The sequence below is a fragment of the Dipteris shenzhenensis genome, chromosome 9 (genome assembly GCF_047967505.1).
Source record: "Dipteris shenzhenensis isolate YYH24624 ecotype China chromosome 9, Dip_SZ_1.0, whole genome shotgun sequence".
In the NCBI taxonomy this organism is placed as follows: Eukaryota; Viridiplantae; Streptophyta; class Polypodiopsida; order Gleicheniales; family Dipteridaceae; genus Dipteris; species Dipteris shenzhenensis.
This window is the reverse complement of record NC_141604.1, coordinates 13,974,289-14,046,377: the sequence shown is the minus strand read 5'-3', so window position 1 is coordinate 14,046,377 and position 72,089 is coordinate 13,974,289. Positions and strand designations below refer to the sequence as shown.

Genomic DNA, 72,089 nt, shown 5'->3' with positions numbered 1-72,089 from the left:
CAAAACAAAATTGGTAGGCTCCTTATATCAATAAATGTTTCCTCTACTAGAGTCAATCAGCCCATCATACAACTAGATTTCTCAACATGCCTGAATAGAATACCTTTCCCAAAGTCCCTAGTATTAGATAGCAACTTTCTTTTTGTCCCGAGACAACTTCCTTGTAGGCATTGCAATGCTAGCAATCAAAAAACTCACTGATAGAGAGGTTGTGAAATTCCAATCTCCATGAGCAATGCTTCATGGTTTGCAATCTAGATAGAAAGCTCTTTCCATATGGATTCTCTACTACTCGAGCAGTGAGGGGCATATAGTGTGCCAAGTAAAACAATGAATCCATGCACTAGGATAGTGACGAGTAGGTAATTACCAACCCCCATGCAAGAGAAGAGTTGCTCCACAGCTCCACATTATTGAGCACCAAAAATGGAGGTGTAGGTTGGGGATTGTTGCGCCCTTGGTTCTAACCAGTCTCATCAAAAGGCAGCAGTGATGATAATGCTCTTGAAGATGCTGGGGAAGAAGCCTGCAACAAAGTCTATTGAGTCAAAAGGTTAGAGCAGATAGTCAGTCATACAATTAAAGCCACTCAGTCATTATGCAATAATAATCCAGCTGCTTTATGCCTAGCAATGCATTTTTATGTCTAAATTGTCATCATTGTAAAGCTTCACCAATCTCTATGAAAACTGCCCTTGCACATGTGACAATTGGAGGAGTTGCTCAGACTTCATCATGCCCAAGAGTTCCCCAAATGAAGCTTCGGATCCTGTTCATTGACATAGCCATCTTTCTCTTACAGGCACTACTCAAGAACCCTGTCAACCAGCTCAAGAACCCTATCAACCGGTAGTAGGTGGTGTAGGGTGGGAACAGAATAATACCCCCATGGCGGGATGCAGGAGGTAGTTGGTTGCTCCTCGGTGAGGCAAATTAAATGTAGGACATATTTGGCATGCAAAAGGAAAATTGAGCATTTTGGGTTGCCAGGCTCGCAACTTGTAAATACTTAAGGGTGTTCTAATTTTGATGCATTAAAGTAAATATCATCATTCATAAATTTGGCAATTAGATCAAATATATTGATGAATCCGCCACCTTAATTATGGGGAAACCATTAGTAGCACATAAGAACTTGCCTTTTAGCATTGGCTTACTTCCTTCTTTAATGGTATTAGATATTTTTGTGAATTATAGACTTGCATGGTGCTCTTTCATGGGGGTAGCACCCCTGAAGCCAAAAAATACATGAAAATTAATGCATGAGTTGTGTGGTCAAAATTCTAGAATAAGGTTGTGGCTCACATAGCAGTGGATATACTTCTTGTATCTTTCTTCTTGCTTGTTGGATAAGAAAAATGCAAGGACTAGCTGTTTATTTGTGGACATAGCCCAAACTGGGTGAACCACGTATATCTATGTATTTCCTTCTCTTCCATTCTATGCACTTTTGATATTGCTTGACTCATTTGGAACGAGGTTCCTAGTTCAAGTGGGAGCAATGACAGAAGAAGGCAAGTTCAAGTCCATTGTGCCCAATATCTTGCTGCGGTTGGTGGATCCCGAGGCTACAAATTGGGCAGACTTTCTGCAACCAGATGAGGGATGACCTCAAAACGCATGGGGAAGTAATCAGCAATCCAATGCTCTACATGCCAATTCTATACCACATGCTGCAACAGCATCCACCTATCGGCTACAGGTTGGCAAAAAAGTCTACCTCAGACAGAGCCAAAAGAAGCAAAGGTAGGAATTGATCTGACACTGGTCACTTGAACTCAAGGTTTTGAATGTCATGATTGTGTACTGATGTGATTAGATGATCACATGTGGTAATCAAGTTACTCAATCTCAAATTCACATTAATATTCACAATGACCCTATAATCATTGATCAAATGACTTGCCCATCGATAATGTGGGTCTACCAGTGGTGGTAAATACGACATACCATCACTATAATCCTTTTTACTGATAGCATTATACCGCTTATATTTAGTCTTATATCAAAGGTATATATAAAATCTCCTATGTATAAAAAATAAATTGATGGAAATGCCAGTACAATAGCATATCATCTTTCTAAGATTGTGAGCTCTTATGCATGTGTATGCATTGGGGCTTGGTTATTTCTAAGAAAGAGGATAGATTATAGAGAGTTTCCACTATGTAGAGTTGTAAGTGTGTCCTTCTTCTTGGGGTTGTGAGTTCTTACACCACATGTGCATTGAGACTTGGCCAACTCTAAGAAAGAGAATACAATATTGAGGATGTGCAGAGGGTCTCTTGTTCCTTAGGATTGTGATCTCATTTACTTCATTAGTATTCGAGCTTAGGCAATTGTTTGAAGGACACCAAAGTTAGTGTTTTATACCTCTGGGTCTCTTGGGAGTGTGAAGTCTTTTACTTTTTTAGTATTGGGGACTGGGCAATTCTTTGAAGAAAATTAGAGTTTAAAGTGTGTATTTTACGACGTTTGAATTTTCATAACTAAAGTGTACAAAACATAGGCTTGTATGAGCTTTGACTCTTCTGTTTAGGTTAGGCTTGGTTGCATTAAACCAGTGCAAAAGAGATTGCAAATGAATAGTTTCTCGACATTTTTTGAGTGATAATAAACTTCATATTAATAAGTGTGAAGAAACTAGTGCAAAAGAGATTGCAAATGAATTGCAGCAAAAATTCATAAATCATCCAAGGTTCAATATGATGTGGCAAATCCTTTACTACGAACAACAGTCATAGAGTGGATATCACATGGGAGAGTATTGGGGGAAAGCACCAAGAATCTTGATCATGCAAGTCCTTATACTAGGATCTATTCTTCTAGTTAGAAAAGGCAACCAACAATCATCGAAGCCTTGATGGAGACCAACTTCAAAATGCCCAAGCTAATGATGCAAACGCTGATGGACATGATACTTCGCACACGCCTTAGAGCAGTAGTCTGAATAGGCAACCAACAATCATAGAAGCCTTGCAGGGAAAATGCCCAAGCTGATGATGCAAACATAGTTATTGCTATGGGTCACCTTTGAGTCTTGTTTGCAATCATTCATGGCATATATCCTTGCAACAATATATTGGGAAATATGATGAAAACTTTGTGATTCTATCCTATTATGTCATGCACACCACATTGTTAGATGCTGCATACATAATATGTAGCAGCGGGTGAAGGAATCTATCATTGATGATTTGGCTTCAATAGGTTGTACAACTATTTTAGATGAATGGATGAATGTTACTCGTCACTCTCTCATCAATGTCATGGTTGTCTCTCCCAAAGGTGAAGCCTTCTATAAGTCTTACAATAGAAGTGAAGCCTTCTATAAGTCTTACAATAGTTGTCTCTCCCAAGGGTGAAGCCTTCTATAAGTCTTACAATAAAAGTGGTGAGAACAAGTTTCGCGAATACATAGCAGACAAGGTGGGGTCCAAAAATGTTATATAAGTCATAATATAGAGACTTGTAGACATGCCAGTGGGATTTGAAAACAAAGTATAAGAACCTTTATTTTGGTGGATGTAATGCATGAATTAGACCTCGTCTTACAAGATTGGTATAAAAAGCCAAGTACAACTTGCAAAAAATTGTGGATGATGAAAGATAAATAGCAATATTCATAATGACATATCAGAAAGTTCTTGGAATATGTAGACAAAACTCCAACAAAGTGCTTAAGAGGCTTGTTGCTACAAGATTTTACACTCATTTCTATAGGGTTTCTATATAATGGAATTCATTTTAGAGAATCTACCACAGAGACAAGTCACTTTACAAGATCTAAAATCAAAGGACAAGAGAAACGAATCAAGCAATGTGAAAGCTATGATTACAAATACAATATCCTAGAAAGGAGTGGAAGAAAAAATTGTTATGAGTTGACCTATCATGCTTGCACTAAAAGCTTTTGATGCTAAGGTGCCTATGTTTGTCTGCATAGTGAAAGCTTGTTGTTAGATCCTAAGTGGTGGAACATGCAAATAAATTAGTGCGGGAGGTACTCTAAACTTTCACAATGTAGTGCATGCATATCACCTAGACCCACCTGATTTCAGTAACTGCATGTAGGAATTCACTAAGTAATGCATTAAAGAAGAAGTCTTTAACTCCAATTATGTGAGGAAGATGGCCAAGGAACCAGTGGTGGTATATAAATGGGTCTAATTGTGAGAAGTTGCAACCTCTTGCAATAAATTTTCTTGCTCAAAATATTATCAATTCAAGTATCGAGCATAATTGGAGCATGTATAAACATATTTGTAGTACCACACTCGTGCTTGAATTTTAGCAGATAGTGTGAAGAAATTGTTGTCTTTGTATACAAATAACAAGTTATTTAACAATCTTCAAAATGAAGAGCTTGAGGATTTGGTGCAAGAATGGAACGAGCAAGAAGAGATATATTGGCCACAATTTTGGGATGCAAATTGATATGATGTCCATATCCCATGCTTGAAAGCCCAGAGAAGGTTGTCGATAATGATGATCAAGTGCTTGCTTGCTTATACAAAATTGTATATATGTTATAATTTGAGAGCTCTCCTAGTTTGAGATATGGAATAGCATATGCATCATTTATAAGTATTGTTTTAATGAAATATGCATTATTGAAATAACATTTCATATTTTTTCTTACAGATGCAATCAGGCTAGTGAGACCCTTTTGTTGACTGCAAGCATGAGCTAGAGCAAGAGGCCAAAAGAAACACGCTAGGTTTGATTTTTAACCTTATGAGAAAGAACACTAGCATTGTCTCCATCCAACAGATGCTAGGCTTCTTATGTTGTTGTTCACAGTGCATTAGGAAAGTCCAGCATGTATTGGATGTAGTAAGAATACAAACACCCAATACAATCACCTCCCCACCATGTGAAGTTTTAAATGTATCACTTGGGTATTTATGTCTGAAACCTAGAGTTATATACTTGCTTTCAAAAACTCATAGCTACAAAGACATAAAAGTAATTGACTCAAAGGCTCCTAACAAGACAAATCAGATGAAAGCGATGGCCACAAACTGTCACGTAAACTCCCATAGAGACGTCAAGAGATGTGGCACAAATTGGATCTTGACCACCTAATGCAACATTTGGTGCAAGATCATCAATCGTTATCGGCAATCTATCTTGGCCACCTAACAAGAATATTCTCTACATTTCATGGCACATTGCTAGACATCACTGATTCCTTGCATTTGCCTCTTGTGCCAGTCAAAATTTCAATTGAGCGTGCATTCAAACATTCAATTCTAAGACCTTCCAATACATTGTCATGAGCTTGATAGCTCAAATACCACTGAGCAAAGCATTTGCAACATCTTTATCTTCCCGGACCTTGCTCAACTCCTCTGCTCGTGCCCACATTTGCTCTCATAGTTGTGTCTCTATGTGCTTTGCTACTAGTCTCGTGAATCTGTTAAATCCTTTGATAGTGTATCCTAGGTGATAAAAAGTCTAGGAATCTGACCTTGCTCCTCTTTTTCTTCCCTGATATTTGCACTATGAGAAGAAGTCCATTGTTTTTCCCCTCACAAATTGGATATACACTTTCTAGCAAAAGATCAGAGGGAGATCATTATGATATGGCGGTTGTCCTTTCATCTCTAACAAAAGTTATTTTTGCATGATGCCAACATATCCTCGTTGGTGTAGAATTGGGTCCCTCACTTTCCATGTCTATCATTGCAAGAGGTTAACAAAGGTTACACATTACCCTTGCTCACCTCTCTAGGTATTCAATCCCAATGGCTCTGCCTACTTACTATTCTTCGTTATAACCTTCACTACTTTAGCGAGGAACTACTATAGAGATCCATTGTTTGTTGTTCAACACCTCATCCCTCCAACATTACCTGAACACTCCTCCATATGCTTGTCACTAAAATTGCAAGCATTCAAGGATGGAGTATTTGCTTGCACAAAAAATATATGCTATAGCCCATAATTTTCCATTTTTATCGCCATAAAGAACAATTCTTTTAAAAAGAAAATAACATTTATTCAAGTCATCACGATGGGCACATTTTTTTTTCAATCTCTCCCTATGTATCCCCTCCTAATGCATTCCCAATGTTGAACCATGCATGTACCTACGAAAATAAATTCCAACTATCTACTTAAAATACATTGCATGTACGGCACAACATGTACAAGGCAACATATATTAAATGATCAATGGATATACACAGAAGAATCCATATATTCAAATTGGTAAAAGAGTTGGATCAATATCATGGTTTTATTCTTCAAAAATAGGTTCAATTCCATCTCTATCATGGGTCTCATGGCAACTTTCCCTCTACACCTGAGTCGAGCATTCATAGTTCACAACAATGGCTCTTCTACTGTCTAGAACTATCAGTGTAACTCCTAGAATTTCTAGTACATCCATCGCAAAAAAAGGCTAACTCTTTGAAAACCCAACCAAGAGCATATACCATGGAGGCAACTGAGCATGAAGAAGGCACCAACTGATCCAAGAGCCCCGAGGTGATCCACTTATAAGGACCAACACAAATTTTAGCTTTTTGACACAAGCTTCATAGAGTCAACTTTCGGCTCTACGCGTTTCTTGGGTGCCATCAAGGGACCTCTTTTCTCACAAAATTTGAGAGCACGGACCCAAATAGTCCCTAATTGGACCTGCCCTTTGTGAACCCAATCTAAAACAATATTGGAAGCATGCAAGTCGCAATGAACCAAGCATGTTCATGTAGAAATGCAAGTCCCAAAATCAAAGCATAAGCCACATCAACAGTAGCATTAGTTTAAAGAATCTGACCATATCATCCATTGGCTAGATTTCCTCTACGCCTACCATTATATCCCTCTTGTGCAATTGTCCTCCAAAATACTTGCCCTTGTATTGTGAATATCTTTCGAATTCTATAGGAAGTTGCTTCAAATATACGACCATTAAAAATTGTTTTGTTTTGTCTTCAGCCATGGCGCACACTAACACTAGGTGCTTAACGAGACAACTACATGCTTAATCTAAGTTTGGATGTATGATTTATCGCAAAATACAAGGTTCCCCTATCATAAAGCATCCATGTGTCTCCTATCTTTCATTACTATTCATGAAGCGCATATTTGATGCAATTATTTAATTCATAAACAATCATATACAATGATTTGTATCATGAACAGTTTGATCATATGCAAGTTCATATGTTTCTGCATCTAAGTTCTTCCTAAACCCTAAAAAATATGAGCAAAAAATAATTCATCTATCATTCATCATGAATGCAATGTTTGAATGGAAGCAATTTGTAGTCCATCCTCAAGTAAACAATCAGTATCATATTTATGCATGTCTGTACCAAATTAAATTAAATTAAAAATAAATCAATTCAAACATTCATGCATTCACCATTCATGCAACTGTCGCCCTTGTTTCATAACCTCTCCTTGTACACGTAAAGTGGCTGTCTGATCTCCAAACTCCTCCCAATCTTCCATATGAAGGGACCATTGCAATGAATTTTCAAAGAAAATGTATAAGTTTTAGGGTATAGGGTATAGGGTTTTAAGGTATAGGGTATAAGATTAAGGGTATAGGATTTAGGGTATAAAGTTAAAGGTATAGGGTTTAGGGTTTAGAATTTAGAGTTTAGTGTTTAGGGTACGGTAAGGGTATAAGGGGTATAAGGTTAGGGGTATAGGGTTTAGGCTTTAGGGACTTGGGTATAGGCTTTGAGGTATAGGATTTAGGATATAAGGTATAGGATATAGGGTCTAGGGTTTAGGGTATAGGATATGGGGTTTTCAATATAGGGTATGGGGTTGAGAGTATAAGGTATAGGGTTTTGGATAGAGGTTATAGGGTTTAGGGTTTAGGGTTTAGGGTTTTGGCTATAGGATATAGGGTTTAAAGTATATGGTTTAGGGTGTAGGGTATAGGATATAAGATTTTGGGAATAGCGTATAGGGCTTAGGATATAGGGAAACCAAGCGAAACCCTCCAATAGAAGTTTGAGTTTTCTTTCAAAGATGTATGCATAGGAAGCACCAAAACATGTACAAGTATCGTAGTTCTAAACTAATTGGATTTGACATGCCCAAAGAATTACTCAAAATAGCATCCTTAAACACTTGTACTTGCATTCCCCCATTATAATGGATAATAATTATGCATTGTCAACCATATCCCCAATAACTTTATTTCCAATCTTTCACTCACAAATATTGAATGTGCGATCCTCCCCATTTGCCTTCATCTCATATTGAATGTGTGATTCTTGAGAGATATTGAATGTGTGATTCTCCATGTTTGCCTTCTCCACTATCTTCCATCTTGCCTTCTTTGAACGTTCTTCAAAGTCTCCTTCTTGTTTATAGGATCTATAATAGCTTCTTTGCCATTGGCTCCCACTGAAGACACTCTTAAATCATACCACTGTGATTCATAGTAATATAATTATCTTATGCATGAATAGTTTTATATATGTTTTGTGTAATATGTAGTTCATATATTATTTCTTGTTGATGCCTAATTCATCCAAAAAAGAAATAACGTAAATTGGTTAAATTTTTTAAAAATATACTTGAATGTCAATCGAACTTTGAATAAGCTATTAAGATTCTAAAAGCATGGCATAAGAAAACTTGATATGAAAGCCGAGACAAATTTTACTTGACTCATGGAGAGAGATAAGGAGAGGGAGGGAATAATCCAAATATACCCATTTCAAAAAGTTTTTAATCATTTGGAAAAATTTTTCAAAATACTGCACAAGTCACTTCGAACAAATCTTCAGTGGCTTTATTCCATGAACTTCCATCAGGACCATCACTGTGTTCTAAAAAGTGTGACTGTTTCGGTCCAAAACATCTAATCATTGCCATCACACCTCCTACCTCCCATCGCTCCGTTCCATCGCACCTCCCTTGGAACACTGGCTAGCCTATTGTAGCCACACCATTCCATCCACCCTTGGAGCTGTGCCTCGTCAAACTTTGCTACGCTCCACCTTCCATACAATACAATATTGTAACTGATATACCTCTCTGTCCATGTTTTGAGTTGTGTTGTCCTCATCCACTTCGGCCTACTGGCGCAAGACATCGCACAAGTTGGTTGTTTCTTTATTTATTCTTTATATATTTTTGGGCATATATATGGTATTCCATCAAGAAAGTTTCCTACTAGAGGTAATCAGAATCAAGGGAACATGATAGCATGAAATTTGTGGGATAGTGTCGAAGTTAGACACATTAGGGTTGAACTCTCATAGGCTCCTACCAACCCTTACCTACTAGCAGCATCCTTCTTCTTTAGTTTGTTTTTCAAACCCTCATAGGTCCTCATAGGTTCTGGTCAGATTGACTATCTCTAGCTTACACAAATCAACTTGGGTACAACATGTGATCACTAGGATCGCATAGACTTGTCATCCAAAACTATACTCAACTGATTAATAAGAGCTCTCATCCTAAGTACAAAGTCTTGGATGAACTCGCCTTTATTCTGCTTTAGTTCAATCAACTTTGTTCTCACATCTTCTTCATTAATTTCCTATCGAAACCTGCGCAAGAAGACTTCTAACATGGCATACCAATCAAGAAAATACCCAACTGAAAATTGATTAAACTACCTTTGAGCATTATTGATTAAGATACATGGAAAATAGTCCACGTACTCTTCATCTGTAGTTGCGCCATTGATATGGCAGACACGCAAGAAACTCTGCAAGTGACTGTAAGGATCTTCATCATCTGTGCCTTTGAAATTTTGGAACATGCCACAAATACACCTCTAAACACCTAAAACACAATACACGTCAACATTTACAAGGCAACTATAACGACGCTTTTCCACCCCACATAATCCGAGAATTAGATAGAGCATCACGAAGCCCAAATCCAGTGCGAGGCCATCACCAAGTAAGCTCTGCACAGGTGAAAAACCCATCGTGATCCCGTTGCCTATATAGAAACTATATCACTAATACAAGCTCAAATACCACCGGTATCCTAGATTATACCTCCAATATATAGACATATATCAACAATATATTATACTGCCAGTGTATGAGCAAATAGCAACTGATAATTTTTGGTTACCAAGTCACTCTCGAAGATGTTATTTCTAATTGCTAGCATGATTGTGTTATCAAGTTAGTTAATAACATAAAATTATACGTATTTACTTGATTTCACATTCCCTGCTTGAACTCCAATAAGAATAAGATCAACCAGCTCGTACGACTCCATCATCAACCCCGTACACTCTCCTTGACCAAGGTATTACACGACCTTGTACTCTGATACCATGTCAAAGTGCAGTGAACAAAGCAAACAAAAAAGAGAGATCTGCCAATAGAGAGAGCTAAAAAACATCTAGAGAGAAAGTTGCATTTAGGAAGAGTGCTCTGCACATCCAAACTGCAATGGATTGCAAGGAACAAGTGCTAGAAAAAACTCTGGTCTTTAGTACCAAGTAAAATCACAACTAGAAGATCGCACTCGAAGGTAGAATAATGCACCCCAAGCTGAACTTCGATGCGAATGGTACGATACAATGGCGCAATGGCCCAATTTATAGATTGGCCGACCTAACCTGACTGGGTCGCGTTGGCTTGTTTGCTAACCTGATTTGGTCAGGTCACATTTACCTAACACTCGTCAGGCGGATTTGACTCGACCCTAGTCAAGGTGATCCTAGCCCGAATCTGCATGTTGTTCCTAGCCCTAACTAAGCCTTTACATGGCCTTAACTAAGCACTAACCCGCCTATTTGTTGAGGCTTATGCCTTGGCACTTTCTCCATCTAACTACAAATTCTACAGGAGAATATAAAGCCCTCACTCTCTATAGTACAAACAAGAGATTCCTAATTTTAACAACCTCTCTCAACTCCTGGCCGTCTAGCCAAACCCGGGTAATTACAGAGCATTTAAAGAAGCTTCGTGTCCTCTGTCAAATGCGCCGTCTCATCTGCAACTCCACTAGCAGTTGGTACTCAACCTCAATTGGTGACAAGGCTAGTTGCTTTTCACCGCTCCATGAGATTGCTTCCGTATCTGGGGTACAACTGTTTTTGGATGTACATCTCCTCATGCCTGGATCTCCATGTGAGTCACTCCAAGGCTCCACTCCTGCTCCACCATCTTGAGAATGCCACGAAGCAATGAGATGAGTAGGTACATGTAAGAGAAGAGAGAGCGGGGAGTTTGTAGATCTCGTCTTCAATTACTCCTTCCCAAACTAACCAGCCTATTGCTTTGTCCTCGATGGCCATAGACTCTACGAGAATTATTTCAACCTTCTCTCACTTTCAACTAGTAAATGGACTTATCGCCAACGCAAATATCACATGACCACCACCGAAGGTCCTGGGACCAATCTGAAAAATGTGTCATGTGCCCAGAAGCATCGTCGTTCACAATCCAGTCTTGAGACTCTCTGATGATGTGATCTTCCGCCTCCCAACCCAAAGAAGATGGAACTCCTATGTCACGATCTCCACACGAACAAATATTGATGTTACTCTGGGGGCTGCAGTTGCACTGATAAAACCGATATCCATCTCATGGCTTTGCAGAGGGCACATTCTCCAACAGTGACTCTTCTCGGCATAGTGCTTACATGAACATTCACTTTCAAGGCCTCGTGGTTCGCATCGAACTCTTTTCAAAATACTTTCCTTTACCCTTTTGTTGTTACTGAACCCTTTTGCCGGGTGGCCAAGATGTGCGAGCATCCACCTTGTGGGGAGTTGTCAAACCGCTCCTCTTGGTCCAACACCATTGGCACCAACTCTTGCTACGTGAGAGTGTTGAGTCTCCCACGTGTAATCAAGGATGAGTAGAACACTAAGTAATGTCCGAAAAGATGGGACAGCAAAATGATGACCATGTCCTCCGAAGAGATCTCCTACCTTGCCGAAGGACCTCCTGCCTCCAACTTGTTGTTGTGCTCCCGTATTGCTGCCAGCTTTGCGGGGTTCAACACAAGCATCTGGACTTCCAAGGAGACATGCTTCATTGGGGAGACCATTTTGTAGAGAGACACCAAATGCTCCTAGATACCCTTTCACCAGCGTCGTCCGCTTCACATGGTTGATCACTTGAGGGATACAACTAAGGAAAATGAAGGAGCATTGACCCGGTTCCCCAATTGCACAAGGTCCTGCGCTCCTTCTGTTCAAAGGATCTCAAGGTCCTCTTCCTCTTAGATCCGGCCAGGAAACTCCAACAAGAACAAGATTAGCAAGGTCGTATGATTGCAACACTGACTCCATCACCACTCTCCACACTCAGTAATGGCACATGAGAACTGCAATTGATCTCTGGAGAAGACCCTGCTACAACTTGGGGGAAAACCTCAAAACCAACGGGCTGCTCGAGAGCTTGAAACAAACAGCTCAACAACAAGTGGAAGGAAGCACAAGGGAGTGGAAGAGCTGCTTCACTATCCTACTCCTCAGGTGCTAAACTGGGCTGACTCTGCTCCTCTGCCAGGCACCGGAAAACAAGTGAGATGAATGTGCAAGTGGGGAGGGCCTATAAATAGCCCCCAGCCTCCTAGTCATCCAGCAAGGGGCTGGGCCGACCAGCTGCCTGCATGGGCCGACCCTACAGCCTCCTATATAGGGCTGCACAAGGCCCTTTTGCATGGGCCTGCCAGCCCAAGCAGCGCCCTAGGGCCAACTGCCCCTAGCCCTCCACAGCAAGCTGCACCAGCCTATATGAGGGGTTGTGCCCTCCGACCTGCTCATCACGGAGCCAACTCCCTAGGCGCCTCAAAAGGGGATGCCACGCGGCAGCACAGCAGGCCTCAAGAAGGCCCTGAACAGCCCCGCACGTGGGCAGCAACTCCTCCAGCAACTAATCAACAAGAAACTAATAGCTAGTAGCAACAACTTCTCTGGGTATCCTGCCAACCCTACTCTACCTGAGCCTCACAAGAGGGGCGGGCACACCCACAACACTGGCCCTCACTCATCTACCCTAGCCTCACTCACTAGGCGGGCACACCCACAAACAAGGCCCTCTCTCTAGGTGACATCAAGAGATGTTGACAACAGGTGAGTGGGAAAGAAGAGAGATAGAAGAGGCTGTTCTATCAATGCCTCCATCGTGTGATCTCTGTTAGAAATCAACCAACAGAGGGTACGCACAGCGGAAGACTGAAGAATAGCCCAAGAGCTCACACAGTGTGTGAGGGGTGTGGAATCACAAACTTCTTAACTTAATGTGCATCACATAGTTGTGCAAACTCATCAATAGACAATGAACCAGCCAGATATAGAAGCCACCAAAATAATATATTTCCGTCCAAAGCTATGGACACAATACAAAAGAGATAGATCCAGAGTCCCACCAATGGTGTGGTCCTCTGATCTTACCACAAGGTACTTCTACTATCTGCCGGATATCTCTAGACTTGAGCCTGCGTGCTCCACCTCGAGCGTCTGTAGACTTTCTATCCAGAATGATCCTCTCAACCTTGCTGCCCTGTGTGTCAGCCTAGGTAGGCAGCCCTCTGTGAGCTAAATCTGCAGCTCCTCAGCCCAGTTCACCTCCTGGTCATAGGCCCAACTGGTGCTGCTCTGCTGCTCCTTCCTGCTCCCTGAAGTGCTGCTCCAGAAGATGTGGAATGTGGGCCTGGAGACCCTCCTTTTATAGCCCCTAAGGGCTGCCGACAAAAACCGATCAGCCTGCCCATTCTAGCCGATCTGTGGCTGGTCCAGCCCTTTAAGGGCTCTCAAACCGGGGCCCTTTGGCCCACTCTTCTAGGGCCTTGGCCCTCCAATCAAGGCAAGGGCCCAGCCCTATATAAAGGCATGGCCCTGCCTACTAGCAGCCCCTGTAGCTGCTCCACCAGGCCTCCATGTGGCCGACCTGATCTGCTGGTTTGCCCCGCCCTTCTGCACCATCTTCTCTGACAGACAGCCCGCCACGCAGGCGCCTCCAGCCTGCTCATGCTGCCACATGTGCGTCTCTTTTGCAGGCCTGTTCCAGCCTGTACATGCTGCGCCTCTGTCAGCCCTCTGCCAGAAGGCTGCTGTGCTGCCCATGTGGCAGCACCTTTTCTTCTCTTGGCTGTGAGGTGCTGCCCATGTGGCAGCCCCCTCCCTCTCTCTTTTCTTGTCTGATCCCTGCCCTCATGGCAGCCATGATGCTGCCCATGTGGCTTTCTCTTAGACACTAGGTTCACCCCCCCCATACTCTCCTCATATGGGGGCTTACAGATGGGGAGGTGACCCTTCCAACAATCTCCTCCTCCCAACCTGTCCATGCCAGCAGCATGCCTCCTTCAGAGGCTTGCCTTGAAGGACGAGCAGCAGATGCCGGGATTCACTGGAAATCGCGCCGGGTGTGAGGTTCCCAAGTCTCACCCCACAGCCACATGTAATGTTCCACAGTCTCCCAAAAAGGCCCAAGAGGGGATGAATCTAGAGGGCTCGATATGTCAGTATATCCAAGGTCCTCCTTAGGGTAGGAATGCTTATGGGATGCAAAACCCCTCTATACACATGTCAGCAGCGCGGCCTCCCCCAATTTCCATTACACCATTACACCATTTTGTGGATTAGAGAGGGTTGTAGGCCACCACCTCCAACATCCCCCTTTGGATGAACCTTGAAGCACCAAATTCAAGACACTAACAAAATCAAAGGCCAGCACAACAACCAAGGTCACGCGGGACAAACCTCACAGGGGTCGGCAAACAAAATCTGCCCCACAAAGTCCACGCCTACCAAACGCCAACACCTGGGTGCCGCTGATGCAGCGCCATCCAAAAGTCGTACTAAAACCGTGCCGCAGATCATGACAATCGCACTTAAAAGCCCGCTGCAGATCGCGACATCTTTGCAACACACAGATCCTGAAACAACTGCCGCCTGCCACGTGTCACGTACACAATAGACTGCTCTGGAAACACCAACTCTCATACCATGTAGGATGCGCAACGGATGCCGCGTGTCACCAAAAATCACGCCAGGTGCAGGGTCCCTAGTTCCTACCCCATAGCCCCGTGTAATGCTCCAGAGTCTCCGGGGGGGGATGACTCTAGAGGGCTCAAGAGGTCAATATATCCAAGGTTCTCCTTAGGGTGGGAATGCTCACAACAAACTGCACTGCAAGGCACAAATGCGGGAAAAAACCTCTGCTCTTTGCTGCTGAGTAAAACCAAAACTGGAAGATGACACTCCAAGAAAGAACTGCACCCTGGAACACTCCAAACACAAGCTGGACTTGCACCTGTGAATGGTACAATACAATGGCACAATGGCCCAGGCTGCAGACTGCTGGCCAACCTCACCCGACTGTGCCTGGGCTGGTTGGTCTGCAAACCCGACCTGGTCAGGATGGGTTAATCTAACCCCAGTCAGGTCAGTTTGACCCGACCCTGGTCAGGGCAGTTCTGGCCCAAATCTGGCTGCTGTTCCTGGCCCTAGCTGAGCCTTTACCAGGCCTAGACTCATCCCTTAACTCAGCTACTAACCGCCTATTTGGCCAGGCTTATGCCCTAGCACTGCCCCCATCTGACTAAACATTTTCCTGGAGAATACTACCAGTATCTTGGGGGTGCACACCCACAAAGAAGTCCTCACTCCCTATAGTACAGACAGGAGATGCCTAACTTTAATAGCATCCCAAACAACCTCATCTCCATTATACCTGCCCACACCATACGTCATACGTCCAGCACTAAATTTGTCATTCGACTTCTTTGTGCTCAGAGATAGGGAGAACCACTAATGCTCTCTCTTTGGCGTTTCACGCGCCATACATAGTTGTCTCATAGATTTAATTAGTACCTTAAATCATTAATGAGCTCCTGATACATGATTAATAACACTGCTTTCATATAATGAAATTTAAATTTTCATACCCTACCATTACACTATCCTACAAAGACAACCCTGTCCATGCATAAACTAACTGCAGGTAAAATGACATAAGCATGTGTCATCGAATCAAAATCAACAAAGAAAAGTTTTCAGTGTCAACAGCATTTCAACTCATTACATAAGTTGCGCTAACTCCAAAGTCAGCCACAAGAAAGAAGATCTCTCAGAATTTGTAATACCTAGAAATAATGGAGACTCCCTTTTTCATCCCATAGATGTTGAGCGTAAAAAGTTTTAGAAAATTGTGGGAAATTCTGTCTACAAGGTGGCACTAAGCCAATTTAGGAAGATACCTTCATTCATCACCCTCTTTTGCATAATGGGTGTACATCAAACTAAGGTATCGCTTTGATTCTAATGCAAAGCCTGTCTCCCCTCATGATAAGATCTTCATAGGAGGAATAAGCAGCTGATAGGTTGTATTATATTCCAACAACCTGCCTAAAGTCCCGCTCAAGCACTCGCATATTACTTTCAAAGAAGTCCGACAAAATTAAGTGGAAGCATTGAAAACTGCAGCAACCTGAAATAGTACAACTCATAGAGCACCTCATTTGAGTCATATTACTTATACCAACCTGCTATGATATACCTCAAGCCAAAGCACATTGCACAGCTGAGTGCCTGCCACAAAATACGCCAGCAGCTTCATTTAGATGCACTGGACCACCGACCTAGTTCAAAGATAATAAACTGTAGAAAAAGTCAAGGAGACAGAATCCCCCAGTGACAAACTTCATAGATAGATCACCATCCTCACCTGAAAAAGCATCAATCTCATAAAGAGTTGCAGTTCAGAGCACGGGCCAAAGAGTCTGAGGAACAAGTTCACCAAGTTCATGTCATTGCTGCCAGTGAGAAGACCAGTTTGAGCATCATAACTGTTGCAAATAAGAAGAGGTAGGTGTATCAGTTATCATCCTTGGACAAAAAATTGATCAGTACACTTTAAGCTGTAATACCTCTAATAAAGGTATTTATCAAGCTCACTACTTTGAACTTGAGAAAAAAATACAGTCCTATTCCCTGCTATTCCCTGCAGTGGTCATTTCAAGCCCTCAAAAGAGTTCCTTCCCTCCCTTCGAATAAACAAACTGAATTTTTTAACACCACCACCCAAAATACTGTTGCCTTCTTATGAGCGACATGCTCACTAAGGAGGACATGTACCTAGCTCCATTTGCCACTTCTGGGTTTCAAACATAGATCTTAACTCAGTATACTAAGACAAAATTTTGTGCATCCACACCCTTGCTCCCAGAAAAGCAAAGCAAAACAAAGACACAGAAAAGAGAGAATACAATCACTACTCTACGTAATCAACTCTACAGAGATTACTGATCAGATAAAAGATCCACAGAATGCTCATACATAGGTAACCGATGTCTTGGGCATGGTACTAGCTTGAACAGCTGTTTACACATTTAACCCACATGTTAGCAGTGTGAAATCTGTTAACACAATGTGCATACGAAAGGAGACATGAGATCTCATTAAAGAATCGTTCAAGAGAGCAGTCACCTGCGGTAAAGAGTATAGGAAGTTCAACATCTGAGGAAGCAAGAAGATCAGTAGCGTTTCACTGCGACAGCAACCCAGACTGGATTATTGGTCACAAATATTGCCTGAAAATATAAATAAAACATTGCCTCAAAAGCAAAAGCTCATTCAAAAAATGGGAAATCATACAAGTTAAATACAGACCTGAAATGTCCAAGGATGCCAACAACAGCCAATGTCATGCCAGCAAAATATGTATATGTATCTCCCACAAAAACTGATGATGGGTACCTGTATGTGATGCAGGAGAGGAAATAAGAAGGTTAGTTTCACAACTGTACAGCCATAAACTGCTCATAGCCTTGAAGAAAGATATCAGATTCACACCAATTGTAAGCAAGCAAACCAAGTGACACTCCAACCATAGGCTGCATAAGGTAGATTGAGAAAGCATGCGCTTGGTGACGATCAGGTCCTGCTGATCCTATCTGCATTAAATTATGAATAAGCACCTGCAAATGAAGTAGAGCTCGATTTTTAGAAAATTCTATATCTTCCAAATGAATATATATACCAAATTCTGCAATGAACATAAAAGAGAAAATGAAAGAGAGGAAAATGAGCAAACAAAATCACACAAAACAAACAACAGGTAGACATATCTGGCAAGCAAAGCAATCCTTATGTCGTCATGATAAGCAGCTCTACTGGGTTTCTAAAGACCCGTGGAATCTCTTGGGCAAACCCAGTGCTTACTAAAATACGTCAAATAAACAAAAGGGAAAGAGAACGATAACAAGAAATAAAGAAGAAAGGAAGAAGGAATCTCTCTCTCTCTCTCTCTCTCTCTCTCTCTCTCTCTCTCTCTCACTCACACACACACACACAAAAAAGATGCCCCTCAAAGCTTTTCTTCCGCAAACTCTAGGTTGGTCGCCTCTACAATCCAAGAGTCCACGTGTAGCAAGCACTTTGTGAGCTGAAGAGGGACCTCTGGTACGTACAAGCTGGAGCATAAACACTCAAGATCCCTATCCGAAGGTCACCATCTCGTAGCCCCATCCACACAAATCACCCTCAAATGAGCCCTCCCTAGTCATGTATCGTAGATGCTAAGATCTGATCTACAGGAACGCATCTACCCTGTACGCCCAATTCATCAAAGTCAAGGCCACAATCCCAAACTTTCAAGCTATCTGGTTGGATGGCCAGAATATTGGTCACCCTTCAACTATATTGGTCACCCTTCAACTATATTGGTCACCCTTCAACTGTAACTCTACATCCAAATGGAAAGAGATCATAAAGTCTCCCAGCCTTGGGCATATTTGAGGCAAAGGAAATATATGCCTAGATGAATCCAGGAACATTCCCAAACACATCCTCTAAAAACACAACATAGTGCAGTTTCAATCTCACGATAGTCACTCATAAGATTAAAAACCATAAACTCCATCACGCATAGCAGGGACTAGCTACTATGACATCCCCACTGACGTCATCAACGCCCAACAGTGCGTATAGACCATAGTATAAAAATATACTCACACATACAAATCCACACACCCACACATACTTGAGCATCCATTTATACAAAGTCTTCATACTGAGTTTGTCACAGGGACGTGGTGGTGATGGTGAAGTGTCTAAACTAACAGTCATTGAATTTAGCCTAGGGTACCAGGCTAGGGGCCTTAGTTAATGCCCAAAAGGTACCTATGATTTCATGTGCAATAAGTGCAACTCCTGGTGCTATTAGAGTGGTTTCATTTTCTAAGGTCATTGGTTTGGTTCAGTGGGGTCATTCTTTAAAAACTGACCCCCTGGAGATCCTACAAACTAGGGTCATTGTTCCCAAGCATTAGGATTATGGTGTGCCATCTGACCCCTAAGGGGCATTAAAATCCCACGCCTCATTTTGTACATGTGTTTGCATGTGGCTTCTCTGCTTGCCTTGTGGCACCTAGGTGTCACCCCTCGAAGTCCCTCGAAGGCCTTGGAGCCCTTCCTTGCTGATTTGAAACTTCTCCCCTACCAGGGCAGCTTCATTCTCTCAACATGGCGGATTTCTGCAGCTCTCCTCTTGCTGGCTGAAGTGGATTTTCAAGCTTTCTTTGCGACAGTTCTCCCCTTGGTGCTCTCTGCTACGGGCATGCTTCCTAGACCTGGACGCCTTCATTCTCGGCCACTTTTGAAGCTTTTCTCGACTTTCTTCGCGACAAAAGTCTTCCTTTCTGAATTCTGAAGTCATATTCTTGGACGCCTCTCTTCCTGCTCCTGCCTGGTGCAAGGCGCATTGAAAACAGAGTTGTTGGTGGGCTGAAAACTCCATTCTGGTGGACGCATTCATTGAGGATTTGCTACAGCTTGCTGGATGCTCTCTTTTCTTATCTTTTCTGGTGCTGGAAGACACTCATAGGCAGCTCCCTCCTACCAGAGTTTGCTGTCCGCTATTCAACCTACTTCTGGAGCTGTTTCCGGCTGAAACAAGCTCTTTCTGTTGGCTGAATTCTCATCTTCTCTTTCTACTCTTTGCTACTGCCATTCCTACTGAGTTCCTGCTAGGACCGTGCCGTTGGCCCGGGAGAGGATTGGGGCACTGGATGTGATACTCTCTTCCTGGGGGTGCAGTGGCTAGCCTTGGGCTCAGTAATGGCGTGGATATGTGTGAATGCATTGCTTGGCATGCTGTCAGATTGGTCTACTTGTGTTATGCATGAATTCTGAGAGGAACCAAATGAATAGCACTGGGAGTTGGTCACTAGCACAGCCACGGGTTGGCATTGTACTAGGTTGCACCTGTGGGCGAGCTCTTGAAGGGAGTCCCTTTGTATTTTGAGCTAACCAGTACTTAAATAAATACCGCAAGGGGCGCCAAGTGTTGGGACCAACAGGTGTCACTCTTTATGCTTCTGAGTAGGAGCATTCTAGCCTCCCTTGTCTTAAATGGTTCCATGATGCTATGCAGTGAAGTTTTATGCTCTGAGTTTTGTTTGTGGACAAAGGCAATCTTTCAAGTTGGCTGTATTTTCAGTTTTGTGAGATAGTAGAGACAGTTACACTGCCCTTTGTGATCAAAGGCTGGTTATAGAGTTTCTGTTGGCACTCCGGAGGGGAAGGGAAATCCACTTGGTCGACTTGATAGCTGTAATCCTCTTTGGGATTGAAATCAGAGTCTAGATACTCTGTATCAGTCTGCTGCATTTCCTCGCTTGCAAGAAACATATTCCCATGTTCATTTGCAAAATGATTGTGACTAGAATGTCCACCACGATGATTTCCTCTGCCTCAAAAATTTCCTCGATTACTGCTCGATTGACCGCCTTGGTCATACTGCTTCTTGCGGCAATCTCTTTCATAGGATAAAGGGAAGTAAAAAGTTGAAGTTGAAGAGAGTGTTGAGGACGCAAGTGGTGATGAAGGGAGTAATTTACGGCTTGTTAAAGCTCAAGAGACAAAGCATGTCTCAAAGTATGTGCCACCACATCCAAGAAAGCAAATGGCAAGTACACATCCCTTAAGAAGATCGGAAAGAGTAAGACACCCCGTGGATAGATTGACTTGCAATGGAGATATGAGGATGCACTATGCATACATGGTTAGCAAATTGCAACATGTTGAGCCTTCAAGTTTAAAGAGGCTGGAAAAAATTCAGATTGGAGGGATGCCATGGATCCAAGAAATGAATTCTTTGGATAAAATTAACACTTGGACACTTGTCAAACTCCCAAAAGGAAAGAAAGCTATAGGCTGCAAATGGGTTTATAAGGTGAAATGCAAAGTGCATGGAAGTATGGAGAGATACAAGGCAAGGCTAGTGGCAAAAGCGTATGCCCAAACATATGGTTTGAACTATAATGAAACATTCATCCCAGTGGCAAAGATGCCCACAATACAAACTGTGATTGCTTTGTCAAGCATGAGCACTGTTCGAAGAGCTTGCAATATTTCCATGGGAGGGTTTACATTGATTGAAGCTACATCAAATGGATGTCAAAAATGCATTTTTGAATGGTTCACTCCATGAGGAAGTTTATATGCATCAGCTCAAGAGGTATATACATCCCAAATATCCTATGCATGTGTGCAAGTTAAAGAAAGTCTTGTATGAGCTGAAGCAAGCTCCAAGAGCTTGGTAAGAGAGAATAAGAACTGATAGCTCACTATATGTGAAGCAAGAGGGTGCCAAAATAGTGATTGTGATCATATGTGTGGATGATTTGACCATCATGAGGAGTCTTGATGCAGAAATTACACCAACTAAGAAGAGATTGTCAAGTGAATTTGACATGAAGGATCTTGGAGGTCAACTATGGATATGCATTCTCTCTTGGAAGTGGTCTGATTAGTTGGAGCAGCAAAAAGTAACCCATAGCTGCATTGTCAAGTACAGTAGCTGAGGAGGGGCTGCCATAGCAACATGTAAAGAAACTTGGCTGAGATTGCTTCTTCATGAGTTGGGTGTATGCATTGATGGTCCAATAGTGACAAATTGTGACGACATAAGCACTCCAGGAATCCCATTTATCATGCAAGGACAAAACACATAGAGGTCCACTATCACTACATCAAGGAGAAAGTGATAAGTGGAGAAATTGACATGAGATATGTCAAAACAGAGGCCCAAGTGCAGATATCTTTACCAAGTCTTTGGGTAAAGATAAGTTGTCTTCTTAGAGATGCTTTGGGTCTATGTGATGTACAAGCTCATGCTGAGCTTGACGGGGAGATTGTAAATGCATAGTTGTGTGTATGGGTGTGAATATATAGATGTAAATAATGAGGATGACTAGACTTCTTCAAAGAAGTGGTATGAAGAGTCCTAAAGGCTCTCTCGTATAGTCTTGGCGGTGTAGGGCTGTTTTATTGAAATGTATTTTTTAGGGCATCCTGAATAGAAGCTTTAGCAATTGGAGTTTTATTGGCATCTCCCTCTTTCATCCTTTAGACCTGATTCACAGTTCTAAAAGCCATGTGTCCAGGTGACTTGCCATCTTACAATTGCCTTTTGTATGATCAGCTTTTGATTCAGCTGTCGTCATTTTTCTTGGTTTTTGGAAACTGTGATCCTCATATTATCATATTACAGCCAACATCATAAATGAAGTCATATTTGCAATCATTTAATCCCGCTGTTTTCCATATGCAAGCAGACAGACAGCACTCGTTTGAAAGCCTTGAATTTTACTAATAAGAGAAAAACCAGTATGTACATGCATGTCTGTGTTTGTGCAAGAATAGGGGATTCAAAAAGCAGAGAATTACATACCGCGCAACAAATAACAATTGTCTGACCAACCTCTAAGCCATTTATTCCAGCAAGTATGTTCACAGAATTTGTACAAAATACAGCCAAGACACCCATGTAAAGTTTGTATATCCATCCTGCTCAGAAACATAAACGGTTTAGATTGGAGTAAGGAACCAACCCATTAACATTAAGAAAACCCTAGGAACTGTCGAATATAATTTTGTAGGTAGTCCATTCTTCCAGATATTACTCCTAATAGAAATACAGCGTCTTAAAAACTTGACAAGGTGATCCCCATCTCAACTTCACCTAGATTAACGACTTCCAGCCCCAGATAGCCCTGAAGTGGCTTTGGAATAACAATTGTTGTACCACCAGCATAAGCCATCAACAAGGGAAGTGCAGCAAATGAGGGTAGCAATAATTTTCTGGACATGAAATCACAAAGGGAAAGTTTGGAGCTGAAGTTGACAAAGATGCTTAATGAAGAGCATTATTCCAATGGACTAGCTGAAAGGATTTTAAGATATAACTCGGGGAGGTAGCTTTACTACAATGGCTGTTATTAAACTATTGTATAGAAGCAAGTGAAGTGAAAATTCTGCATGCTAATAAATGCAGTAACTGAATATAGTCAGAAAACATACACTCGCCATGGAATATCAAGTACGTCATCCATGAAACCCAGGAAAATCATGAAACATATGGATGCAAGGGCTGCATTATACTCCACAAGCCACTGCATTGTAAAGGAAAAAATATTTTCAGAGACTTGCCAAGTTTGAACCAAAATAATTAACAGGGCTTGATCCTAAACAAAAATCAAGCCTTCAAACAAGCATCGTAAAGTGTCATTGAAAGTTATTCTATCATAGGAACTATTTGGACTTTGTGGATGAAGCAAGTTTGCTGCAAGGTAAGCAAGTTTTGTCACCTTGCACCTAAGTACAAGGGTGCATGTGACAAACCTTTTGATAAACTGGGCAAAATGTGATTGTCTTTCATACTATCACCAAAGTGGCCTTAGTCTTTCATACCCAAAGTGGCCTTAGTCTTTCATACCCAAAGTGGCCTTAAAGTGGTTCAAAGAAAATTGAAGCAGTTAAAGAATGGAGAGTACCTTGAAATATAGACCAGCTTGAATTGTCCATTTTATTACATACATGCCAGCTATTATTATTGAAAGATTGCAGCAGCACTTATCAGCTTGTTTAGAAACGAGAATTGTATTGGCAGAGTCTAGCTTTGAAAAGATGAAAACAGCTGTTATTACAGCTCCTTTATTAGTATAGGCAGGTTTTACTGTACCTTTTATAGTGATGGTAATGCTTGTAGATGTGGACTATGAGATTTCATTTGTCATGCATGATAAGGAACTGCTAGCCACAAACATGCATCGAAGAAATGGCGCCTCTATCTAAATTTCAGATTAAAAGTAATTATTATAATTCGATGTATCTCCTCTATCAAAAACAATTCGATGTTATGCAGGAAAGGAATCTATCCTAGGTCAAATTTCACAAACGATTATGTCAAGGACAATAACTTTCAAGGTCATGGCATCTCCAGAGGGATGATGCTATTGGTTTCAGGGGTTAGTAGAGCAGTTGTCTACATGCATGGGATCTGTAAGGCTTGCATTTGCGATGCTCTCGGACATGTTGATAGAGAGAATGGTAATGTTTGTCAATGATTGTGGCTATTTTCAGTGAGGAGGCTCTTTGGTGATACCACCAGCCGCCCTTCCACCTCACCTGCAAATGCAAACGTTTAGAAAAACTAGTTTCCGGAGCTGATATCACCTGGTCTGTACCATTATGTAGAGCTGCAGGATTCCTATGCCGTGACCCCATATTGAGCCCTTGTCCAGGGACAGTCAAGCACGAGCTACGTAGGTCACTCTCTCAGCCTTAGGTCAAGTCAGAAAGTCAGTCCTTGTTCACTAGTACCCACTGGAGAACAGTAGGTTAGTGTTTCCGTCTTAGGGTTCTAGGTAGGTCTAGGTCTCAGCCTAGGATAGGAGCCCAGAAGGGCCCCCTCAAGGCTGGACCAATGAGCTCCCATAAAGGGAGAATGGGCTGGGGGAAGGGCTGCCTTTATAGGGCCATGTGCCCCTCCCTAGGCTTCCTTTTATGGGGCAAAGGGCCCAACCAGCCAGCCCAAACCAACCAACTAGAAAGTCGGCCAGTTTGGGGCTGGTTGGCTCACCCCACAGCCCCCTTTATACAGGGGGGGCTGCAGCCCTCATTCCTCAATCAGCACCAGCCTCCCAGTGCAGCCCGGTGCACCTCCAGAGATCCCCTGCACAGCAGCAAGAGTTAGCAGTGCAGATCAGCCTCTGAGGGAAGAGTACACGCAGCACTACAGCCGGGATTTGGACAAGCAAACGGAAGAAGGTTTGGTGTCTACTTCAGCAGCCAGTTTCTTTTACACTTTTCTCAGCTCACTCACAGCTATTATCACTCAGCTCTCAATTTACATCTCAGCTCCCTCTTAGCTTCCATTACTCTCAGATTTCCGTCTTCCCTTCATCTCTTACACTTACGCAGCTCCGCTGCATGCCCGGGGACAGCACAAGCCTCTTCAATAGCCTTGCATAGTGGTCCACATCTTCCGTGTGGGCAGCATGGTCTTGGTCCAGATTTGAGTTGCTTCTCAGGCATTTGTGGGTCAGCTCTCCGTATCAAAGGGTCATCCTCAGAGTTGTCTCTCGAGCTCTCTAAAGGAGTGTCACTTGTATTCTTTTGCAGTTCTCCAAGATATAAAGCAAATTCTTCCCCATTTGGGGAGAAGGGTCCTTGGTGGGTACAGGGACCCAATCTACATTCTCTCCCTAATCCTATGCCTTGCAAAAAGGTTTAAAGAAGGTCTTGCTGCAAATTAAACGATCATTCACCATTGCATGTTACATTGGTATCAGAGCTTCGGTCAGTAATCCAACTTGACTACCGCAAGTGCATGGTCTTGTTGAGATCCGGAAAGGACACACAGGCCAACATCATGGAGCAGTAGAGAGAAGAAGAGCACAGCTTCGACTACCAGGAAGATAAAGAAAGTACGCTTACACCAAGCACTCAAGCAATGTAAGAGAAGCTCATGGAACGAAATAGACTCCTCCTGGCCCAGCTTGGAGAAACTTCATGGCAGTTGGGCACAAAAGACAGGCAGGTGGAGGAAATGCATAAACAGCTCGAAGAAGAAAAAAATACAGAGGACAAACCAGAAGAATTTGAAGGACTGCTCTTGCTGATGCGCGAGGAGCGCAAACAAGAGGTGGCACTTCGGCCTGACGAGATGGCCCAATCCGAGAAGCAGCACCGACTCAACTAGGAAGCTATGTTGCTCCAAAAAAACAGATGTTGGCTACTATGCAGGCTAGCATGAGCACTGCTTCCTCCTGAGGTGCACACCAAAGGCTACTCCACTAACACGGTCCACTCCAAATTTCACAAAATACGATTGTCAGTGCGACCACTCAGCCATTTTACAATTTATTCATAAATTTGTAGCTCATTTTCCATTAGCTCGTATTCAAGACAAACAAGACAAAGTCCACCTAGCCGCCCCTCATCTGACCGGTGAAGCGGTGCCTTGATGGCAGCATTGGTCTGAATCCTATACGAATCCCAACACTTACGTCACTAGTTTTAAGTCGGATACGTTTGTAATTGACCTCAAAGCTTGGTTTCTGCCACCTGAGTACTTGCTGAATTTGGAAGAGGAGATCTCTTGCCTAGCCCAGAATGGTCTACACGTATTAACCTATAGTAATTAGGTGATTACCCTAGGCGTGTTCGAGAGACAACAAGCTCAAGCAATTCATAAGGGAGTTGGACTCTAACATTCGATTCCCTGTCCGTAATTTCGACCCGCTCACTTACGAGTGTGTGCATACCTTGGCTCAGAAACAAGAAATGATGTTGAACGAGGAAAAACCTAAGCAGGTCCAACCAGGAGCCAAAGCCCTGCAGTAGTCCACAAACCCAACGAGTAAAGGCCCTCAGACAAAGGACAATAGCTTTCAAAAGGACAACCAGCAATCAATTGGTCAGAAAAAGGAGCCTAAGCCCAAGATGACTACAGATGAAAAAGCTAAGGCGGCCATTACGGGAGGATGCGAACATCCCGACGAACAGAAGCAATACCACGCGGAGCACCGTTGTTTCCATTGCCACCACATTGCTGGGCATGGAAAGAAGGATTGCCCAAAATGGTTGGCCAAAAAGGCTGCGAAAGCGCCAACTTCTATCGTCCCCACTGCTTTGGCACTCCCCGCTCCACCTACCACAACTACAAACGCAATTCTACCTACTTTGAACACCGTACCCTCAGTGATCTTTGAAGGTAAGAAGGAGGGCATGCTCGACGAGCAAAATAAAGGGCATGCTCGACGAGCAAAATAAAGCCCTCATCAAAGCCTATGGTACGGCTAAAGGAGAATGATTTGTTATCTTATTTGGCACGGGGAGTTCAGAAGACGATATCTTCCCCCAGCTCGCCAAAAAGATAGGGTACACTTTAGTGCCTCATGAGCTTGCAATGGACGGGTTCACACCTGAGCTATGCACTCATCACACACAAGGCCGAAAATTTTTCTTTCTCAGTTCGAAAGACCTCTTTGTTAGAAATCGACCAACAAAGGGTACGCACAGCGAAAGACTAATAGAATAGCCCAGGAGCTCACACAGTGTGGTATGGGGTGTGGAATCACAAACTTCTTAAACTTATGTGCATAGGATAGATGTGCAGACTCATCAATAGACAATGAACCAGCCAGATATAGAAGACACCAAAATAATATATTTCCATCCAAAGCTAAGGACACAATATAAAAGAGAGAGATCCAGAGTCCCACCAATGGTGTGGTCCTCTAATCTTACCACAAGGTCCTTCTCCTATCTGCCGGTTATCTCTAGACTCGAGTCCGCGTGCTCCACCTCGAGCATCGGTAGACTTTCTGTCCAGGATGATACTCTCCACCTTGCTGCCTATAGATCAGCCTAGGTGGGCAACCCTTCAAGCTCCGTCTGCAGCTTCTCTAGGTCTCTTGGTCCTCCAAAGTATAGGCTCCAAGATGGGTAGAAGACTGCTCCTGCTGCTTGTGTGAAGGCTGCTCCAGAGAATGATGAATGAGGGCTTGGAGGCCCTCCTTTTATAGGCCCCCAAAGGCTGGGAAAACCACCGACCCAGCAGCCTTTAATGGCCGACTGCTGGTCGGTTCTCTTCCTCCCCCTGGCCAACTTGGTTGGCTGGTCCAACCAGCCCTATAAAAGGGCCTGAGCCAGGCCCTTTTGGGCTGCTGCTAGGCTGCCCTTTGCTGCAGCTGTTCCAGCATCCACAGGCCCTTGTGCAGGCCCCAATCCTGCCCCGCACGTGTGCGCCTCTGCTGCTGCAGCATCCCGCCATGAGACGCCTCTCCTCTTGGGTCCCTGCTGCTGTCCTCTGCTCCACCTTATGCTCCTACAGATCAGCCAGGTACCCTCCTCTCTTCTTTTGATGTGAGGTGCTGCCCGTTTGCCAGCCCCCTTTCTTTCTTTTCTCTTTCTCTGATCTCTGCCCCCATGGCAGCCAAAGTGATGCCCATGTGGCCTTCTCTCAGACACTAGGTTCACCCCCCCAATGCTCTCCTCATATGGGGGCTTACAGATGGGGAGGTGACCTTTCCAACACCCCCTCTCACCGACACATCTCGGCCTGATGCCAACATGTCGATGACGATGCTGCAGTGCCTCCCAAGTCGTAGTCCTCTGAAACACTTCGATGTCGAAATCTTTTCCTGGCTTTTCATCCAGTGGCTCCAGCTCCACCAGGTCTGGTTCCGCTTCCGCACACCATCCTGGTACACAAGTCCATCTCTGTTAGCACCTCCTGGCACCAACACCTTCAGCCACATTCCCGCCTTCGAACTCGAGCAATCCAGCCATCACAATCTTCCAATTGTCCCCCTCATAATGAGTAAACAACCTGGAGTCTTCCAGGCACCGTACTCTAAGGGTCTGTTTCGGCCCGTCCTTCCTTTGGCAAGGTCCGCAACAAAGGAATATTTCCAAATAACCTGGACCACGAACTCTCACTGAGCACTCAAGCAGGTACTCTTCTGGCTTCAATACACCTTGTCCATCACCTTCCAGCAATCTGTGTCCGAGATTTGAAGAAGCACCCACACTTCCCCTTCTGCCTTCGAAGAAGGCCAATTCCTTCCAATCTCGCATTACATGAGACAAATGAAGAGCAGAGTCTCTCCACAGCATGCTATAAAGGCTCAAATGAAGAACATCCAGTACATACCAAATCGTCGTATTGCATGTGTGCTTGCTCTGAAAGAAAACCATGCACCTCATCGAGGCACATACCAATAGCATGTGTAATCATGTATTGTCCCCTTCTGAAGTATAGCATCCATTTGAACATGAAACCCCACGGCACTCCATGGAATCCACCCTTGTGTCAGTATCAACAGCCACGCACCTGGAAGATATCAAGCACTCCATGCTGTCCTTCACCTTCATAAAGGTCTCTGACTCCTCGTCGACCCACATCTCAATGTCAGACATCATCACTGTGGTTTCTAGGTCAACATATCTGACCTCAGTATCACACGGAGATGTCACCAAGAACAACTCTTCGTTTATCACATTAGCTTTAGCTTCTGTGTCACCCTCTGAATCTGAGTCGGACTCCTTCCTCTGGTTTTTCTGATCAGCATTCTTCTTTTTGCAATCCTTTGCAAAATGACCTGGCATGTCACAATAGAAGCACTTCTTCTGCTTCCTCTTGGGAAGTGTCCTCGTCATCAGAGTCATCCTTCTTGGACTTGCCACCGTTAGGCTTGCCCTTTCCTTTGCCAACGTAAACCTTCGCCAGCAGCGCCTTGTCATCTTTGTCGTTGTTGTAGAGCTTCTTCCTAGCTTCTTCCTGTAGCAGTAATGGACCTAACTCCTCAAAAGTCAAAGGTTTGGTCCTCTGTCCTGCTGTCACAATCGTTACAAAGCTTTTGAAACTACCAGGTAGCCTCCTCAGTGCCATCAAGGCCAAATGGCACGAGTCCACTTTCTGACCAACTGATGCTAGTTGATCCCTCACCACCTTGACCTTCATCAAGTGGTCATGTACCGAATCTCCCTCATCCATATCCAGGTTGTAGAGCTAATGCTGAAGAAGCAAGATCCAGGATGTGTTGTTTGTCTCATACAAATCCTCTAAATTACCCACGCCTCTACTGACGTCTCGGCCATCTAGATGTGAGGAAGCACAGAATCCGCCGTAGTCCCTATGATCAATGCTAGGGCATGGGTATCTCTGTCTTCCCTAGCTTCAAGCTCCTCTCAGTCTACTGGCATGAGTATCTTCCCCTGTTTGTCCACCATATCCTCTGGCTTCACCTCCACCCTCGTTGTCAATTTCCACATCTTTCGAGCCACTAGATGACTCCGGATCTTCACCTTCCAAATCGGGTAGTTTGTCCCAAGCAGTTTTCCAGACTCTCCAAAGTTAGGGGTGGTGAAAGAAAGAAATCTGGGGGAGGAGGAAGGGAGGGCAAGGGCTGAAGAGGCTAAAGAGATCGACATCTCTGCTGCTAAACCACACAGCAAAGTCGAACAAAGTCAACCTTCCGTAGACTAGAACTCTGAACGCACCTGACTGAATCTGAGTCACCCTCCTTCTCGCAAAGGCACTATCCTCTATCCGTGGAAGTAGATTCCCAAGAGCTTCTAAAGGGCTGGGAAAACCTACCAACCCAGCAGCCTTAAATGGCCGACGGCTGGTCGGTTCCTTTCCTCCCCCTAGCCGACTTGGTTGGCTGGTCCCCCTTTTGGGCTGCTGCTAGGCTGCCCTTCGCTGCAGCTGTTCCAGCATCCACAGGCCCTTGTGCAGGCCCCAATCCTGCCCCGCACGTGTGCGCCTCTGCTGCAGTAGAATCCCACCATGAGACGCCTCTCCTCTTGGGTCCCTGCTTCTGTCCTCTGCTCCGCCTTATGCTCCTGCAAATCAGCCCGGTACCCTCCTCTCTACTTTTGATGTGAGGTGCTGCCCGTTTGACAGAGCCCTGTCTTTCTTTTCTCTTTCTCTGATCTCTACCCCCATGGCAGCCATAGTGCTGCCCATGTGGCCTTCTCTCAAACACTAGGTTCACCACGCCCATGCCCTCCTCATATGGGGGCTTACACATGGGGAGGTGACCTTTCCAACACTCTTTCCAACGTGACTTCATACTCACACCTCTTTTAGGTTGCGACATGATTCTAGGTATTTGGTGGTTCCGATATCCCTGTACCCGATTGGCAACAAGATTCCATCACTATTCTAGAAGGACTACCTGAGCCAGCCATCATCCACAGGGACAGAAGCATTCCTAGAATCCCACTGATCTCCCACATCCAAGCAACTCGTGCTGTTCACAAAGGCACCATATGCGTATGGGTGTATGTCCACTGTCAGCTCAATTCAATGCAGCCATTTCCTCCTTTTGGGCCGGCCATGGCCAATCTAATCCAAGAGTTCCAAGATATTATGCTCCAAGATGATCTTCCACCACAACTTCTGTCTCATAGACCGAGGACCATCAGATTGAATCAGCCCTAGACTCAACGCCTCCCAATATGTTTCCTTACAGATTATCCAAGACTATGGAGGCAGAGTTAGAACAGCATGTCACGATCTATGACGTATTCTTTTCTCTATACCTTAGACTTATGGATGGTTTAATGAATGGACACTTGTGGAAGGGTATGCCCTTTCGACTATACCTTAGACTTATGGATGGTTTAATGAATGGACACTTGTGGAAGGGTATGCCCTTTCGACGGGACACTTCCTATGAGGCACAACCCTTCACAAGAGACATTCTATTGAAGAGACACTCCCTTTCATCAAGGGTCACACCCTTCACAAGGGGTACACACCTCTTCATGCACATACACTTTGGAGTACACACCTTTTCATGTGTGACTCTTCACTCTCTATATAAGAGAGGCCCAACTATATGGATAATACACTACAGACACGCAATACGAATATTCCTTGTTCTCTACTATTTCAATCTCCTTTCTATTCCTCAGCACATTTCTAAATATAGTAAATCTAGGATTTCTTAAAGTGGTATCAGAGCAAATTTCGCTCCTGCCTGTAGGAAATGCCCCTCACCTTCTAGCGCCTATCTGATACATCTTTTTCAACTAGAAGGATATCCACGCACGTTGTGCATGGAAGAGATGGAGAGAATGAGCGTAAAATTTTTTAGCACCAACCCCACCTAAAGTCATCAGTGGCCTCTCCATCTCCCTCACATCACGAGTTGATGTGAATGGACACGACAAAAATCGTGTCTTTTGATGTGCTTGGGCTGTCCCAAAACCAAGGGACGCACCTTTTCCACCATCGGACACATCTTTTGATGAAGAGTTTTTGACTCCTTACCCAAGGGACACACCCCATCGTGGAAAAAAGGACACATATTTTCGTGTGGGGACACCCCTCTTTAAAACAGGGTTACACCCCTTCATGAAAAGGTACACCTATTCCAAGGGTCACACCCCTTAGAATAGGCACACCCTTTGGCACCAAGCACTACCCTACAAAAGGGTACCTAGAGGGCCTAAAAAGGGCAACCAGCCCTAAACCTAAGGCCCAACCCAAGATTACCCTTGCGTTCAAGTAACCCAACCTTTAATTTTTGGGAAAAGCAAGGCCTAGCAGTTATTGCAGCCTTCGCAAATCGGCTTTTGGCGTCTCGTAAGTCGTGCCCTCTTCTTGAAAGTTGTGCATGCTGCTCCGTACAGTCTATCATGCCAATTCTGCCCCTCCCTTGCCGATTTCTGCTTGCCAGCCCACGTCAAGCTTGCCGATTTCTGTTTGCAGGCTTTGCTCAGCCTTTGGCGGCCTTCCATAGTCATGCCAATCATGCCCTCAGCCTTCTGAATCTGTTCGCCAGCCTTTGCTCAGCCATGGATGTGTTCCATCGCCTCTGAAGAGTGACAGCCTGATGCCAATCTCTGCACAGCCTGCTCTATCTCTTCACCTCGCCATCTCAGCCTGCGAACAGAGGCCTTGCTGTCCAGCAAATCCCTTCAGCCAGCCCCTCTTGTACAAGAAAAACTCGCCTCTATCAACAGATCGAGCCCCAACTGGTTGATCGTGCTATTGTTGGCGACATATTTCTGCCCACAACCGGACTGTTTGGTCACTGAATCGCCTCCCTCTACAGCAAACCCTAATTTCGAAATTTGAAGCCTGACTATTGTCTTCTACCAACTCGACATCAGGACCTCCTTCAACTCGCAATTGATGCTGTACTTTTTCCAGCCCGAAGCCCACCGCTGGTACACGCTTTTCAGCACAGTCTGGCAGATCTAATCTATTCCAGGTGGATTCTTTCCATTCTATTTCTAAGGATTCTCTTTCATATTGTTATTTGCTGCTCATTATCAAATTACAGCAAATGAAAGCCCCCTCCTTAAACCATGGAAACCCATGGTAATGCCCCAGTCCCTTCAAGGACACCTCAGGCATCATCTATCACACAATATCGTGTTCAGATTGCACAACCAGACCATTTCGGAGCTTTTGCATCGTGGGTCTTCTGTGTCACGTGCCCTTCCAGTGATTTGGACCACATCCTATAAGAGTTCTAATAGAACACAGAACTCTACTATGGCCAAAGGTGCTCGCCCTCAAGATAACCCCAAGTTCACAAAAAACTCCGGTAATCAAGGTCAACGATAGTCTCAAGAAACCCACAAGTCTCAGAAATCGTATGCTGGATCCCAACAGAAGCACTCCTCCAAGGATCACGCCTCTTCCTCTTCACAAAGTCATGACCGTCATCACCAACATAAAGGTGCGGCCACTAACAAGAAGAACAACTCCAACACAAAAGGACTTTGTAACATCTATACGGGCGACCATAGATGGTTCGATTGTCCCAAGCAACCAAAGCAAAATTCCAATATGGAACCTAGCACTTCCCAAACAAAAGATGCTACCCCAGCACAAGACAAGAAAGGCAAAGCTGTTCGAATGGCAAATACCATCCACATGAGCCTTGCCAGCAACCTCGAACCTTCCTTGGCCACTCAAGTACTTTGTGTCCACCAAGGATTGATTCGTGGAACAACGGTCACTGTCCTCATCAATAGTGGCTGCTCTCATAACTTCCTAGCTAGTTCTATGGTCGAAAAACTTCGGTTGACCACCAGTCCTAGTCCCATGGACTATCAGATTGAACTCGCAAATGGAACTACCTTCTTGTGCAACACCAGGATCAAAAACTTGTCTTTTCGCATCCAACATTATACGGACAAGTTGAACTTCGACATCATGCCTCTTTCTCGGTACGATGTCATACTCGGACAACAGTGGCTCTACAACTATGATCCATCAATCAGTTTTCGCAGCCATACTATCCAGTTTGTCCACCAGGGAAAGCTTATTGAGCTAACTGGTTCTAGGGACTCTCCTTCAACCCCAGTTGCCTCAAACCTACAAGTAAAGAAGTGGGTTCGTAAACGTCAAGTAGAGACTTCACTTATGTTGGTTACAACAGTGAGGAGACACCAACAAAGGATCCTCCTGAGTACCTCAACCAACCTTTTTTCCAGCCCTACCTGGATATTTGTCCATAGAAATTGCCAAAGCAGTTACCACCTCGACGACCAGTGGATCACCCAATCGAACTTATTCCCGGCAGTAATCCACCGTCGAAACCTCCTTATCGGGTTTCTTACACTCAAAATGAAGAAATCCAAAGACAGGTGACCGAACTACTCGACAAAGGTCACGTTCAGCCCAGTCGCAACCCTTTCAGATCTCCTGTACTACTTGTGGGAAAAAAGAATAAGTCAATGCGCCTCTGCATTGACTACCGAGCCCTCAACAAGCTCACTATCAAAAACAAGTATCCATTGCCTCGCATCGATGAACTCTTCGATCAACTTCTACACGCAACACAATTCTCAAAGATTGATCTTTGTTCAGGTTATCATCAAATTCGCATACGAGAAGGCAATGAGTACAAGACAGCTTTTCGAACAAAGTATGGACACTATGAATGTTTGGTCATGCCTTTTGGGTTAAACAATGCCCCGGCCACATTCATGACACTAATGAACAACATCTTCAGCCCTTTCCTCGATAAATTCGTCATCGTTTACCTCGATCACATCCTCGTTTTCAGCAGATTCCTACATGAGCACAAACAACACCAAGTTTTTGAAATTCTCCACGCAAATTCTCTCTACATCAACGTTGAGAAGAGTGAGTTCTTCAAGACCCAACTCGAATATTTGGGACATGTTATTTCAGCTCAAGGCATCTCTGTGGATCCCAAGAAGGTCAAGGTAATCCAAAACTGGCCTACTCCTAAGAATGTTCATGATGTCCGCTCTTTTCTCGAATTGGCAAACTTCTACCATACAAAGGTCTATCAGTTTTCCAAGATCGCAGCTCCTATGTCGGAATTATTGAAAAGCACAACTGTTTTTCAGTGGCTTCTCGAAACAGAGTATAGTTTCCAACAACTCAAGCAAGCACTCACTACCACACGAGTTATGGCTATTGCTGACCCAAACCTTCCATTTGAGGTCATGAACGACACTTCTGACATCGCTACAAGAGCATTCTTGATGCAAGAAGGCAGAGTTATTGCTTTTGACAGCCATAAACATTCCGATATCCAAACCCGATACCCGGTTTATAATAAGGAGTTTCTTGCCATTGTACATGCTTATCGCTCTTGGAAACATTATCTCATGGGAGCCGACTTGGTGGTCAAGACAGACCATCATTCTCTAAAGTATATCTTTACTCAGCCAGTCATGAACGCTCGACAAGCACGCTGGGTTGAGTTTCTGGCCAACTTTCACATGACCATTGAGTACATTCCGGGACTATGCAATGTAGTTGCAGAGGCTCTCAGCAGGTTAACTCTAGCATCAGCTATGGTAATCTCTACATTATCTGTGAATGTTCCGAATTCATTCAAAGGGAAGTATCTCAATGATAAAGACTTCGGCACAACAGTACAAGTTCTTTCGAAAGATCAACCTTCGACTTTCGAACAGAAGATTTTCTCATCCTATTCTTATACGGACGACCTTCTATATTATCAAGATCGCATCTGTGTACCACATGACAAGGATGTTCGACGTCTTTTGTTAAAAGAGCATCATGTATTCCTTATGCTGCCCATCCAGGCATCAACAAGACTTATAGGTTACTTAGTGCAATATACTACTGGCCTCCAAATGAAAAGCAACGTCATCAAAATGGTTACATCTTGCTTATCTTGTCAACAAATGAAAGCAAGCCAACGACTTTCACCAGGACTTCTTCAGCCTCTTCCAGTTCCAACTGAAAGGTGGGAAAGTATTTCCATGGATTTCATTACAACACTACCACGATCCTCCCAAGGTAATACTCAGATTATGGTAATTGTTGATCAATTGTCCAAAATGGCACAATTTGTTGCTTGCAAAAGAAGTGCACAGGCTGAAAGGTGGGAAAGTATTTCCATGGATTTCATTACAACACTACCACGATCCTCCCAAGGTAACACTCAGATTATAGTAATTGTTGATCAATTGTCCAAAATGGCACAATTTGTTGCTTGCAAAAGAAGTGCACAGGCTCTGGACATCGCCAAACTCTTCATACAACACATCTTCCGACACCATGGATTGCCCAAGAATATCGTATCCGACAGAGATCCTAAGTTTAACAGTCACTTTTGGATTTCACTGTTCGAATCTTTGGGTACAACTCTACTGTTCAGTTCAGCCTACCACCCAGAATCAGATGGACAGACTGAAAGAGTCAACCAAGTTCTGGAAGAAATGCTCCGACATTATATTCAGTCACGCCTACCAGCTTGGGAAGAGTATCTACCACTTATAATAACTCTTTCCATAGTGCCATCAGCATGCCTCCATTCCAAGCAGCTTATGGACACACTCCGATTGTACCAACGAATTTTGTACTTCAACATCGAGTGGCCCTAGCTGATCAACTGGTTCAAGAAATGCAAGACATTCTATTCCAAGTCAGGGATCATATGCGAAAATCGCAAGAGCGGTATCAACAGTCCGCTAACAAACATAGACGTCACCTAGAATTTGAAACTGGTGACATGGTGCTATTATTTGTAGCCCCACATTGCTACAAGACGGTTAAGTCTGTGATTCCTAAGTTGCGACCAAGATACTATGGACCTTTCCAGATCGTTAAGAAATATTCACCTTTAAGTTACAAATTGGAATTACCACCATCATGGGGTAAAATCCATCTGACATTTCATATTTCTTGGCTAAAGACGTACATTCCAGGCGATGAAGCAGTTCCTCCTGCAGGTGATTATGTCCCAGAAATCGAAGACGATTATGTTCTCCTTATTCCTGAGCGTATTCTGGACCATCGACAGCGAGAGACTCGACATCGACTTATCACGGAATTCCTTGTTCTTTGGCGAGATCTGGACGACTCCAACGCTACTTGGCAATCTGATGAAGGCTTACAACAGTATCCTGACACTTTACAGCAGTATTTTCAGAATTTACCGTGATATTTTCTACATCAGTTCATTATCTCCACCAGGGTCTTATTTTGAGTGGGAGGGGATGTCACAATCTGCGACGTATTCTTTTCTCTATACCTTAGACTAATGGATGGTTTAATGAATGGACACTTGTGGAAGGGTATGCCCTTTCGACGGGACACTTCCTATGAGGCACAACCCTTCACAAGAGACATTCTATTGAAGAGACCCTCCCATTGTAATGTACCCTCTCATCAAGGGTCACACCCTTCACAAGGGGTACACACCTCTTCATGCACATGCACTTTGGAGTACACACCTTTTCATGTGTGACTCTTCACTCTCTATATAAGAGAGGCCCAACTGTATGGATGATACGCTACAGACACTCAAGCAATACAAATATTCCTTGTTCTCTTCTATTTTAGTCTCCTTTCTGTTCCTTAGACATTTCTACATATAGTAAATCTAGGATTTCTTACACAGCAGCTCACACAACTTTTACGTGCTGGGTTTATCCAACCATCCTCGTCACCTTTTGTGGCTCCAATTCTATTTGTCCAAAAAAAGGATAAGTCGGCATGACTATGTGTTAGCCTACAAGGCACTCAACGAAATCACCATCAGCGATAAATTTCCCATGTCCTGCATAGAGTATATCTTAGAATGCTTCAACGGTGCTACGTATTTTTCCAAGATAGGCCTTAAGAGCCGTTACCACCAAGTCCGCATCTTCGACACTGACATCCCAAAGACAGCGTTCAGGACAGAGCGAGCTCATTAGGAGTTCACAGTCATGCCCTTTGGTCTCAAAAATGCACCACCAACATTTAACAAGATGATGACCGAGTGTTCGATGAGTATATAGAAGTGTGCATGTTCACCTTTCTAGATGATATCTTAATCTTCTCAGTTACAGCGGAGTAGCATACACAGGATGTGCAGAAAGCTCTACAGCTTTGTGCGATAATCAATTCTATCCAAGCCTTCCATGACCTACAACAGTTGGCCACAACAACTTCAATAATGAAGATTGCATTATTGGATGATCCATTCCTAGTTATCACCGATGCCAGCAATGTAGCCATCGGGGCAGTCTTACAACAAGAAGAAAGACCCATGGCATATACAGCAAAAGCTTAATCCTACACCAAAAAAAATACTCAGTCTACGACAGAGAATTACTCGACGTTATCCAAGCATTAAAACACTCGGAAGCCGTTCCTCTATGGAGGGACCTTCACAATCAAGACAGACCACCAAGCCTTAAAGTAGTAACGTCTATGCCCAACTCCCAGTGAACGACTGGCAATCCTGATGGAATCAAATGTTCCAACAGTTTGGGGGCATGATTCAGTATGTCCCTGGTAAGAACAACCTCGTCAACAACGTTCCCAGCAAGAAAGCCTCCATTCAAACCATTGAAAAGGCCACTGTATTAGAGATTAAAGGGAAGGACCTTGGCTTTATGAAAACACAGTATGCGGACTCCGCAAAGTTTGGCACTCAATATCAATTTGCCTTAACTCTTGCGCCCAGCCATTATTCAATTCAAAGATGGACGGTTATTCTATAAGAAAAGACTTTGTGTGCTCAAACACATGCGGCAGGCTCTACTCCATGATGACCATGAAGCCCTCACATGTGGCCATCGAGGTATCAACAGTACATTGGAGAAGCTAGAGCGATAATTTTTACTGGCCTAAAATGCGCAAGGATGTATATAGCTATGTGCAGAGATGCCAAATCTGCCAAAAGGTAAACGTGTCCCATCAGAAGATGGCAACATTGCTTCAGCCCTTACGAATCCCCGAAGGTCCTTTCTGAGACATCACAATGGATTTTGTGGGACCCCTTCCTTCATCTACAGATACGCAAAATACTCAATGTCTAACAATTGTTGATCAGTTTAGTAAATTTTGTATTCTTATTCCATGCAAGCAGACAGCCAGTGCAGAGGACATAGCCCGCTTATTTAGCAAGTATTGGTACCCGATTGGAGGATTGCCACAGACCATTGAGATTCCAAATTCACCTCACACTTTTGGAGGGCTATGTTCGAAAACTTTGGCACCAAGCTCCGGATGTCCAACACATTTTATCCGCAAACCAACGGGCAATTAGAGGTATACAACCAGTTGGCGTTGGCTTTTCATGTACTAAAATCGTATTGTCATGCTTCGCAGTCCACGTGGAAGCAGTACCTTCCATTAGTACAGGACATATTGAACGATACCTACTCTTCAAGTATTGGGCGTACCCCGTTTGAAGATGCTTTCAGCAAGAGGTTCTCTTCACTCCTCACCAAGATGATATCACCATCCCTCGAAGCCAACAAAACTACAAAATCCATGGCTGAGATCATGGAGTCAGTTAAAGACCGCCTCGCCAAAGCTCAAGCAACATACACGCGCCAAGCCAATAAGTCCTGACGAGATGTCAATTATAAAGAGGGTGATTGGGTTTATCTGAGGATTATACAGCAAAGGCTAAAACAGGTGGGCAAGCGATGCCCTAGATTATCCTTCACAAGTTTCGGACCATTCCCCATCATTAAGAAGATCAACGGTGTCTCTATGAAGCTGAGGTTACCAGAAAGCTAGACGATGCATAATGTCTTTCACGTGGCATGGTTGAAGCCACATATTGGGCCAGCACTTTGCGATATCTCTGATGAGCAGCAGCCTGAGGTGATCGACGAGGCAGAAGTCATTGAGCCAAAGCAGATTCTCCTCCACAAATGGAAGCATGGGTCAAGACGGCGGATCTGCGAATTCTACACGAAGTTTCGAGATCGAGGAACCCATGAGGCGGTGTGGCTAGACAAAAGTTTCTTCCAGGAGTTCCCGCAAATATTGGCGGACTACTTGAAGGCCATGTCCCTACCGCCAAGTTAAGGAGGGAATGTCACATGCACCCCTGCACTTGGGTGCAAGGTGACAACTGGCTTCATCGACAAAGTACAAATAGTTCCTATGATAGGATATTTTTTCATATACCGTGACCCCATTGTGAGCCCTTGTCCGCGGACAGTCAGGCACGAGCTACATAGATCAATCTCTCAGGCTTAGGTCAAGTCGGAAAGGCAGTCCTTGTTTACTTGTACCCACCACTAGAGAACAGTAAGTTAGGGTTTCCATCTTAGGGTTCTAGGTAGGTCTAGGTCTTAGCCTAGGATAGGAGCCCAGAAGGGCCCCCTCAGGGCTGGACCAATGAGCTCCCATCAAGGGAGAATGGACTGGGGGAAGGGCTGCCTCTATAGGCTGCCCTATGCCCCTCCCTAGGCTGCCTTTTATGGGGCAAAGGGCCCAACCAGCCAGCCCAAACCAACTGACTAGAAAGTCGGCCAGTTTGGGGCTGGTTGGCTCACCCCGCAGCCCCATATATAAAGGGGGGGCTGCAGCCCTCATTCCTCACGCAGCTCTAGCCTTCCCAGCAGCTCAACCAGCCCTCCAATGCAGCCTGGTGCACCTCCAGAGATCCGTTGCACAGCAGCAAGAGTTAGAGGTGCAGATCAGCCTCTAAGGGAGGAGTACACCCAGCACTACAGCCGGGGTTTGGACCAGCAAATGGAAGAAGGTTTGGTGTCTGTTTCAGCAGCTCTACTTACAGTTTTATGAGCTCACTCGCAGCTCTTATCACTCAGCTCTCAGTTCACATCTCAGCTCTCTCTTACCTTCCATTACTCTCAGATTTCCGTCTTCCCTTCATCTCTCACACTCACGCAGCTCTGCTGCATGCCAGGGGACAGCACAAGCCTCTTCAATAGCCTTGCACAGTGGTCCACATCTTCCATGTGGGCAGCATGGTCTTGGTCCAGATTTGGGTTGCTTCTCAGGCATTTGTGGGTCAGCTATCCCTATCGAAGGGTCATCCTCAAAATTGTCTCTGGAGCTCTCTAAAGGAGTGTCAGTTGTATTTTTTGCAGTTCTCCAAGATATAAAGCAAATCGTTCCCCATTTGGGGAGGGGGGCCCTCAATGGGTACAAGAACCCAATTTGGTGCCGTTTACATTCTCTCTCTAACCCTACTCTCTCTATCTCTTATGGTGCATACGCATACGCCTCTCACAAACGTTTAAAGAAGTTCTTGCTGTGCATTGCATGATCATTCACCGTTGCATGTTACAAGGTTATACTCTCCCTCCTGACACATCCATGCCACTTCCAAACATTCTTCCTGTACACCAAAATGTCATCAAAGAAGACCAATACAAAGTAATGCAAAGTATGGCTTATCAAAGCTTGAAAGGTTATCTAACAGACTCCACCTGGTATGTGGGTCAACCGACCTGGCTGGGGCGGGATCTGGGCTTATGAAAGGCCCTGTTCTGCCCTGAACCCTGCTGCAGACCTGAAAGGCCCTGAGACAATACTGCCACCCATGCTTGTTGACATGGTCGTAGGGCAGTGTGTACTACCATGCTCGCAACTGGACACCATGGTGGATAACATGGCAGCCTACTGGCTGCCACATGCACCACCTGCTGGTGATGGGCTACTGCTACAATCCCTGTGTCTGGATCTAACCTTGGCTGAACGTTTGGCATCTCTCAAGGTTGTGCTATGGTCAATTAGATGGCCAGACACTGTTCTGTTATCCTAGCAATCTTCTTCTTCGAACTTGCCCTGTATCAGCCGCCGACCTGAATACGAAACCATCCATGAGCATGAATGCACCGACCCTTTGACGACCTCTTGACCGCGTGTTTTTCACGTCGTCACTTCCATCTGACTACTCTTCAACGCTGACAAAGCATCCTGTACACCCGACTATTATATTCATCATTTGACCTGTCTCTCCTGTATCGACATTTCTGAATTCTCTTTTGGCAAACTTCTTGTCTACTCCATTTCACATTACAGTGCTTCTGGCAAAGCAGTGCACTCTATATTCTGCCTACTTTCTTATCAATGTCACCCTCAACAGTGTGTTTATTCATGGAGACACACGAGCAATATGCTCATGGAAGAGTTTTTTGGAGGAAACTTCCCGCATGGCAGACTAAAATCTGCCTTCTTCCAATGACAAAAGGGACATCGTCAGAGACATAGAGGAAAAGCCAAAAAATCCCTTTTTGGGAGAATCGGAATAGCAAAGCACTAGCAATCATTGGCTTGATAATCTTATCCATTATGTGGATTTCGACAGGACAGCTCATGAAGTATGCGAGAAGCTGGAGAGCCTTTTCAGCAACAAAATAAATAACTCCAAGGTGTTCCTCAAGCAAAAATTGTTCAATCTGAAGACGAAAGAAAATGATACTCGAAATGAACATTTAAGCACTGTAGGCTCTCTCTTCAACAACTTGCTGCCCTCAAGGCAAAAGTTGATGAAGATGATCAAAAGGCAGTCCTGCTTTCCAGCATTAAAAATATTGCAAAAATACAATGAAGTACTTGCAGTACTAAGAGTAGCCAGAGGAATGGCATATGATGAGATGGTAGCAAATATAATCAATGAAGATCGACGAATCACAGAAAAAGCTGGAGTCATGCTCGAGTCAAAAAAAAAAATTATTCTCTAAAATGAAAGCAAGGACAATTGGCAAGCCATTCAAGTATAGTTTCTGTAAGAAACTGGGATAGATGCTTTAAGAAGAGGGCTAGAAAATAATCCAAGAGCAGGCAAATCTTCTAGCAGAACAAGATGAGGAGGAGGAATAAGAACCTTCCCCGACGACTGAAAAAAAAGCCTTCATTGCTACATTCTCTAATCTATCTCTTCATGATGAGATAGATATTCATTGGGCATTTTAGATTGATAATGTGAGTCAAACGTAGTCTACCTGGGCAATCCCCAAAAAATGATTGTAATAAACTATGTTGTTTTTTTAGCCTTCTTATTATAAAAGGCTCCATCAGTCTTTTCATATACCTTGCCTAGAGCAATACAGGGGGAAGGGGGGAAGGGGAGGGGTAGACAGATGTAGGATGTCATGACTCTCAGTTTTTTATGTTGGCATCATTGTGTTCTTTCGTGTCACATGATTGCAAAACTGAGCCCAAATCACCATGGTGATTGAAGGTTCTCCCAAAACATCTTCACCTTCTCTCCAAAGGGGGGTGGGTTTGTTGGGTTTCAGAGCGCGTGCACGTGTGTGTGTGTGTGTGTGTGTGTGTGTTTCACCATATGGGTTTCACTAAAAAAGAGTGTGTTTCACCCCCAAAAAATGTGTGTGTGTGTGTGGTCCAGGTCGGTGTGATTGACAGGTGAGAGGTAGGTGTGATTGATTGAGAGATTCATGGAGAGGATCATCAGGTGGTTGTGGATCTAGAAATTCTCATGATGATCCCACTGATAATGTATACACATCGTAATCTCAGCCTAGATATGAGGCTTCATCATATGGATAAATCAATCAAGTTGTGTTGCCATGCCGTTTCATCTTTCTCATGTTTCTTCGCCAAGCTCCATAGCCATTTCCTTCATCCTTCGTGGTCTGAATGAGCACTGCAACCGCATCTGCATCGTGCTCTTCCCATGACTGCAACAATGCCGCATTTGGTGCTACCGCTGCAGCACCTGACGCCACTGCTTGGGATTTCATGAAGGTACCTTCCATAGTCTGCAGGAAGTGAGAAGACTTTTGACTTTTATTCTCACAATCACCCCATTACCTCTCTAGCCTCCCGAGCAATAGAAGTTTCATGAGATCTCATTGTCAAGTGATGATACGTCAGACATTATATTGTTTTGATTCTGGACATTCTGTTCAGAGGTCAACACTCACTGCAAAACTACTCTTCATATGACCGATGACCAGGTAGGGCACCTTAATGTTCAAAACTTTTAAAACGCATAAGGATCATAAGAGAGACTTTTCCCTGATTTGGACGCAAGAAGCCAGTATAATACATACGATTACCACAGCTTTCCTACATGCTATCCATACTCGTCCCATGTAGGGCACCTTAATGCTCAACCTTACACAACTCGCATCTCCCTCCTCATCATGAAGCCAATCAACAGGGCCTCTGATTCCAAAAAACGTCACTTTCATAATCTTATAAAGAAAGCAATAGCAAAAGCCCTTAGATTTTTTCGATCCTCTAAAGATCTTATCATGAATAGTGAACAGATAATGAAGTAAGACACAGAATCATTGATCAGTTTAAGTACAGAATTCGAAAACAGAGCAAGGCTGAAAGTTGTACATACAGCTGATTCTGGAGTGAAGTAAAAATGCTGAAAGAGAATTATCACGACCAGATACACGATGCCTGATACCAAGCCCAGGGACTCTGGCCTGTTCCCAACAAATTCCTTGTCAGAGCAGATCAAGTTAAACACTAGTATTGGTAGACCATTTGAAAAGATTATGCAATCGCCGACTGCTAAATCGAAAGCACGAGCAACCCTGATTTAACATGGCTTCCACGATCCCAGGAAATTACAGTTTGAAAAGCTTGCTTTGGGAGTAGCGATTTCTTCTTCAGAAATGGTAGAGCATTCTCACACTTGCACAAGTCCGGCGGGGGAGCCTCTTTTGTTGATGTCATAGCCAAACATGTTTTTCTTGATTACGTACTTCGAAGCTACAGGTATGAACGTCACAGTAGCCACAAGACCCAGCACACTCATTACGAAATTGATGTAAATTGCTCTCTTCAGGCCCTGATCGAGTTCCAGCACAAAGAAGAGGTAAAGGTAAGGCAGCAGGCACAGTATTCCAAAAATCAAGGCTGAGGATTTGATAGACAGGGCAGGGGCTGAAGAAGGGGTGGAAACACGAGGGGATTTTTCGGATGCCAAGGGATCTCGCCGCACTGCTGCTGCTGCTGCTCTTGAGTGGCGTTTACCCAACCCCTCCGCCATCGGCCAAAGATGGAGGCAGCTGCTCGCAGAACCCACAAACTGCTAATGTACAAAAAGCGTAATTGCTGTGATGCAATTCAACAGATGCAGCTGGTATCTATGAAAAGGGGAGAAATAACTCTTCCTTGTCAAATGGGCGATGCGGTTTGTCTTCCGTTCCTGCTCTGTCCAAAGTTTTCAGAGAAACTGTCTTTAGATGTTTGAGAACAATGCTGTATTCTGTTGCTTTGAAGTTTGGTTCGTGGACTTTAGCTCCGTCTTCTCTTAGTCGACTCCAAGTCCAGTCTACCAAATACCACTAGTGGTTTTCCAAAACCCATCCTGGTTTCATTGACTTTTCTGTTGCCCCACAACTTCGAGGGAACAAAACTTCTCCTCCCTCAGACATGCTTAGGCTGGTTTCACACACCAAACAGACCAGGTAGCGTGAAGGGGCGGACATTCGGCTTTGATGGCACAAATCCATTGGTGAAACTTCTTGTCCATTGGATTTTTTTCCACCCGGCCTAGACAGGCCGACCGCCCACAGTGCAAACAACCACAAAATGCTCTAGGGCCCATCTTCTTTCTCATCCAATCCCGTTTATGGAATTTGCCCTGTGGTCCGCCCGTGTGTGAAATACCATAGTGCCCAAATGAGTTTTTCACGAGTGGGCGGCAGATGTGTGTGAAACCAACCTTAGGCAAAATGGCGTCAATTGCACGGCAACCATGGGAGAGCAGAGTTTCCACACAACAGGCAGCCAACCCATTACGCCTGAGATGCAAACCTTCCTTTAGAAGTGCATGCCACTTCATGCCTAGCTACCGAGCTTGGCTGCCCAACAATAGGCATAGGGTAAACGAGCTAATCACATGCTGTTCCAGTGTCCCTCCAACAATGCCAAGCTCCCTAATAGGCGGTCAAGCCCATTACACATCAAACACCCAATGGGCAATTCAATTTTTTTACATGTTTGGGCTGGCATTGTGTGTCTAAGGGTCTGCCCATGGCAACCCACCCATCCCATTTATTTAGGTGCCCTAACAATGAGCACTTGTTGGGCAACATTTGGCGGTTTGTAAAAAGCCTTACGCGAAGATGCACTAAGGATAGCTTTCAAAAGTTATATTCCATTCTGCAGCATCTTTATAAATACACTCTTGTTCACGAAAAACTAAAAGAATATTATCCAACTTAACACTTTCACATATTAAATCTCAAAAAGAGAGATTGAAAAAGCAAAGAGCTCGCTGTTGTACCTTGCTCCTCGATATTTTGATAAAGAAAGCTTCTCAAAGAGCGAGGTCATGTCAATAGTTTGCCATACCCACGAAAAACTTGCAAAAGTTATATTCTAGTCTACAACATTTTGATAAACACACCGTTTTGCACAAGCATAGATTAGATTCAAAGAGGGAGATTGACAAAGAAAAGAGCTCTCTCTTGTACCTTGCTCCTAGAGGTACTTCGAGTTATTGGTTTGCCATCTCCACCCAAAACTCACAAAAGGAAACCCAATCTACATGTTGAAAGAATGTATACAAGGAAGCAATCTAGGACAAAGAAAGAGGAGTTCAAGGGGTGGGTGGGGCCACCACAAATCTAGATTACATGGGTTGTTTGCCAAAAACAATTGAGAATTTAATGCTCTGTGCTATTGACCAAGCAATGGAGGAGCAACATTCCTTAGCATGGACTAACAATTGCCAGTCGAAACCCAATTGACTGGGAAATGTCTACATTCCATGGGGACTGTCACGTAAGGGATATCATTAGTAAGCTGGAGCTAACAGACGGAGATCATAGCCTATCACACATGGGTTTTCTGCTCCATGGGGACCTACTCAAAGTCCTCGTAACTAGGAAATGGAAGCTTGTTTATATGTAAATGGCCACCTACACACACAATAAATTACTTTTCATAAGGAAAAAGGTCGAAGGAGCGCTTTTCAATCTAAAAGGTGACCATGGTTCATTGCCCTAAGTGGAGGGCCTAAGGGAGGGGCCCAAAACTATCACCATGTCATCACTACAGTGCATTCATGAACCAACCAATTGCTCTACCACATCACCACTGCATTGCCACATCTTCACATTTGAGAACTAGCCAATTGCATTGCCATATCATCACTACACTACCATGTCGTCATCATCGTGCCCCCTCTTTATTTGTGCAATCAGGTAGCCAAGCTATGCGGGGGCTTGGATGAGGTTCTAGGGGCGGAGAAGGAGCATTGCAAAGCAATGTGAAGGAGGTTCAAACCATATTTGTTTTTGTTATGCTTCTATAGGTGCACAATCTAAGAAACAGAGTTGGGATTCACTAGCTATGCTTGGGGTTAACATGGTAATGCTTGGGGACTTTAATAGGGTGGAGAGTCAAGTGGATAGATATTCGAATGAATATAGGTTATGTTATTAGGGGAGTTGAGTTGCACAATATGAAGGATGCTCTTTAGGTAGTTCATGCTAGCCAAGCAATTACAATTGGAGCGACAAATAGATCCAGGATAACACTAAGGAGGCTAGATTGAATAGGCTTCACCTCTCTCAAGACCTTTTAGACCAAAGTCTTTTCTACCCTTACACTATCTTGAGGCTACTCATTGTTGATTATGGCAAGGAACTACTTCCTTGATGGAAGGTTGATATACTAATTGCATCTGGCTCTTGGATGTTGGTCTTGTGAGCAACACGATCTCCTTGAAGGGAAATGAATGTACTATGGGCAGCGAATTGCAACACGATGCTCTACTACATTTATTGAGATAGTTTATGTTTTTGAGTTTTTTGTGGGTTTGGATTTGCATGCGCTCATTAGGGAAGTTATAACTTTATCTAGGGTATTTTTAATGTTTGGTAGTCTTATCAGCAACTTTTGTGAAGGTGGCATGATATATGCTAGTCTATGAGGAATATAAAGATTCCCTTCTGTGTTGATATAATTCAGCATAATATCATGTTCACTTCAAACTCCATGTAATGTTTCCCATAAGTGAGAATCCCCCTTTGCTTATTCTACAACATATTCATGCTCAAGTATGAGGTTTAGGATACTAATGTATAATGGTTATACTCCCATATGTGACAGTTATATTGATATTACTTAGTGTTGGTATTGGGTGGTGTATTGCACATGTCTTGGCCTAAACCAGTTGGAATCTTGTCATTCATGAGTGTAATCATTGCCATGTGTCTCACGATGGGCAAAGTAGTGGAACAATACCTTTTTTGGATGCACCTTTGATGAGGGGGTGTGCAGCGTAAACAATGTACCATAGACTTGGAGCCTTCTCTACACCACTTATGAGTGCTCTCTTCTGCTGGTCTCAACTTCTTCACTTGCCTTTGTCTTCAGCATCCTTTTCTAGCTTACCTACTCTTCATTGCTCTCACTAGTTGCAAACGATTACTAATCCATGGATGTGGGCAATCTGTACACAAGCTTGCTAACGTTTATGTCCTCATGGCACTCTCTTAGGTGTTCCATCATACCTTTGCCTCATTTGTATTGATACTTGCATGGACTTTAGCTAGAACAATGGTTGGTCCAAATTGTTTATGCATCCCTAATTCCGTCGAGTCAATGTACCTTAATTGGGCAATCCTTCCCGTTGCTTTTACAGAATCTTCTTCCTTTTATGCCGTGCCTTTAGAGTTATTTCATGCTAAACTCGAGATCACAACTATGTATGTGGTGAAGCATAGTCCTTTTTGGGTGGTTCTTTGCTAAGTTTGCTTCAGGGGTCTGCTTGTAGCGGCATGCTTCTCTGCAGTATAACCTTGGCTCTGAGATTCTATTGGGATGTGGTTCACTCTCTTGCACTCTATATAATACTTTATACTGTGCTCAACTGGGGATGCGCTTATTTGCAATTGTAGTCTCTCAAATACATGGAATGTATTTTGTTGTTAGCCCGTATATTCACATGTGCTTATTTGTAATTGTAGTCTCTCTTGTTCAACTGCCTAAACATTCACATCATCTAGTGTGTTTGCTACGCTATGTATTAACCTACTTTGAGTGACTCCTTCGTGTCTTGACACCCTCGGATACATCCACAAGGTTACTTCTTCCTGTCGTGTGCTACCAATAGTTGGACCACCTCTGCCATTGACTCCTTGTATACATACTTATATCTAGCAGTACTATGCCTTACATGCGTTCCCTCATGAGACACTCGAAGATCACAATGTTCAGCTTCGCCTTGTAGTTTTATCTTATGCCTTTGGGTATCCATCGTCATAAGGTTGGATAGCTCTATGCGCATTCGCTATTCCAATATTATAGTTGAAGAATTTCACATGCTATGGATACTCACATAGCAAAGGTTTGTTGATCGGAGTTTCTACCAGTGCTTCTTTTGGTTGATATGTCCCCCTTATACGATCATAAATCCTTACGTACTCTAGGCATATATTTCTTACAAAGCCTTATTCTCTATGGTTAATAAAATATACTCCACTCAATTGATAGTCTTTGATGGCTATGTATACACACATGGATCTTAATGTGGTCGTTTGCATACAAGAGGAGCTCTCATCAATTGTCTTGCAGTGAGCTTGCTGGTGGTTCTCACGATCGATAATCTAGAATCTTGTTGGTGTAGCCTTGAAATGGTTGGTGTTGGCTGTTCTTCGCTATCAATTTATGTGAGCTCTAGAAGCTCAGTACACTACATATGATACCCTTTTATTGTTACTCAGATCGCTCTTGATTTATAGGGCTGATTGGGTCCTAGTGTGGTAAATTGTTGCTTGGGTTGTGCTTCCTTTATCACTATAGTTAAGGATAGTCGGGTTCCCTATCAATATGTTGACACATTGCTTCTCCTCTTCTTCTTAAAAATTCCTTCACAATTAGGTCCCTATGGTAGTGGTCATGACTCTCTTAAGTTATCTTCCCCTATCTAATTGCTTCGTCTCTATTTCACGTACTCATCTAAGTTAAAGAGTTTGTAATCTATCGCTAGATCTATGTGGGTTTATATCTAATTGTTCATGTGGTACCATTCATATTAAGATAGATATAAATTTGAATGTGGAAGGTAGTTCGGCTCTTTGGTAAAAGCGATAACAAGCCGGGGTAAGCAAGCATTACCTGTCTTCCCATTTGAGACTATGATGTTCAAACACTTAGTTTCTCTTGTATGGTGGCAGGTATGTTGACCTCGCGACCTCGGATCTCGGACGTCCGGAAGGATTCATCAATTAAACTTTGTATAGAAATTTGGGTATGATGGACTAGTCTGTTATCCCACGTCTGATGTCTTACATAAAAATATCGCCTGGTTGAATACCATTTCAATCAAATTAATTGATGTAAATGTATGTCTTATATTTCATTTTTCTAAGGTTCAAGTTTTGGTATCTTGGCAAATTTTTATTACACTTTTGATTCACTTCATCCTAATGATGGAATTAACTATATGGTTCTATTTTGATGGGAGTATTAAATTTGAACACACACTATTATTTCCCAACTAGCCGTTGGTCGAGCTAGTACCATATAGTTAATTCCTCATAATGAGATGATTGGTTGATGGTTAAAAATGCTTTGATCCACTTGTTGAACTGTTAGGTTTTGTTTGCGCATTCTAATCATGGAGGTTGTGCACTTGTTATCTCTTGATACTAATTATGTTTGGGTGTTAATAGAACCAATGGATTCCATCCCTTGTTAAACTTGGATATTCTACTACTTCACCCAATATCCCAGTTCCTCCTTTGGGTACTCAATGCATCCTCTCTTGCTTTAAGGGATCATACTTCCACAAGAAGCTCTTGGACTTTGAAAAGCAAGCTTCCTTTTAGAAGTCCCATTCTGCTTTTACCATTGCCTCAGTGAATGATTGGATTGCACTTCTTGTTCGTTCCAAAAAAGACCAATTGGATTTCCTGGAAGCCTTCAACAAACTACTTTCATCCCTCCTTTGATTGATGCTCAAGACACTTTGGATCTAAACTTTTACTTCTCTACCTTACCTTCGATTGTTAATAAACTCTTACTTCTCGATGGTATTCTAGCTATTCCTCTAGAAATTAAGAGCATTCTAAAAATTGTTAACTTGCTATTGGGCTTTGATCTCCTTGACCATAGTGAAAAGGAAGCCCTTGCCTCCTTGAGTTCCGGGTCCTCTACTTCCTCTATTCCCTCTTAAGAAGTCATTTCCACGGCCTTCTCCAGTGCTATCCCCATCCTCCCTCATCATCAACTTGTATTCCATTCCATCAGATTGAAGCATAAACTTTGGGATTTTGAAGTCATCAATCATAGAGCTCATTTCTCGATCTCTTCCTTAGCTCTCATGCAGTTTCTCAGTGGATGTGATTGATCATTGCAAAACATTGGCCATCCAATCTAAACATTTATTGTTTAATGTTTTTTTCTTTGACATCCCGCAAATCAAGCTCTTTGATGTAGATCCTTCTAAAAGCTCAAGTACTTCCATGATTGCCAAAACTAAGGGCCCCATCAATCAAGACAAACTTTGGGAACTTAAAAAGTTCCTAAAAAACTCATGGAATACCTACAGACCCTTTCTCAAGTGCCAATACAAATGATCTGACCCCAATTCAGCTTGTTCTTCTTCCATTATTTAGCTGGATCACCTCTTATGGTTTGTTTTATAGAACTTGTCCAGCTTTTTTCCCTTCACGTCTAGACCTGCTCTGGTGTATGCCTTCATTAGCTGGGTTGCATCTTTCTCCTTGGAGATCAAAATTGCACTCAACATGTATTTTTGGTTTCACAATTTTATATTAGAGGCTGCTCATAACCTGGCTATTTTCACTCCCAATTCTCCACGTCTGCCTCGTCTCATCAATAATCCAGTAGCTAGCACTATTGAGGCTATACTCTTTCCATCAAAAAACAAGGATCTCAAATGACTTATGATGAACCCATCTACCATGAAGAGTTTCACCAAGAAACCTTGGTCCTCTTGGGGTTTGGAAGACTTTGGTGAGACCTCTAAAGCTCTGGAGTTCATCAATGATGATGAGCACGTAAGATTTATCTCTAAAAAAACTAATGATTTATATATTCTCAATAAGAATAAAAGAAAATCTAAAAGTTTTATCCATCTCCTTTTTGTCAATAAACTTTTTGATTTTATTTCACCGAAATTGGTCTTTATGGAAGTATTTGAGAAATTTGGTATTAAGAAGTCATAATCTACTTTTAACATTGGATTTGGATGGAAATTTCCAAGAAGCTTGGCAACCACCTTCTATAAACCAGTGGACACCTTTTGTGACTTCTCTATTGATTCCCTGACTTGCATTTGTGCCACATCTAAAAGGTTTTAAGCCTTTACTCAAAACTTGGATAACTTTGGTATCCATCTCCTATCTACCGACCCCTTGATCTGTAGACACCCTATCTTACAAGACTTGATGAGAAAGGGTCTTAATCATATACCCCTTATGCATGTTAACCCCTACCCGATTATTCTTGAGCTAAATATAGCATGGGCCAGGCTGTGTTCCTGGATGGGCATTAATGTCTTACCAGAACATGCGGATTGCATTAAGGAAATTGTTCTAAGAAAATTCAAAACCCTTTTTCTGAATCATAGGTTCAACTAAAAACCATGGTTTTTAGACAAAAATATTATGGAAGAAGTGGATTATCTTATGCACCATCTGTATATTTTGGGGGTGGACAAATCCTCACAGACCCCAACCTTCATCTGCAAAAAGCTAATGAGACTTGCATTCAACAAAGACTTGATTCACCGAAATTCTCACTATCTCGGGTCACAGAGAATGAGGTTGTGGAAAATGTTGGAATATATTGATTATCATATTGGATTAAACAACCATCTAAATTAATTTCCCCTTATCTCATGGGGTAGTATAAGGCACATAAAAATATGTTTAGATGGTTGCTAACAGATTGGTTAACAACATGCCACTGCTGGTTAGTGATGTGATTTGATAGACAGTGGCAAGTCCATAGAGCCAAGATTGTGTCTTGGAGCTAGATGGGCCCAAGAGGATGGTAAAAGAATGATAACAAAGAGTGGTTTAAAGAGATTAGGGTTGTCCCTCCAAAATCTAACATGTATAAAAGGCCAAATGGTTGACTTTGGTCTTCATTGTTGTATGCACAAGTTTGGAATACAAGCTCCCTCTTCTCTTCAAGAGTGTCTTTGGGTGTTCCCTTGTCTCCTTCGTAGTGCCTTTGTGTTTGCCACTCCATCACCCTTCACTCTCTCTTTCCCTTCTCCTTCTCCCTCCCTTCTCCCCTCTCTTCTCCCCTCCCCCTTCCCCCTTTCTCTCATGGAAACACACTACAACAATCCGAAAGTCGCTTGCGTGACACAAGTGGACAGCTTGTGCTTGCATTGCTCTCACAAGGAGTAGCTTGGAGTGGAGGCTCCATTTAGCATTCCTTCAAGATCCCCACGACACGTGAGTCAGCGTCGAGACTACACATTTTTGGTGCCATTGCTGGGGAGTTCAAGGTACGCTTTTGGATTGGACTTGCCTTCTCTGATCATCTACCCATTGCTCATTGTTTCAAGCTTAACTTGGGGCTTTGATAGTGGAGTTGTAGGAGAGGAAAGAGTGAAGAAGTGTGAGTTTGAATGGAAAGTGAGGAAAACTGTCATTTTCTATTGGAAAGTCTTTTTGATCATTTGAAGCTTGTTTTTTATGTTTTTTAGTGTTTTGAGTTGGTAGGAAGACAGTTTGGAAGATTGCTAAGGGGTGTATGATGTAAAAACTCATAAAAAACAACTAAGAATGAGGAATCAAGCTGAAAATCGAAGTGGTTTGGGGTGTTGACAGTTACATGTTCAAAAAATCTCTCATTTTGCATTCAAATGTTGTTTTTCTTTCTTCTTTTTTGCATTGGGTAGGTAGATTAGGTAGTTTAGCACCTCTTTATCACACAAAAACATGAACAAAAACTTCCAAATCATCAATAATCATCAAAAACCAATTGACAAAACTATGCGTTCCTATCCCCACGGGTCATCGCTATCTTGTTGGTCAAACTTGTATTGATCCATCGCCTTAGTGCTATCCCGCCAGTCAAACTTGCATTGACCCATTGCCTTAGCGCTATCTCATCGATCAAACTTTCGTTGACCCACCGGCTTAGCCCTATCCCCATGACCTGACACATGTTAGTATCTAACCCGCCGCCCTAATTAATTACTGTCAGTCAGCTATCCCACTGGTCAAACGTGCATTGACCTAGTGCCATAAGGCTATCCCACCGGTCATTGCCTTAGCTTTATCCCCATGCCCATCACCATATTCGTATCTTGTTGATTGAGATATCCTACTAACCGGTGCGTTAAGCTCATCCCTGGGACTATTGCCATCTTGCTACCCCACGACCGTAACCATCTGACTATCTCGTCGACTGTCGCCATCTAACTATCCTACTGGTCATTGCCATAGCACTATCCTGCCGACCGTCGCCATCCGATTATCCCGTCGACCATCACCATAGCCCTATCCCCATGGGTCATTGCCATACCTATATCTCGTTGGTCAAACAAGCATTGACTCATTGCTTTAACTCCACCCTGTCGACCGTTGCCTTAACTCTATCCTACCGACTTGCTATCCCCATGGGTCATTGCCATAGCTCTATCCCCATGGGTCGTCACCATAGTCCTATTCCCAGAGCCATAGGATAGCTCTGGGAACACATAAATAAGGAAAAAGCACATGAAAATGTGGACCCCGAGAATCAAGAAATGGTGAAATTTGCATGCAAATTACATTGAAACAAACCCCTTGTCGAGGTAGACTCAACCTAGAATTGAGGCCTTCACTGTGCCAATGAACACATGATCTTGAGATCAAGAAGAGTCCTACAAGCTCACCTTGAGCCTAAAGGCAGTGCCTCAAATACCATCTTGTCGACCTCCATACCTAGCTTGGCATCCTCAGGGTCAGTAAGCTCAAAAGTCGGTTCTCACTCATTGCAAGAACCACCACCAAGTGAATTATCCAACTCAAAAGAGTCCTTGAGTCAAGACGAAGACATGGCTGAACCCTCTAATGTTAGAGCCTCAGTGGCTCTAAACTCCATTCTCACCGATCTCCACTCTCCTACCCCATCTATAGCAGTAACTACATTAAGGGAAACTTTTCCAATATTATGGGAATGTTTGGATTGACAGACCCAATAGAGTGGCTAAACCCATTTGCTCGACAGACTAGGGCAATGTTAGAGGCTCAAATGCTAGCCCAACCACCGATGTCAGAAGCAATACTTAGGGAGCCAAGTCCCATGATACATAATGGCAATCAACCCTCGTCGTACCAATTCTTTGATGATAGAAAATTCTATGGGGATGGATTTGGACCCACATTCTCACAAGGGTCCCAAATGCTAGAGCGAAGGGGGGAGAGGAGTAACCTTGAAGGCCCACAATTAAGACCCTCCACCTTAGAAGCCCCTATGATGCCTCCTTGGCAACAAAACATGGGAGATATTCCCTACCCAAAAATTACCCCTTATAGGCCTATGCCTGCAAGGAACATACCACTCCCTAGAGGACCTCTAGTCCAACCTAATAGGCCCAACTTGACCCAAGTCATAATGCTAATGCCTAGTGGGCCTGGATCCTCCCATCCCAACCTTGTGCCATCAAATCCATGGAACCCTTCATTAGGACCACCAATGTATGGGACATCGCCCACCATTCCACAACCTCCTCCTAGATCGCAAACGGTCCCTACAGATGAAGCTATGAGAATCCTAGTGCAAGCTCTAGGAAGGGGGGCGACCGCTCCACCACCAATGTTTCTAGGAAGGGATACTAACCCCTCAAGGAGCAAGCCTATCACAATCTCCAAGCTAATCAACAAGTTTGTAGGAGGAGACCTAGTCTCCCATGTTGAGAACAAATCTGACACTTTTGGTGATATTGGGGATCTAGATAAGGTCAATGCTTTTAGCTTGAGTCTTGATGGCAAGGCTGGACAATGGTTTATAGTCTTAAACCCTAAGGAGAATATAAATTAGGACACATTGCGTAAATCTTTCATTGTGGGGTTTGCCCCTAATGGTCCCAAGTGGAGCCTGCTTAACAAGCTTTATGAGGTGAAGCAGAAGGACAATGAGTCTGTAAGAGACTATATCACTAGGACTAAACATATGAATTCGTGATGTGAACCCCACGAGAGGATGAGTAATGTCCAGCTTCTACTGTGCTTCCTCATAGGGCTACAAGATGCGAAGCTGCATGATCATCTGTTTGCTATGAATCTCACATCATTTGAACTATACAGCAAGACGGCGATACACTTAGGGGCTAACATGAGGGAGACACCCCAAAAGGATAGATAATTTGGTTCCTCTTATATGTCTCAGATAGCATAGGCTTCAACCTCATAAGCAACTAAGGATGCAAGCATGACGCCCAAGGCGCTTGACATGGAAGAGTTGCCATGGATCTATTAAACAAGTTGAGCCAACAATGGAAGATAGAAGCACCCAAAGATGCTCCTAGCAACCCCCATCTATTTCCACAAAGAGATAACATATGGTGTGGGGTATGCATGGGAAATCATCCCACTAAGGAATGCCCTCGTCTTAGAGCCAGGCCAACACTCTACTATGCCCATTGTGTTTGTTGGGAAAATCATGACACATCCCAATGTCATTATCCTAGGGTGATTCCTCAACCCATGTATCAACAAAGACTGCATCTACCATTGCCTGCACTGCCAAATCCATCCAATCACACACAATTGGCAATGCAAGGAGCCACATCAGCCAATCAAGAGCAATTTAGGGCTCAAAATATTCCATTACCCTTACCAGTATTGGGACCTCAACCACCTCTGCCACAAATTACTCCCTTGAATCAAGTATTGGTGGAAGAGCTACCTAGTGATTGGGCAACAGACCCCAGACCTACCTTCAATGGACACTACTATCCCCAAAATGGTGACAGTGCAAATAGGTCTAGCATTATAAGTCACTACATTATACAAGGTGACCAATACATTCTGGTCTACCAAACGGCACCGATTCCTCAAAAAATGGGATATATGAACTTGACCAAGACACAATCCATTCAATGCCATATGTGTCAAGAGCCACACCCAACCAATAAGTGTCAATATAAGGGGCAATCTAATCAGCCAATCACATGTGCACCCTCATCTAATAAACCACTGCCATTGTGCACTAGGTGTGGTGTGGACCATCTTTTAAAGAATTGCTCAATGAGAAGGCCATCTAAGTCCACAAACCTTAACTTGTTAAGCATTGAGAGAGGCAAGTGTCATCAATATTCTTGAATGTAATCACGAGGTTACAAGCTAAAGTCCTTAATAAAGAGCTTCGCAAACAAGCCAAGAGGGATAAAGCTAGAACGTCACAGCCTAGAGAGGCAACTGAATCAGCACGAGTAAGCACCATGGGTGCAACAAAGATTGGGAAGGGACAAAATAAAGTCATCAAATGGGTTGGATGAAGATACAGCCTCCCTAGCAACATCATCTTCCTCTGGTGATACTCTCTCAAAAGATACCAACAAGAACCACCCGCATGAGGCAAATGAGGCAACGATAAGGGTTACCCATGTCCAAGCCACAACACCTAAGGGTCACAGTGAATATCCCAATCCATGGGTGGGGAAACAAGGCCTCACCAAGGTGCATAAATTGGAATGCAAGTGCCAAGAGGAATGTGAGGAGAGGCTCAAGGCAAGCAAGGGTACTGATACAATTCATCCAAGACATGAAATAAATGCTCGAGCCTCAAAAGCCTTGTAAATACCTGAAAAGCTATATGAAGAAGGTGTGTCATGCCCTTTATTAGAGGGATCCACCCTAATGCAACGGATGTTTGAAGAAGACCCCATCTTCCAACAACTAAAGGAGGATGACAACATCTCCTTATATGGCTTAGAAGAGTCAAAATCAATAGGCACAAAACCTATCACTGGTCCTCGAGACATTGCAGGATTAGCCTCATTCCTATCCACTGAGAACAAGATGTCCATTGCGACACTATTATGGGGTAATCCTACTCTATGGAGAGACCTCTCGGATTGGATGAATGGGCAAATAGTGACACCCCAACCCACAAATCCTAAGAATATTGAATCTCCCAACCACGCTCAAGACCTTCCAAGGGTGCCAGTCAACAAATTGGGCCAATATTTTGAGAGTGATGACACGATGCAGTGTTACCCATCTCCTTCCGTGATCAGAAAGCTATGGCAATCTTAGATGGAGGAGTAGGTGTTAGCATCATCATGAAACAATGTTGGGAAAAGTGGGAAGTCCTGACCGAGAGAGTACTTCCTTGGTAGTTAAATTAGGTGATGGAGGCATGGTTCATCCCATAGGAGTACTCAAGGACATTAAAATCAAAACCTTTGGTCTCACATATCAGGTGTGCCTTGTTGTAATGGATTTCCAAAACAGCCCTGGGTATGAGGCTATTCTAGGGAGACCTTTCTTGCATATGGCAGGATTGATCCATGATTGGCGCTCCAACAACATTTATCTAAGGAAAGATCAGCAAGTTGTGAGGGTTGATCTCTAAACATGGAAGGCTCACACTACGTCCAAAAATCTATTTGTAGTTGAATCAGATACCACCAATAGGTCTGTACCGGTCAAACTGGTTAAAAAATATGAAAAAGAGGATAGTGAGAAGAGTCTTGATGAACCTTGGTGTGCTCCTTTACCAAAACTAGAAGACTCACTTAATTGGATGCATACACTAGCGACAATAGATCTACCAACTATTGAGGGCACTCAAGCGATGCACATTGATGATGAACAACTTAACTCCATTTCACCTTTTTACACCATAAGAGCGGTACTACCTAATCAAATTGAATTAGGAATTGACAATGCCCTTGATTTTAATGAGATAGATATGACTCCATCTCAACTTTGGGTAGAGCTAACACCAGCAGGAGCAACATGATGATACAAGCCATGGTAGATTGGCGAGCAAGCAAAAACCTAATCTCCTAGGAAACATTAAAGCATCTCGGCCAGGTACACGTTCAAGTATGTGATTTTGAAATTTAGTCCATAGAGGGTACCTCTATTAAGGTTATTGGTTCTTTAATGTTGAATGTTTCCTTGGACAATTGTGTCTTGGAGCTAGATGGGCCCAGGAGGATGGTAAAAAATGAGAAGAAAGAGTGGTATGAACTCGGTATGAAGAGATTAGGGTTGGCCCTCCCTTCAAAAGGTGACATATGTAAAAGGCCAAATGTTTCACTTTGGTCTCCATTTTTTATGCACAAGTTTGGAATACAAGATCCCTCTTATCTTCAAGAGTGTCTTTGGTTTCCCGATTCCTCCTTTTTTTTTTTCAATTTCTTTTTTTAAGCTCTAAAATTTTCTCACCCCCCTCCCTTCCTTGCATCTTTAACCAAATTTCTCCTATTTTCTTCCTTATTTTCCCCTCTTCCTTCCCCATAATTTTTCCTAATTTCACTTGATTTCCCCCCAATTATTACTTTTTAAAAAATACACCTTTAAAGTCCACATCGAGCTGTTTAAGTCTATGTTGAAGCCACTATTTTATTGTGACCCTGATAACAAGGGGAGGGTGTTTATGACACATGTCTTCCCAATTAAAGTTAAGATGGTTCTTCCCATGTTTTCTTGTTGGATGGTGGCAAGTATGCAGACTCTCCTTTTCAATAAAAGAGATGCTTATCAGGACTTCACCAAGCTCTTTTTTTTTTTGCAAAAATGGTTTTTGCAAAAACATTATTGTCATTTCTTATCAAAGCTCTTATATATATTTTATGCAATTTCGTTGGTGCTTTACATACATACTCAAACTCTTCCTTTCCTCTACAATTCTAGATGGTTGCACATAGTACACTTAAGTCATTAAGGCCTTTTTTGGCTTCTTGACTCCTTTCTCTAACTTGTGTCCTGTTTTTCTTTCAAAAAAATTCATGGGATATTTTGCTCCAATCAGAAGCTCTCAACAACCCTCTTCTGCCTCCTTCTCCCTCATCCCAAGCATCTTTGGATGGTTGCACTTATTACATCATGGTGTTGCCTTTTGATTCACTTCATTGCTCACCAAGCAATTTTCTCTTTCTTTTGTTTTTTTCTTTTTTCTAAGAAGTGTTCCACCCCAAACAAATCCTAGATTAGCCCACTCCATCCCTGTTATGGCTTTTATATAAACCCTTTTTTCCCCTGGTTACTTGCAAAACCAATTGATTCCATTGCTCCAAAATTGCATGTCTTACTCAAGCACTTCTCTTACTCTTTTTCCACTGCTTATTTGACACTTCTAAAACATTACTAGTCCTTTTCGTGTAGAGAGTAGGTCATCACACTAGGTGATGACCTACTGTCTCACCTAGTGTATTGTATCCTATTGGGGCAAAAGTGGGTACACACACACACACACTCTCTCTCTCTCTCTCTCTCTCTCTCTCTCTCTTACTATTCTCCTTTTTATTCTGCATCCACTTAATTTCTTAATTTTCCCTTTTCCTATTTTTTCTAATTCTTTTTCCTTCTATCTCACAAACAATCTCTAATTTTTTTTGATTCCTCCTTTTTTTTTTTTCGATTTCTTTCTTAAAGCTCTAAAATTTTCACTCACCCCTCCCCCCTGTCCGCATCTTTAAACAAATTTCTCCTATTTTCTTCCCTATTTTTCCATCTTCCTTCCTCATAATTTTCCCTAATTTCACTTGATTTCCTCCCAATTATTTTTATTAAATTTTCAAAACTAACTTTTTAAATCCTTTTTCCTTTTTTTCAAATTCTCCTTAGGCCCCTTTTTTTACACCTTTAAAGTCCACATCGAGCTGTTTAAGTCTATGTTTAAGCCACTATTTTATTCTGACCCTGATAACAAGGGAGGGGTGTTTATGACACTTGTCTTACCAATTAAAGTGAAGCTGGTTCTTACCATGTTTTCTTGTTGGATGGTGGCAAGTATGCAGACTGTCCTCTTCAATAAAAGAGATGCTTATCAGGACTTCACCAAGCTCCAAATTTTTTTGCTAAAAAGTATTTGCAAAAACATTATTGTCATTTCTTATCAAAGCTCTTATATACTTTTTATGCAATTTTGTAGGTGCTTTACCTACGTACTCAAACTCTTCCTTAATTCTATAATGCTCTCTTTCTTTTCTTTACCTTGACTCTTTTGTCTTTTCACTATGCAAAAGGGGTTGTTGTCTTGTCTTCCACACACACACACACACACACACACACACACACACAAACTCCCTTGACAACTTGGTTTCAATCAAATACACTTGCACATGCACACATTCATTGCATTATTACACCTTTAATCACTACATTGTTGTTCTAATCCTAACAACATTTTAGTACTCATATTTGTTGTGTTCAGGCTACTCGTTGATTATGGTAGGGAAGTTCTTCCTTGATGGAAGGTTGATATACTAACTATGTTGCTGGCTCTTAGATGTTGGTCTTGCAAGCGACACGATCTGCTTGAAGGAAATTGAATATACTATGGGTAGCAAAGTTCAAGATGATGCTCTACTATAGATATTGAGATAGTTTATGTTTTTGAGTTTTGTTGCAGATTTGGATTTGCATGCATTATTAGGGAACTTATGACTTTCTCTTAGGTATTTTAATGTTTGGTAGTCTTCGTAGCAACTTTTGTGAAGGTGGCATGATATCTGCTAGTCTATGGGGAATCTGAAGATACCCTTGTGTGTTGATATCACTAAGCATAATATCATGTTCACTTCAAACTCCATGTGGCTGTAAGTAAATGTTGCTTTAATATGTTTCCCATAAGTGAGAATTCCCCTTTGCTTATTTTGCAACATATTCATGCTCAAGTATGAGGTTCGGGATACTAATGATAATGGTTATACCCCCATATGTGACAATTGTATTGATATTACCTAGTATGGGTATTGGGTGGGAGTATTGCACATGTCTTGGCCTTAATCTATTGCAATCTTGTCATTCTTGAGTGCAATGATCGCCATGTGTCTCAATCAAGCTCCACTCATGATATGCTAGGGTGACCGTTGTGCATTTATGTCACCGAATTGTTAGCTGTAGATGCGGTTGGTACACCGCCCATGAATAATAGCTGGATGATAGCTATCAATATCTTTATGTACTCTAGTTAGTGGCTCAGTTAGTATGCCACCTAGGTTAACTGAGTTTGGTTTGAGACCCACATATAGGGTTCACCTATTCCTTTTGTACTTAGAGAGTTCTTTTGGCTTTCACAACTAAGAAGATAAAAACTGTTTTCAGCCTCCATCTTTGTGTGTATTCCCCCATTGTGTATGTGAGAAAGCTGCAAGTGAGACTCCTTACTTCTCTCCCACTCTCTTCACATGGTATCAAAGCTCGGTTCATGGTAAGGAGCTCAAGAAAGCAAACCAAGTTTGCGGTGCCTTGGTAAGAGGATGTTGCTTTCCTTTTTCGAGTTTGGGAGCAAATCTCTGCAGGTAGCATAGTTGGAGAGTATAAGAGTGTACTATCTCAGATTGGGATGCCCTTCACGGTGTGGTGAGAGGACATTATTTTTTTGATTTGAGGCCATTTTGGGGCCTGTTTTGGTGGCAGAAGTTTTTCGCAGGCACTCAAAAAAGTGCCCTGTTTTTGCTGTGCAACCACTATTCTATAGGTCGATGAAAAGTTGCCACAGAAATTGCATCGTATGCCTGTGCGCTGAGATATTGGGAGTGACAGAATCATTCTTATTGCCTGTTGATGCAAAATCATCACTAGGAAGTGACTGTGTGGTAAATACCACTTTCGTCAGTTTTGCAGATTTGCCCTTGCGAGGCAAAAGTTGTGTTTTTTGTAGTGACAGAATATTTTTGTAGTGTTCTATATAGGCGTCTGATGCTCTTTCACAAATTGTCACTGAAAAGCTTGACAAGAACAACTTCCAAGCATGGAAGTTTAGAATGATGAATTTCCTTAGAGGAAAAGGCTATTGGGAGTTCATTACTGGAGCTGAACAAGAACCAGTTATTCCTAATGTTCCCAATCAACAGGAGTTGCAGGCTTTTAAAGGCTAGCATGAGAGAGCCAGAAAAGTTATGTATTGGTTGTCTATCAGTATTTCAGATTCTATGATTGTGCATATTCAGGATGCAAGCACGCCAAAGGAGGCATGGGATACTTTGACAAAAATGTATAGCACAAATACGCAAGCCAGGAAAATGTAGCTCAAGCAGGAGTTGCATAATGTGCAAAGAGAAACTATGAGCATCAATGACTACCACATGAAGGTGAAGAAGATTGCAGATGCACTTGCTTCCATTGGGTCGCCAGTGGAAGATGATGATTTAGTTTCTGTGACTTTAAATGGTCTAGGAAAGGATTATGCACAATTCCGGACATCCATTGCCATCCATGAAAAATTTCCTGATTTTGAGGAGTTGATTGCTCTTCTAATTTCTGAAGAGCAGAGAAATGGTGGTGCATCTTCTTCAGGAGGAACTTCAAAAGAAACTGTCTTCTACTCAAATGCTAGAAGAGGTAGAGGCAAAGGTAGAGCAGGCCAATCTGGAGGCTATGGCAGAAATTAAAATATGCAGTAAATTCAAGAAAACCAGTCCTATGGAGGAGGACATGGTAACTTTAGAGGTAGGGGGAGCCAAAGAGGTCGTGGTGGATGGCAGAGAGGCCAAAATGCAAACAACAATGTTGAATGCTACTATTGTGGTAAAATGGGTCATATGGTTAAAGACTGCTATAAAAAGTAGAATGACATCATGACTAAAAAATTGCAGCGAGGCAATTATGCATCCTCTAGTAGACACAGTGATGACAGAAATGAGCATTTGTTTATGGTGCAACACATGACCAATTATGTGACAAGTTTAGAAGAAAGCAATGATGTGTGGTATGTTGACTCAAGTGTGTCAAACCACATGACAGGTCATGCAGAATGGATGTAGGATGCAAGGAAAATGGAAAGACTAGGATTTGTGGAGACTAGTGATTATATTGCACATCCTATTGTGCAGATTGGTAAAATTCCTTTGTCTATGCAAGATGGGAAAAAGAAATACTTGTCTGATGCATTTCATGTCGTAAATATCACCAAGAACCTGGTTTCTGTTGATCAAATGGTTGAGCAGGGCTTGCAGGTCAGATTTAATCCTCATGGATGCTTTGTTGAGGATATGAAATATATAGGTCGCTTGATAGCCAAAGGGAAGAAGAAGGGCAGGATGTTTACGTTGGATGTGGACATGCCTGAATTGAGTGCAGCAATGTTTGCACATAAGACCGGTGTAGTTGCAGATATTGATATTTGGCATAAACACATTGGTCATGTTAATGTACGACGACTTAAATTAATGTAGGCCCAAAATATTGTTGTAGGATTGCCTAAGTTCAAGGTTGCAGAAATGCATAAGGTATGTGAAGCCTGTCAATTTGGAAAACAAGCAAGGAAACCATTTCCTAGACATGTTCAAGAGAGTAAGAGGCCATTGGAATTAATCCACTCTGATGTGTGGACTACTGAAGCTGCATCTATTGGAGGATGTCATTATTTTGTCACTTTTATTGATGACTACAGCAGAAAAGATTGGGTGTATTTTATGAAAAAGAAAAGTGAAGTGTTTGGGCATTTCAAAGCTTTTAAAGCTATGGTTGAAAAAGAAACAGGCTTGCAAATAAAATGCCTAAGGTCAGATGGAGGGGGAGAGTACCTCTCAAATGAGTTTGCAAGGTTCCTGCAGGAGCATGGCATAAAGCAGCAATATTCATGCAGTCATACCCCACAGTAAAATGGAATTGCAGAAAGGAAAAATAGGCATATTGGAGAGGTATCTCATCCATGCTCAATGAAAAAGATCTGCCAGATTATTATTGGGCTGAAGCAGTTGCTACGGCAGTCTAACATAATGAATAGGACTCCCACTGCAGCAATACATGGCATGACGCCAGAGGAGAGGTATATTGGTAGGAAACCAGAACTCAGGATTGCAACTATGTACATGGTGAAGGGTAGTCCTTTTTGGGTGGTTCTTTGATAAGTTTGCTTCGGGGGTCTGCTTGTAGCGGCATGCTCCTCTGCAGTATACTCATACCTTGGCTTCGAGATTCTATTGGGATGTGGTTCACTCTCTTGCACTCTATATAATACCTGATACTGTGCTCGACTGGAGATGCGATTATTTGCAATTGTAGTCTCTCTAATACATGGGCTATATTTTGTTGTTACCCCGCATATTCACATGCGCTTATTTGGAATTGTAGTCTCTCTTGTTCAACTGCCTGTACATTCACAAATTTGGTGAGTCTGCTACGCTATGTATTAACCTACTTTGAGTGACTCCTTTGTATCTTGACACCCTCGGATACATCTGCAAGGTTACTTCTTCATGTCGTGTGCTACGAGTTGGACCACCTCTGCCATTGACTCCTTGTATACATACTTATATCTAGCAGTACTATGCCTTACATGTGTTCCCTTTTGAGTGACTCGGTGGTCACACTATTCAGCTTTGCCTTGTAGTTTTATCTTATGCCTCTGGGTATCTGTCAAGGTTGGATAGCTTTGTGGTCATTCGCTATTCCAATATTATAGTTGAAGAATATTCACACGCTATAGATACTCACGTAGCAAAGGGTTTCCGACCAGAGTTTCTACCGGTGCTTCTTTTGGTTGATATGTCCCCCGTATATGATCATAAATCCTTATGTACTATAGGCAGATATTTGTTATAGTGCCGTCTCTGTGGTTGATAAGATATACTCCACTCAATGGATAGTCCTTGGCATCTATGTATATGCACATGGATGTTCATGTGTCCATTTGTGTATAAAGGGAGCTCTCATCGATTATTTCGCAGCGAGCTTGCTGGTGGTTCTCACGATCGATTATCTTGAATCTTGTTCGTGTAGCCTTGAAACGGTTGGTGTTGGTTGTTCTTCGCTATATCAATTTATGTGAGCTCTAGAAGCTCAGTACACTACATATTATCGATACCCTTTTCTTGTTACTTAGATCGCTCTTGATTTAGGGTTGATTGGGTCCCAGCATGGTAAATTGCTACTTGGGTTGTGCTTCCTTTATGCCTATAGTTAAGGATAGCCGGGTTCCCTATCAGTACGTTAACACATTGCTTCTCCTCTTCTTCTTAAAAATTCCTTCATAATTAGGTCCCTATGGTAGTGGTCATGAATCTCTTAAGTTATCTTCCCCTATCTAATTGCTTCCTCTCTATTTTTGTTGGAACTCAACTAAGTTAATCAGTTTGTAATCTATGTATTTGCATTTATATCTAATTGTTCATGTGTTACCATTCATATTACGATAGATATAAAAGGATGGACATATATAAAGATGGATATGTGTATCCTTGATATATATACATCTCTCTCTCTCTCTCTCTCCATATATATGTGTGTGTGTGTGTGTGTGTGTGTGTATGTGTGTGTTTGTGTGTATGTATGTATGTATGTATGTATGTATGTATGTGTGTATATCTATATATATATGTATGTATATATATATGTATATCTATCTATCTCTCTCTCTCTCTCTCTCTCTATATATATATATATATGTAACCTCCAAACTCATTCCTCTATCCAAACAAACTTGTTTTTATATTAAGCTTGATAAGTGTATGGCTAAGTGTTAATTTTATTGTGACTCTGATAACAAGGGAGGGGTGTCTATGACACCTGTCTTCCCAACTAAAGTTAAACCTGGTTCTTACTATTTTGCTTGTTGGATGGTGGCAGGTTGGCAGACTCCCCTCTTCAATAAAAGTGATGCTTGCCATGACTTATCCAAGCTCAACTTCTATACAATTTCCACAAAGTCATTTCTACAAAATGGCCCTTTGCTAGCTTTACGTTCTTGCTGTTTTTTACATGTTAAGACCCCTCTTTTCTAGTTATGTATATTGCTAATTTTCCTATAGTCCTTGTGCATGACTTCTCTTGGTTCTTTTCTCTTATGTGTCTCTTTTGATTTTATTTTTTAGTTATTGGCCCTTTTTATTCATTTGTTTTTTCTTTTTCTCTTACATTTTCTACATTTCTTTTATAATTTTATTTATTATTCATTGGCACTTGTAAGACTCTTTTCTTTGTTCACCACTACTTGCTTTTTTCATCTAGATTTAATCAGTCTCTACCTTTTATTCCTACTTAAGTTAGAATTCATTTGGTTTCCTTTTTTGCCTGGAAAAATCTCTCTCGTTATATATATATATATATATAATTATTATTTATATGTTAATGTAATTTAAATTGTCATTGACTTAATGATTTTCTTAGTTGTTTTTGCTTCAATTAATTACTTAAGTTCCCTTAATAGCTAGGCTTATTTATTTGCCTTACATAATTGATCCCTTATCTTTTTTTGGTCTTCTATTTATTTGTATCCCCTTTTTTGTGTGATTTAAGTAATTTTCTTAGGATTTTTATTTTTCTTCCTTTTCTAATAAAAGGCTTTCTTGTCCTTCAGATAATGTGCTTATAGCTTTTTTTCATTAATTTATGTTTATTTCCATTATTAAGTCAATTATGCTATTCTATGTTATCACTATTCTTCCTTACTTAGGATTGTTGTTATTGTATTTGCTTTAAGAATGGTATAACCCCCATGGGTTTTTATAACTTATGTCACAACTGGGTGTGGCCTACCCCCCATTTGTCACAACTGGGTGTGGACTACCCCATGGCTTGTTCCAATTTTGCTCTTTTATCTCTACTAAATTTGAAAAATTTCCTTTAGTCGTAGGAGGTATTTAATTATTTACGAGAATTTGAAAAGTTTATCAATTATGGATATGGAATACCCCTCATGTGACATGTGATGCTACCTTTGCATTATGCTCCTTTCAAAAATTTACTTTTGAATCTAGACGGTTGTCTATGTTCCTTGGTAAAGCAATAACACTCTAGGGGATACAGGCATTAGCTCTCTACCCATTTGAAATGATGATATTCTAATACCTCATTTTTCTTGGATGGTGGCAGGTAAGTGGACCCTGACCTTGGAACCTGGACTACTTGATGGATTTGACACCCTTTTCCAAGCTTGTGTTCCTATTTCAAAACTTTCCTTTACATTTTCTTTTTAACCACCCCACATACCAAGCCCACTAATCATCCCATACCTCCTCTAATCCCTTCTTATCCCATGCACTCATTCGCTCCTTACTCCCTTTGTGACTTAAACTTCACTTATGGTGGCTAAATTGGTTTTTTTATTATCTAAGAATCCATATGGTTGTCTATATTCCTAGGTAAAGCGATAACAAGCCGGGGAAAATAGGCATTACCTGTCTACCCAAATGTAACTATGATGTTATAACACCTAGTTTGTTTGGATGGTGGCAGGTAAGTGGACCCCGACCTTGGAACTTGGATTACCTGAGGATTCGACATCTTTTTTCTATATTATGTTTGTCAAACTTTATATTATTAAAAATTCTTGATTTTGATTGAAAATTTTGCAAACTCTAGTTGCATTTTTCAACGTAGATGTCTTAAATATTTTTTCCTTATATGTTTCTCTTTTTTAACTTTTTATCCAATTAATGGAATTAATTGTATGGCTCAATTATTGATGGGACTTTTTAATCTACACACACACACACACGCACACATACACACACACATAGAGGCCCACATGCATGCATGCATGCGGCTACACACATGCACAAACACATACACTTGCATGCACACACACACACGCACGCATGCACGCACGCATGCACGCACACACACGTACACATGCACGCACACACACAAGTACACCCCCCCACACACCTATTACTCTAACTCTCTCTTTTTGGCAATGGCCTTTCCCACTATATTAATACCTTAAAGATTCTACTTTCTTTCCGTCTTACCTTTTTTGATCTTTCACCATGGTCTGATGGTATGTGTTATGCTAAATCTAACACTGCTCTAGTTTTAATTGTGAATTAATGTTCCATCAACCTTATCTCTTGAGCTATTTAGATATTCTCCCTCTCTAGCTTCTCATCTTAATCAATGCCTAGCCTTTTCATAGAATTCACCTTCTCCATTCAAAATGGCTCTCATACATAACTTTCTTTTTTGTCCCTCTTTTATCAGCATACTTGCTATTGTACCTCTCGGCCTCATGCGACTACACTATAGCTGGACTTCTTAACACACTCAGGCTTCCCTACTCTTGTACAACATGAGCACATCTATTGGCATGGAATCTTAGGTCACTTGTCTTCCTTTGTTCTCCATTCCCCCACTCACCCCCTTCCTTTTCCTCATCATTCTATCATCTTTTTCCTCTACTCCTACATCTTCACATTCCTTGCTTCCTCTCCTCTTACTCTATGTTAAGGTTTTCTCACTCACCTCTTAACTTCCTTCCCCCCCTCATTCTATCATTCCCCTCTACTCCTACATTAAGGTCTCTTGCTTCCTCTCCTCTTGCTCCCATGTTAAGGCTCCTTGTTTCCTCTTCCTCTTGACCTTGTGTTAGGTTCCCTCTTCCCCCTCCCCCCCCCATAGTCCTTCTTCCTCCTTTTGGCTCCTTCCTTTGTATCTTCCTCCTCATAAATTTTAGAATTTATTTTCTATGATGGAGGATCAATGCTCCATCACCTTGCTCTTTCTCGCCTTATTTAAACCTCCTTGATCCAACTGCACTACTTTTAGACTTCCTCAAAACTCATAAGATTCCTTACTTTTATGCGAATTCATTATGTCTATTTCACACGGATTCTTAGGTTGCTACTCTTTCTCTTTTCTTTACTGCTCTCTCATTCACCTCCTAAGAAGGAGGCCTTGAGTATTTTGTGGGCAGATGTTGTGAGAAGAGAGAAAGAAGTTACCAGGAAAGACTTTCATGCAAATGGCAGAAGGCATGCCATCGTGTGCTAGCTTTGGTTTGGTGTGGTTAAACCTCAGATCAATAATTGGTGAAAGGAGGTGTCTACCTCTTTTTCATCGGTAGAGTTCCTATGATGGTGGAGCTTTACTAGTTCTTGGCATTCAAGTATGATTTGTCTAAGTTCTTGGCATTCCAGTATGATTTGCCTAATAATGGGTATGTGGCTTGGTTTGTTGCTATATTTTTGTTTTGGTGCCCCTTTAGTGCATTTATAATCTCTCAAAAATGTTGTCTTGCATCACTCCTATGTGTTTGCAGGTGTTATTGTGTTGGTAATCCCATGGAGTCCTTCTTACATTGATGAATTCAAGTTTCAGAACTTCCCTGTGGGTGGACTTTCCTAGCATGTTGGCTTGGATGGAAAGTTTGTTATAAGTAGTTGTAGGATCTCTGGGGAAGGTACTTCTCATTACACCATTAGCCCAGAAGTGTTCAGAAAGAGCCTGAATTTTGTGGGAAAGGGGGCAAGGTATTCTTGACTATGTGTATGTCTAGCTATCGTAAGGTGATGTGGTCACTCATAAGGTGTGATTCAATCCATTTCCTGATGCATGCCATATATGTAGGAAGATGAGTCATTATGCAATATGTTGTCCAAATAGGGAAGAGAACATCATTTTGGAAAGAGGATACAAGAGATCTTAAGTAAGGGGACATCCCTCAATGGTCATGGAGGTCGATTAGCTACATCAAAGTGACATCCAAAAGGACAATGCATCTCATGTCAAGATGTCAAGGTAGGAGATGGTTGATGATGCCAAAGAATCTTTGAATATTGTGGATAGAATGAGTGACAAGAAGGAGAAAGGACAGGAAGCAATTAAGGAGGAGCCCTAAATTATTGTTGGTAAAAAATGGAAGGCAATGACAAGAAAAAAAGAAAAGACTCCAAGAATCTATCAAGATCTATTGCCACCCATAAGAAGTGTGAATAGATGGTGGAGCTTCATAATGAAGAACCATCATATGATGTTAAGGAGGGTTCAAAAACATACTAGTCCTCTAAGTCTTTGCCTGAGGCTAATCCCAATAAAATGGTGCTTAAAGAAAGACTCGCTAATATTAAGAAGCCATTTGCAGAGGAAGGTGCAAAGTCCCTGTCTCTCAAAGGAGTTTCAAAATGACTCGAGGATGAATCAGAAAAGTTGAATTTCATTCAGAAGGCTTCCAATTGGGTAGATCTAGTGTTGTGTAAACAATGGAGTGGTTAGACTAGTAAGTGTAGTTAGTTCCATGGATATTGTGTAATTCAGTGTCGCTTACCCAAATATGGTCGAGAGTAGATCCATGTGTAGTTGTAGGGTCCTCTATCAATTGTGTCATTTTGTGATGGTTCATGAAGTCTTGAAGTTTTTGATAGTTTGTATTTTTGGTATTGTAGTCTATGCTGAAGTCTCCAAGAATAGTTGTAATTGCATTTGTTTCCAATTTTCGTAAGAGGACGTTCAACATTTCAATCAATGTTGTAGTTGGAGTTGTTGGGTGCTTGTATACATTGATTATTGCGAAAGTGTTTTCGAATTTGTCATAGAATGTTGTGAGAAGTAGCTGGCATTTTTGATCAACAATCGAATTGGTAGATTTTAGGACAATTTTGTTTGAGTAGGATATTGTTATTCCCACTTCTGATGTATCTTCTATTGTGTTGAAATTTGAAAATTTATGTTAGATGGAATTGCTTGTGTGTATCTCTTGGAGGCACAAAATAGTTGCACTGTTAAGGCTTTTATCTCTGCGAGGATGTCATCGATGTGAGTGTATAGCAACCTCATATTTAATGATTGTATTGTGAAGCAATTTAAGTATTGCTTGTTGAAGTTGATTTGTTTTGGCAACCATTGACGCAATGTTCTCAAGTGTTCCATTTCCTGTAGAACTATTTTGTCTACCTTTATATGTTTACTTTCCAACTTGTTTTCAAGGTATTGATTTTTTGGATCCCTCACTTGTGACAACGTTGCGATCGATGTATTGTTCTTGCTGCAGCTGGTTGAATTGGGAATTGTACTTGTGTAATGGTGTTTAGTTTGTTTTTTCTGACTTGGAATTCTCTTGTAATTTGTTGAATTGGAGTCCAATTGGATGGGATCTTATTTTTGTAGAGGTTTATGTTTTCTAGTCTCGTTTGATTTCCCATGTTTGGGTTATTGAATAGAATCCACACACAAGGAGGGGACTCATTAATGTTTGCATCTTTGAAAATCCCATTTGCACCATTCACTAGGCCATCTAATATGTTTAAGTTGCCGAAGCAAAGCTCCACTATCATATCTTTTTTCAAGT

At 42.4% G+C, this 72,089-nt stretch overlaps 1 protein-coding gene and 1 pseudogene across 1 annotated transcript; one reads left to right on the top strand and one right to left on the bottom strand.

Annotated features, from left to right (window-relative positions):
* Nucleotides 1-15,969: 15,969 nt before the first annotated feature.
* Nucleotides 15,970-45,280, bottom strand: LOC147898237 (uncharacterized). Its single transcript, XM_087379404.1, has 11 exons — nucleotides 44,609-45,280; nucleotides 44,311-44,398; nucleotides 23,270-23,361; nucleotides 22,932-23,050; nucleotides 22,641-22,756; nucleotides 17,759-17,883; nucleotides 17,576-17,662; nucleotides 17,393-17,453; nucleotides 17,243-17,283; nucleotides 16,632-16,752; nucleotides 15,970-16,495 (listed from the first exon to the last, which is right to left on the bottom strand). The coding sequence occupies exons 1-11, from the start codon at nucleotides 44,965-44,967 to the stop codon at nucleotides 16,436-16,438; spliced, it is 1,269 nt and encodes a 422-aa protein (XP_087235530.1). The 5' UTR covers nucleotides 44,968-45,280; the 3' UTR covers nucleotides 15,970-16,435.
* On the top strand, nucleotides 38,477-40,046 carry LOC147898238 (uncharacterized; annotated as a pseudogene).
* Nucleotides 45,281-72,089: the final 26,809 nt, after the last annotated feature.

Excerpts from the sequence above, each read along its gene's own strand:
- LOC147898237 (XM_087379404.1), bottom strand. The coding sequence starts at position 44,967 with ATGGCGGAGGGGTTGGGTAAACGCCACTCAAGAGCAGCAGCAGCAGCA. Across the intron at positions 17,663-17,758 it reads GGTTTGCTTGCTTACAATTG|GTACCCATCATCAGTTTTTG; the intron begins GTGTGAATCTGA and ends CATCACATACAG. Across the intron at positions 17,454-17,575 it reads GGCATCCTTGGACATTTCAG|TGAAACGCTACTGATCTTCT; the intron begins GTCTGTATTTAA and ends TTGCTGTCGCAG.